The following is a 59546-nucleotide window of genomic DNA, read 5'->3' as shown; positions in this document are numbered from 1 at the left end:
AGAGAGATCAGTTGAGTGATGTGTGAGACAGTGAGAGAGATTTGAGAGATCTAACATTTAGAGAACGGTTTGCTACACCGTCACCGATGCAGCTTGCAAGTGACCTCCTTTTCTTCTTCTTCTTCTTCTTCTTCTTCTTCTTCTATTGCCATCACTGTAAGTTGTTGTCATCGCCGCCGATGCAGCTTGCAAGTGACCTCCTCTTCTTCTTCTTCTTCTCTCTTCTAAATTCTCGCAGTCGTCGATAGCTTCTCAAATCTCTCTCATTCCCAAACGATCAAACCTTATTTCTCTTATATTTATATGCATCTTACCCTAATATTCCAATCTAATGGGTAAGTTGACATATCACCCATTAAAATATTTAAACCGCTCGAATCATTTGACCCAGACAGTCGAACCACGGACCCAAAAACCAGTGGCCAGAATTGTTATGTTTTTAGGTTGGTTTTTAAAACCTTGCTCTCGAGCCCAGATCACCTACCAACAAAACACATTCCAACTCTCTACCAAAATTATCTCACATGGCACATCTCATGCTTGGCAGGTCCTATTTTTATGGTGGATCCATTCACACGATGAGATGTGCAGTGTTAGATAAAGTTGGTAAAGGGTTGGAATGTGTTTTGTTGGCAGAAGATTCCAATTCCTCTCTCTCCTCTATAGAGCTGTAAAGTGGGTCGTGTCGCCCGTCTAATAACTATAATAATTAGATTGTGTCCAATAATTAAAGTATTGGTACCGAACAACTTAAACACGGATAAGAATATGTTTTGGAAATGCATGGATATGAACGAAAATATGAAAATGCTTGAATACATTATGAAAATACATACAAATTTCATAAATATATTAATATCATTAAATTTAATGTCAAAAGTTTTTTTCTTGCTTGCTTTGCCATGAAGCAATGTGCTATTCGAAGCTTCTATAGTTCTAGGTAGCATTTGTTGAGAGATCAAATCTCTTTCGAATGATCGTATCAGGAGTCTATTTGCTAAAGAGTTGAGGAAGATCAATATAGTCATGGAGAAGAGACTGGAAAAAATGATAGAGATAAGAGAATGGAGGAAAAATTGAAAGTTCTCCAAAGCAAATGTAAGAAAGCATTGTATGGGAGGGTCCTGGTTGATAAGAGAATGAACGCACATGGTGTCCTACAGCATGTGCGAAACTTTTGGCCAGACTCAAGGTATGAAGTTTAATGGCTAGAAAATGAGACATTGTGGATCATGTTCAAGAAAGAAATGAATCAGCGACTGCTCATGAATCAAGAACCATGGTTAGTTAATGGGTATCTGCTTCTTCTGAAGAAATGGCGCCCAAATACTCCTAGTGATAGTCTAGTTTTTTAGGAGATGTGCGTTACAGTAAGGATTTTGATAGTCCCATTAGATAAAAGGTTTTGGGAATGGGGAGAAAAACTAGTGGAGGTTGCGAGGGAGGCAGTTAAAGAAGAAAAAATGGAAGGAGATGAAGATGAGGAAGAGGATGTAGAGGAACCATAGTGGGATAGGTTTTTCAGGATCAGGGTTAAAGTAAATGTGAACAAACCATTGGCAATTGGAAATTATGAGGTTAAAGAGAATGGAGAAAATGAATGGTATAGCTTCTAGTACGAGAGGCTGCCAGTTTTTTGCTACAGATGTGGATTATTGGGACATGAGGAGATAAACTATAAAAATGTGTCAGACACCCAAGCAATGGAGGAATTATCGAATATGATGGCTTCACAAAGTTTTGATACATTTGAGGGTAGACTAAGCTATGGGCTAGCACTGAGAGCAATTATAGAGAAGAAGGATCATAATTTTATAAATATCAAGAAAGAAGTTTCAGAATCAGAGAGAGATAAGAATGGGAAGTTTCAATAGAATAGGGAAGATGGAGCATAGATGGAGTAGTGATTGAAACTACTGACTAGGAAAGATGGGGGGGGGGGGCAAAGAGCGGCTCTCCATTACATGAGAGATCTAATATTCCAAGAGTGGTTGATTCTTGCAAAAAGAGACTATTCCAAGAAGCTCCTAGCCTCAATGTTGATTTCAAGAACCTTCTATCACCGGAGGGGATGATACAATTGATAATTTCGCCAACGAAGACTCATTGGAGGTTGGAGACTGTGGAAGGGGATGGTACGGTCAAGGATTTGACCGTTGCAGGAGGGGGGAGCTTGATGATGGGGATCACGATGGCGGGGTCAAATCAAATAGGGAGCTATCGGCTATCAAACCAGGCTTAGTGGGCAAGTTTTGTTGAGGTGGTAGGAAAAGAAGTAAGTTTGTGTACTAGGGGAAGCGCAGATGAGTCAGTTGGGATTAGTATCAGCAAAAAAGAAGTAAAAAAGGTAAAGAACTTTTAGTGGAGGTGTCCTTCCATGTTGACGTGGATTTGAACAAGGTGCTGAGAAAAAGGAAAAACGAGGGTGTGATTATTTGAAGTATGGAGAATGAAAATGGTGAAGATGTAGAGGAAGAAGTAAGCGGGGCCAAGAGAATTAGGCAAACTCAGTTCCGAGGCATCAACAAGGATTGGTCGGGGGTTGGCCAACCAGAGAGGGGTCAAAGTAGATGGGGAGATAATGATATTGACTTTGATGCCAATGACCTCCTAATGGATAGCGAAGAGGACTTAGCTGGAGTGAATGAAGATTATGAAGGAGAAAGCAGTGCTGATGTGGGGATGGAGCTGGAGCATGTAGGTGCAATGACTTTGAGTATCCAAATGAACCATATTTCTGAAGAGGTATGTCGATTCCCTTATCAATACCTTTATTCTTATTTGCTTGATTGTGATAATAGTGTGTATTTTGGATGAATGGTTAGAAATGCTCAAAAAATAATTTAAGCGAGGAAAGGAAAATGTCCAATTAAAAAAAAACTTTTTATAGGTTAAAAAAAAAAAAAAGAAGAAGAAACAAAGGTGGGATGTAGAAGATTTGATGAGGAAAAGACAGGATAGGACTCCATTGACTAGTAAAGCAACAATAGTTAGCAAAAATAAAAGACAAGGGGAATTTAATGAAAACAACAAGGGGGATTTCTGAAGTTACTTTTGAAAAGAATGCCAAGTATCGACTAACCCAAAAAAATTACAAAGGTTTTGAATCCTGTATGTCCCCAAAACTTTCTATAAATTTTCTGTGCTTTTGTTTAGTGGGTTCAAATTATAATATGTAGGTTAGGGGCTCTATCTCAAAACAGACCCTAGGTGGGAAATGAAGATATTAAGTTGGAATTGTCAAGGAATGGGGTTAACCTTGACAACTTGGGCTTTAAAAGAACCAAAATAAAGTAGGAGCTGATTGCATTTTTTTATGGAAACAAAAAGCTCACTCTTAAATGTAAAGAAAAAACTAAGAGTTTTCAAAGGTTGGAATTATTGGGGTGTGGATGCTAGAGGTTTGAGTGGAGGACTGGCTTTGTTTTAGAAAGAGGATTGTAAAACAAAGGTTTTCTATGCAAATGAAAATTTTATTCATGTTTCCTTTACTAATCATAGAAATGAGGATTGGTTTTGTACCTTTACTTATGGAGAACCGAAGAGAGCTAAAAGGAAAACTTTTATGGAAAAATGGAGATGTTTAGCTTGCAAGGTTCAAGGTCCCTGAATCTGCTTAGGGGATTTGAATATGATTTTTCATAGTAATGAAAAGGAAGGGGGAAGATTTTTCTATGAATCTAAGCTTAAAAAGTTTAGGGATTTTCTAGAGGCTTGTGGGCTTCAAGAGATCACTAATGCTGGGCCTTTCTTTACCTGGACCAAATAAGGGAGGGAGATAAAATCATCATAGCCAAATTAGACAGGGCAGTTTGTAATGATGAGTGGTTAGGCTGGTTCTCAAGAGCCCAAGTGAGGGTCATGTTCTCACTTCGTTTAGACCATTTTCCACTTGTTCTAGATACTGATTGTAGAAGGCAGAAAAGAAGGAGAATTTTCCGGTATGAGGAAATGTGGATGATCATGATAGTTTCCCTAAACTATTGACAAATGGAAGCTGAATTAAAAGGGGTCAAGCCAAATTAAACTAACTGCAAAGTGTAGGAAAATGAAGGATGACCTCAAAGTGTAGAACAAAGAAGTTTTTGGGAATGCGCAAAAGAGAATTTCATAATTAAAGAATAGGCTGAGTGAAGAAGCTTACAAAAAGGGTTCAAGTTATAACACCAAGAAAATGAAGGAGTTAGAGGATGATCTAAATGTCTAGATGAGGAGGGAAGAGATGATGTGGTGGCAAAAATCAAGAGTGAATTGGCTTCAACATGGAGATAAAAATACCAAATATTTCCATGTTGTCACTAAGGGGAGGAGAGCAAGGAACAAAATAGTCTATCTTAAGAACCAGTTAGGGAATTGGTTGGATGATGAAAATGAAATAGTTGCAGAACTCAAAAACCACTTCAAATATATTTTTCCAAACTTCCCACCCAAGTCAACATGATGAAATGCTTATCGGTATGGAAATGAAATTGGAAGAGGTGGATAGAGAGGATTTAGAGAAAGAAGTAACTAAGGAAGAGATAAAGTGTGCTTTATTCCAAATGGCTCCTAGGAAGACTCCTTGACCAGATGGGTTTCCAAAACTATTTTTCCAAAGGTTATGGACAGAAGTGGGAGCTGATGTAACAAAGGCTGTCAAGAACTTTTTCTCCTCCAATAAAATGTTAAGGGAGATTAATGAAACCTACATTGCCCTAATCCCAAAAATCAAAAACCCAGAAATTGCAACCCATTACAGACCAATTAGCCTGTGCAACAGTATTTACAAAATTATAACTAGTGCTGGTTAATAGAGTCAAACCTCTCTCGGGGAAGTCCGAGTAGGTTTATCCAGGATAACATTTTAGTGGCTCATGAAATCATCGATTTTATGAGAAAAACTAAAAGTAAAAATGCCTAGATGGCGCTCAAACTAGACATGAATAAGGCCTACGATAGGGTTGAGTGGGCTTTCTTGAAAAAAGTTATGCAAAAATTGGGTTTTGGGAAAAAATGGATAAATTGGGTAATGCAGTGTGTTACAACAGTTTCATACAAGGTGTTCATCAATGGCTGCCCCATAAATAAATTCCACCTTGAAAGAGGGTGGAGACAAGGATCCCTTGTCTCCCTATCTATTTTTGTTATGCTCTGAGGTTCTATCATCTATGTTCATAGAGATGGTGCAACAAAAGAAGATATTTGGAGTTTCAATCACCAGAAATTGCTCGACTATCTCTCATTTATTTTTTGCATACGATAGTTACATTTTCACTAAAGTAGACATTGGGGAGGGATAGATGTTGTTGGATTCTCTCAAGCTCTATGAAGAGGCTTCATGTCAGTAGGTGAACTTCTCTAAATCATAGATTTTCTTTAGCAGAAACTTGCATACTAAATTCTAGATAATGTTTGCCAAATTCCTAAAAGTCATAAAGGTTGAAGTCCCTACAGTTTATCTAGGACTCTCAACTTCCATGGGCAGAATTAAAAGAGCTCTATTCAGATACTTAGTTGAAAGAGTGGAGAGACTGTTATCTAAACGGCATGAATCTCTCCTCTCGTAGGCAAGAAAAGAAGTTATGCTGAAAGCAATGGCTAATGCTATCCCAAATTACACCATGTCATGTTTTCTTCTACCCAAAAATGTTTGCAATGAACTAAAGAAAATCCAAGCTAGGTTTTGGTGGGGAGGGAATTAAAATAGTAGAAAAACCCATTGGGTCAGCTGGAACATTTTGAGTAGGAACAAGTTAGTCAGGGTTTGGGGTTTAAAGATCCATATAATTCCAACTTAGCCCTCCTAGCAAAGCAAGTTTGGAGGATTTGCATGAATGAGGAAAATATTTGGGTCAAGATTATAAAAGGCAAACGCTTAAGGGTAGAGATTTCCTAACTTCGAAATTGCCTAAAAAGGGTTCTTGGGGTTGGCAAAGTCTTGTAGCGGCTAGGGAGGTCCTTCTGAAGGGAGCATGTTGGGCGGTAAATTCGGGGAACAAAGTCAAGATTTGGGATGATCCGTTGCTGCCTAACATTCCCTCCTTCAGAATTGAGGGTCCTAAGCCTAATAGACCTGATTTAGTATGGGTCAAGGATTTAATGATCCAAGGGGAAAGAAGGTGGAACTCTTGAATTATCAATGAAAACTTCGAGGAGCCCTTTGCCACTAGTATTCAGAATTTGAATCTACCTGCGGGGCTCTGGGATGACAAACTAAGATGGACTTTGCACCAAAGTGGGAAGTATACAATCAAATCAGGGTAGTATGCAAGTACAGATAACAATATTCCTGATTCTATGAGTTTTGGTCAAAACTACAATGGGCTGGACTTAAAAAATCTCAATGGTCAGAACTTAGGAAAGCCAAAATAGATCCTAAAGTAAAGAATTTTGTCTAGAAATGTAGTGTGAATGCTGTGACTATAAAAGAAAATCTGTATAGAAGGGGAATGATGGATGATGACCTATGTCCTATATGCCAAAAGGAGACTAAAATGGTTATGCATTGCCTCTTTCAGTGTAGCCATGCTCAAACAGTGTGATTTGGTTGTCATTTAAGTGCCAAAATGAATTGGATTTTGTACTTTGTCTCTTTCTGCAATTGGTTTAGTTCTTGGATAGCATGTTGCATTGAAGAAAAAGATGTAGTTCTTTTCAACCAAGGGCTTCAAGTTTTGGTGTAGTTCTGAGAGATGAGGTTGGGTATGTGATATCAGCTAGTCTTGGCAAAACAAAGGGCTCCTCATCTCCTCTACAAGCTGAGGCCTTGGCTGTTCTTAATGGGCTCAAGATGCTGGAAGAACTTGGAAAGCTTTTTGTCACAGTGGAAACCGATTGCCTCACTCTTGTACAAGTTCTCAACGTAAAGGATTTTGACTCTGGCGATGGATGCTAGCTTTTAGTGTAGAGATATTGATGTCTTGGCAGCTAAATTGAATAGCTCTTTTAGTTTTGTCAACAGGGGTTGTAACAATGTAGCCCATCAAATGGCTAAACGGGGTTTAAAAGAGTCTTTTTGTTGTTATTTTGAATTTTGTTCTCGATTTTCCTTTTAATGAATCTTGCTAGTTTACTACTAAAAAAAATAATAATGTCAAAATAATCACAAATAGCGTATAAATAGATAGGAAATGTATATTTTTATGGTATATATGAAAAATTAAAAATACATTACAATTATTATTATAGGATGCATAGATATCTTATTAATAATACATTAATCAAGAGTCCATTACATGTATTATATAGATTTTTATAAACTAATACATACATAACCATTATTGTTTTATTTTCTATCAAAGTCCTAGGCTGAAAAATATACAACTATTATATTTGAATTATTATAATAATTATTTTATATTTACTTTTTTAATTTTTAACATTAACAAAAAAGGTCAATTAAAAATTTAATTCTCAAATGTTTGGTAAATAATATTTTTATTTTTGTAAACAATAAATATGTTATTATAAAATGTAAATTAAAATATCAATTAATAATTTACAAAAATATATAATCTTAAAATATATCAAATCTATTAAAACTTCAAAGATACATATCATATGTAAATTCATAATTTTTAATTACTAAAATTATTTTTCCATTATTAATATTTTTATTTATTTAATTATTAATTTTTTATATAAATGTATATTATTTATATTATATTCTTTTAATAATTTATAATTAATAAATACATTGTTATTTAATAAAAATTAAAATATCCATTAACAATTTATAAAATTTTTAAGATATACATCATGTGCAAATTTATAAATTTTAAGTACTAAAATAATTATTTTATTATTAATATTTTATTTGTATAATTTTTTTGAGGTTAAAAATCATTTTTTGATATAAATTTGGATTTGATAGATTATTTGTTCTATTAGTTTATAAAATATTAATCTTAAATATTATTCTGTTTAATTTATAGTTGGGGTGGTTGAATATAATATATGTTATTTGTTTGAATTGGTTGTGGACGTTAAATTGAATAAATGTTTAATATATTTCACTTATTATGTTGGCTTAGTGGTTAATGGTGTGTTTAATTATGGGCACAAATGCCTTGGGTTTGAATCACATCAACGTTTAATTTTTATAGCGCATTTAACTATAAGCCCTTAATATGGCTCTGTGTCGCTGAGTATTAGACTATATCAGTCAATACTATATGATATGCACTAATGCTATTGGACCGATACCTACGACTAGAAGGATATACTCGTATTCAATATCGGTGCCTTCCGATATGCTGTATCATATCGATACCTTAATCCTTGGTTGTGTCATCACCCGCCATTCCATTTGGTTATTCTAATTTTATTCTAATTTTTTATTTTATATATATATATATATATATATATATATATATATATATATATATATATCAAACTTCATGTACAATAAAATTTTAAGAATTTTCAATTTCTTGTTTATGTTATTAATTTATTTTGCTTTTTAATTATTTTTGAAATTTTCTAAAAATCGTATCATCCATGGCTTAGCCCGACATGGCACAACCTCACCTGGGTTCATGCTATGATTGGTGATTATTTTATTAATAATATATAAAGGTTTCATGGTTTTTGTATAACTATATTTTATGTATAAAAGGTTAATTTTCAAAAATATATAAGATAATTTAATAAAGAAAAACTTGACCATGACACCCCCACATGGGATTCTGATTTCAAATAACTAACATTAGGATTTTGATTTCTTAAATCTCTTGGGCTAAAACCCCTAGCTTGGGCTATATATAGCACAATAATGCAACGCATGATTAAAATTTGAAAGAAATTTTGTGTTTTTATGGGTTATTTCTTGTGTCTTTTTTTATTGAGGGTGGTTTTCTTTTATGCTTTTTTTATGGGTTATTTATTGAGGATGCTTTTACGTTTTGCCTTCACATTTGATGGTATAACTGTTTATTAATCTCTTGAATTTTTCACTAAGAATTTGTCTTTCAAGCATATACCAAATTAAATTTTATTAAAATTCAATACCCAAGGTATATATATTAATTTGATTCTTTCTTTAAAAAAAAATTTATTAAAATTCTTTACATAATTAATTCTCCTCATAAATTGGTATTACAATTTTCCATCTGAACGTAGCATATCTTCGTATCTTTTTTTAGTATTATGATTTGAACATAGCATATCAAATTCTGTTATACCTTTCTATTAGGATTAGGACTTGATTCAGTAAATAAATGTATAATACTACGTGGGCAAAAAGCATAATTTGAACACTGCTTTTCAGTTCATTTTGTTCCTTTTCTTGAGTAATTTCTATTTTATTTCTTTAAATTTGTATTCAAGATAATTTGGATTTTCACCATTAAATTTTACCAATTAAATTCATACATAATAATTTTTATATCATAAAAATCTCTATTTTTAAAATCAAAATATAAACAATATCTTTTTTCTTACAAGTGGTAGGTGAATAGTTCAACCATTTAGTTAAAAGGTTAACTCGTGATGCAATAATAATTAAATAATAAAAAATTAAATTAAAAATAGAGAAAATTATACAGGATTATAGAAAAAAATAAAAAAATATATAAATATTTTAAGCATATCTATAATATTATATATTCATCATATTTAATGGAGATGTATTTAACCTAAGTACAATATTGTTTTTAAATATACAATAAATAAACATAATAGTGTTAAATATATCTTTATTATTAGATATTATATTTAGATATATCTCTATTTAATTATGACATCAAAGGTAGACCAATTTGTATTTTATAGAAATATTGTATTTAAATACATTTTTATTATATCCAAAATTATTTTTGAACCTGAATTCAATAGTAACATTCAAAATTGTAGACCAATAAGAAGGACATTAATTGATTAATTCATTTTAAATATTGTAAAACTATCTTGCTTCAACTAAGCCCATACTATTTGTTCCTATTTAAACACCAAATGACCCATAAGGACCATTTTAAAGCGTTGATAATGGATCGAATTTAAATTGAATTTTATCCATTACATATCATAAATGAAATATCTTAAAAATAACTCTTATGAGACGTAAATTGGAGTACCTGACTGTCTTTAACAAACATACATCACTCGGATCAACTTTATTAATATACACATTTATTTTACGTAGATATAAGCATAAAGGTGATCATTCAAATATTATTGGATTGGACTGAATCATCTTGGGTTGGGATAAATCCATAATCAATCCAATAATGGATTGAATTTTGATTGACTTACTATGATAAGATTAGGAAAGTGCCAAAATGTTGCTAATAAAAACCTCTAACTAATTTGTTGTAGTGTGAGACTTGGGGTCGAGTCTTCCTTCACCAGGGTTGGGGGTAGAGGTTTGGGCCATCCCTGTTGTGTAGCCCATTTGTCTAGACAAGGATTCAAAATCGAATTTGGACCAATGGGTATCATTTGTAGCCTTGCTAATTTAGAACTTTTTACAATTTTTATTATTGTACATCTAAACATTCTAACAAGTTAACATCTTTCTACAAAATCTCACCCTTGTGTCTAATATGACATCTACAAAATGGTCATTGATGAATTCATTTCAGACGCTGTGAGGGTGGAGTGATTTATTTCCACATACCACTGCATCCATATAGAAGCATTGCTTTGATTTGATGGCATGTGAAACTGAAAGGTCTTGTTGAGATGTACTTCAAAAGAATTGATAAACCTGATTGAGCTCATAAGAAAATTTGAGTACCATTGGTTTTGATCCACATAATTAAGATGTCCTTTCTTTTTGTTGCATGAACTCCAATGCTTCAGATCAAGTTCTCTATAATTTTAGAAAGGGCGGAAAATGTTCCAAATCCAGAAGATATAACACCTACTATAATAATCAAAATACACATGGTTCCCTACAAAATAGACAAAAGAGAAAATATTTTAACATGTATTAATATTTAATAGCAAAAAGAAAGAAAGACCTATATTTGACATGGTGATAATCACTTAATAAGCCAACACAAGTCTGTAATTGCTCATAAAAAAATACTAGTGACCAATATTTCTCTCATTATTCTTTTCTCTTCTATAAGGTTTCCACTACATAGTTTCTTAGCATCTGCTTGGCATTTACTGCCAAACTATGTAGTTTTTTTTTATTTTTATTTTATCTTTACTACAAATGAACTTTAAGCTGTAAATATTGCATCCTATTCAATTTTTGTATCTTTCAAGGGTGAAAAACTATAGCATTGGTCTACATGATGCAACATTATACAATATTTATAACCTGAGGAGCATTTTGTGGTATGACACCAGAAAATGGGTCATGATACCATAGAAGATGAAGGTCCCCAAATCCTTGCCCAAATTGATACATGACAAAGGAGAAATTAACTATCAAATACTACGATATAGAAAGCAATGGGAGGTGAAAGTAAATACTCTCTAGACTTGAACATCAAAAACCATATATGGAGACACTGCACGTTTGATGCATTAATGACATTCCTTTTATTCTTAAATAAAAATTTAAACTAAATTGGAAGTAGAAGTTATTTGAATTGCTTAAAAGACATTTTACTACTTAAATCATGCTTTATCCTTTCGGATCACACCATAATTTTTTGATTTTAAGAACTAAAGTGCTCGTGCAATAAATCACAATAAGTTTGCCTTGAAAAGTAGTATCATAAAAGAGAAACAAAAGTTATGAGCACTCCCTGATATCACACATAAATCATCCCATGGTTAACCAGTTTGTAGTCTCCACGTGCAAGATTATAGTTAGGTGGAAATGTGAAAAACATAGATCAATTATGCTATTAAGCTTTTAAAGGAAATTTAATGAAGATGAAATCCACTCTTCAAAAGTCACATACAAGGATAACTTGGTTGGCAAGAATTAAAATATTGATACACTCGACACCCAATATATATACTTTTTTCATGCGCATTTGAATGCATATTGTATTGATATTTTAATCCTTAGTTGGGGCTTTTTAAGACACCTCAATCATTAATGCTTTCCTTGAAAACAAAGAAGTGAAAAAGAAGGGGAAAAGTGGAAATCTATTATTTATGATTTGGTTGTATAAAAACTAAAAAGAAAAAAAGCATATGAGAAAATTAAAAACTGAATTTCCTATTAACTCAACTTTCCCCCTTCTAAATGGTAGAGAAAGGGAAAGAAAATATATGAAATAGTGAATAATAATAACACTGGTCCCACTATTAACTATTATTTTTATTGTATTGTTTTTTATGTATGAAAAATGAACGATATATGAAAAGTTCTATTTTCATTCTTTTCTTTTTATCTTTCTCATTTAATTTCTTTTTCTCAATCTCTTTTTCTTTTTGCAACAAAAGCAATGTAAATGCAATGATGAAATGCCCACACAGGTAACCTCTATAACTCCATAGTTTACAAATCACATAAGCATCTAAGAATAGGATTAAATAATAGATTTCTATTTTAATTAACTTTGTTGGTATATAGAATCTTTTGGGTTATTTAACCTTGATTACCAACTATGTCCCATATTTTTATCATGCTATTTAGATATGCAAGCTAAAATTTACATCATAAGGGGATTCTATGGTCAAGCTAGACGCCAAATGGTAATTTGGATGTGTGGAGCACTTGAGCGCATACCTGAAACAGTGTGACTTTACCCCTTAAAATGCTAAGAAAGCAAGCACAAGGAAGTATCAAAGTCTGCCAAAAAATATTTATCAAATTCAATCCATATAAAGAATAGCTTTGATTCCATGATCCAAGCATAAGCAAAAAAACTCAATAATAGAGATCTGGACCAAAGAACTTACAACAAGCATGGTGAGTAAAGATCCAATCAGTGCCATCACGAGACCTGAAGGTGAAAATAGAAAATTAATTAAAAATTTGATCAAAGTATGCTCGTTGTCCTTAGTTATAAACAGTTTAAGAAATGAATAAATTATTAACATACTAATTTGATGAGAGACGTACCAAAGAAAGGGACACTGAGACCCACAAGCAAGGTGGAGATAACCAAAGCTGTTCTGATGAGGATTGCGTACATGTGAGATTTAAAATGATTTGATGGAATCAATTCTTCTAGACTCATTGCCACTGGTGTCATGGTTAATGCATATGTGAAATCCAATTAAGGAATGTCTTTTGTGTATAGACCAAACAATCAAACATGAAGGAGTTAAAAAAATATAACATAAAAACAATGTGTAAAAATTTTAAGATCTATGATATGATTCACAATCTGAATCTCATGTTTGAATCTTTTTATAATTTTTGCTTGAATCCTATGATTTAATTTATAAATCTTACAATTTATATAACTTTTACGATTAACTGTGGTTGAAACAAACTCAATTAAGAATTAGTTTACTGCTTTGTTATTTTTTACATTTAGTTTTTTCAAGAGAGACTTGTTTTAAAATCTTTATTAAAAATGATTTATTTAAAAATTTTAAGACTAAATATTGAGTTTATTTTACATCATATGTACGCTGAAGAACTATTGTATGCAAATTATTTTACTTTTAAGTCAAATTTGATTTTATTATCTTAAATTCTATTCTTTTAGATAACTATGTATTAGATATGGATTAAAAATAGGGTATAGCCTTTTAGTATATTTATATTTAATTTTTTGATGAATTTGTAAAAAGTATAAATAATCTTACAAGTTACGATATGATTACAATTTTCAAAACATTACCAAACATTGATTTTGTTTTACATCATATGTAAGGTAAAAATCAATCGTATATAAATTATTTTACTTTCAAGTTAAACTTGATTTTATCATCTTAGGTTTCTATTGTACAAGTGTTAAATTACATTGTTTTAGGTTCATGTATGTTAGAAATGGGATAAAAATGGAGTAGAATCATATTACTATATATATTTAACATTTTAATATATTTATATTTAAATTTTTGATAAATTTATAAAAATATAAATAATCTTATGATTTATGATACGGTTATGATTTTTAGAACTTTGCATGTAAGTTTGGTAAGAAATTAATCCAATAAACAAGGTAAACCTTTAATTCTTTTGTGGGTGAAAACCAAGATAATCCAACCATTTAATCTAATGAGAATAAATTATTTAAGATTACATAAAATAAAAATTTTACTGTCATGACTATAATATATGATCAAATAAAATGAAAAATTTAGGAGAAAAGGATATTTAGTGAATGGGTTAACCACCTGCACAAAAATAAAATGATAATAATGTCAAAACCATGAAATTGTAGATTAATAGCCTAATTGTAACATGCACCATGTTATGATGCTCAAAGCATGAAATTTTATTTATTCAAAACTTTGCAAATAGCAGATCTAATACTCTTAATCATGATTTCTCTTCTTGAAAAAAAAAATTAGAAAAATAGACCAGCCCCATTGTATCAAAACATATTTGCATGAAACTCCAATGCCAACTCATGCTATACCTAAATGAAGAATAAGCCAAATGAGAATATCTCTATTGAAGTAAGGGTTTTAGTGGTGTACCGTAGTCCAGACAGCTATTTTTGAAGCAACTAAATCTTGGGGCATGTTAAGAGTAAACTGTGACTCTGTTTTCTCCCCAAACATTGTGTATCCCATCAGAGCAACTCCAGCATACATTGAAGTGCAAATGATAAAACTACAAGACAAGAAAGCAAAACTTTATAAAAAAAGTACAATTCTCTGAAATTTTAAAAACAAAAAATCCGCTCCCAATCCACCTAAATAATGAAACAAATGATATTTTCTTTAAAAAATGAATTTTTGGTTAACGCACCTTTGAACTTAGAAAACTTTGCTTTTCAAAAGTTAGGTGATTGTCCAGCTAAACATCCAGTTCAAACACTCTCAACTTATAATAAAGCATTTGATATCTTCCTCACTAAATTAAGAGATCACTTAAATAATGTTAATCTTATACAATTTTTCCATAAACGATAGAAGCCCAATATAATTATAATATTACATATAACCCACTTTAGAACTATTTTTAGAGTTTTTTTAGCTTTCCAAAGACCATTGGTCAGATTTATCAAACAAGCAAACACTAGGATGCAATTTGAGCGGGCTCAGGTTGGGATTTTGTCAAAATTTGAATAAGCCCAGCCCCAAAGCCCAAGTCCAAACTGTGTAAAATGCTAAGTTGCTAACCCGGCCAACTTGAATTGCATCAATACCACCTACGTGGGAAGGTTTTGTTACTGCCCATCTCAATTCTGGTAAAAGTTGGTGTTTGATGAACTATCACCCTGATCAAGTGATTATGAGACATGGTGCATGGGTAAAAATATTTATATGAAATTATAATAGTATAAATTGATCATATTTCAAATGCAAACTGGTGAAAGAAAATCTAAAACATTTTCAAAAGAAAATTCATCTAAAAAAATGAACTTTTGGTGGTTTGAAAATTGAAGAGCAAATGAGTTGATGCAAAAAAAACTTACATTGTCAAGAGGGCTGATGGGTATTGACTTGGTTTTGCCATTGAAGTGTAGATGTTTGGAAAGACAGCATGTCCTGAATAGCAATAGCCATAGAGCCCAATGGCAACCGGAAGGGTGGTCAGGTTTAGAGTAGTTCCTTTGTTCTGGAAGCCAACTTGATCAACCAATCCAATCCAGAACAGGCAGAGAACCACCAATATAGATGCAATGACTCCCCCAGCTGCAAAATGGAAAATGAAAAGATGCATCAGTTAAGATTCCTAAAGACCCTATTCACATTTTTGTAGTTTTACCAGCACTAAGCAAGAGGGAACAACTTAAGTCTAGAGGCTCCTTGAAGTAACCCATTTGCACCAACTACCTAGAAATCCTATTGGTGCATCGAGATTCATAAATAATCCTTAAATCCTTTTAATAATCCTAATGGTTTTAGCCTTAAAGTGACAAAAGGTAATCCGTTGCACCAACTACCTAGAAATCCTATACTGTTTCATCCATCAACTCCCTCAGGTCGAGCACTTGCTTTTAGCCTCTTACGAATGTATAGAGGATTCGACAGCATCCACTGCCAAAGCTAAAGCCTCTAGGAGACAAAGGCCAGGTATACACACCCCTCCTTCAGAGACTGATAGAGATCTTGTTATATACTCACCTGAGATGTAACTCAGGATACTGAGGTCTCGAAGCCAAACAGTAGGAAGAACAGCGAGGGTGGCCATAAGAGCAAACAGATGGTGGGAGTCCAACACCATACAGCCGAAGCTTAAATGTGCATTTGGGAATAATGATGATAAATTGTCGCTTTCCAAAATGATATACTCGACGCAGCAAGCCTGCAGGAGAGAGAGATGTCAAATTTGGCTCTTTCATTGGTCAAGGAGGGAGAACATCAATGATGATACTGCGCCAGCAATTGGAATGTTTTTCCCCACACAGGCACCCACTCCTGATATGTCATACTTGCATGAATTCCAACGTGTGGAATTGTGTATGCGTAAAGGGGTAACCCCTGGTTTTTTTCTTTTTTTGCAAAGCATATGAGTGTATCATATCTTATATACTATTTTGTGCATTTGTGCTCCCGTACCCATTTCCTGATTGGGTTTTATCTGCGTCACGGTTTTATAACGTTGGGCCAGGCTATGATGGGCCAAGTTATATTGAAAGGTATGAGGCGGTAACTCGTTGTAGCAGAGACCTATTCCACTCCACTGCCAATATGTTGCGAGTTTAAGGGGCTTGAGGGGATCAGCAACCCTATCAAACTGACTGTCGTGGCCTTGCGCTGAAACAAGTAAGTGAAAGTTTTTTGATTTGTTACCATGACCCCACCTTAAATTAGATGAAGTGATTTATTGGTGGTATTCAGGTTTAAGGCCATGACTTTCTATTTTAGCCCTGTGCTATAGTGTTATTACGAGTTAACTCCTGATTGGTCTCTAATTCCTACTTTGATCACTCTTAATTAAAATCGGCTTTTATCAGAGTAAATCTGTCCCTATACCGTTCTAACAGCCTTAACCTTTTACAATTTTGCATTGAAAATATCTTCTTATGAAATAAAATATACAAGTACAGAAACATTTTCAATGCAAGACAGTAAAGGTCGGTCGAATGGGCTTTACCCTGAAGCCGAATTCCTCCTAATCTTTTTTAGTCATATACAGTTTTTTTTTCTTTTCTTTTTCTTTGAAATTATTACTCACTATTCAATACTCTATTTAAAAATTGAAAATTCCCTTAATAGAATCAAATAAAGCTTGTCAATCGAAAAAAAAAAAGAAAGAAAAAAAGAAAGGATACTTACGTACAATTCCACGTATAAAATTATCTGCACCAGAACAGAAAAAACAAGGAAAGCGTCAGTCATGTTTCTCCTTGGTATTAGTAAGTGTAAGTTCGTAACCAAAAATCATGTAAGCACGAATCAGCAGTCACACATGGGGAATACATGTATGTTAAATTAATAAAAAAATATTTCCTATCCATGTGCAGTACGATGCTCATGCTCTCATGATATTTGCACGATCGTTGCTTTGAGAAGGTCGGTATTGCTAAAATCTTGGGACTGCGGCACAACCACACTCGACGTGTTTGCTTATATGATGCATTTATATATAATTTATCGAAAAGGAATATCCATAAATGTATATATGCATATAAATATGTGTTTACATGCTGAATACATTCTAGATCTATTATCCCTAAATTATTTTTACACACTTATACCACGGTCATGTATTAAGAACATCTCTTCCCATGAATGATAAAGGAAATATTCCTAATGCATAATTGGGCTAAGTTTGGGTTGGGATAAGGTTGTTGGATTGGAAACTGCTACGCATCCCATCCCGACTTAGGGTATGATTTTTGCAATGAAATTTGGTTACCAAAGGAAGTGACTTACGGATATTGCTAAACGGCCGGCAGTACCAAAAGCAGCCTGGCCAATGTCCGGGTATGTCTCCAACCCAGGTTCGCTGTCCAGGCAGTTGCGCAAAAGGGTTCCAGTATACCAGGAGAGAATAGCAAAGATTAAGAGTATAGAGAAGCCAAGCCAACCCCCTTCTTTCGCTGCGTAAGGAGTGGACAGGATTCCAACCCCGCAAAGTACGTTGATGCCTGCACTTACATTTATGTGGACAATAAGAAAATGTAACAAGTAGCAGGAAAATGACAAAGTAAGGCAAAGACAAACATTAGTGATATGTAACAAGCACCAGTGACTCCTTTGAGAACCACCTCGTTTTTGAACTGGATTAGGCTAACTGTTGTCATCACAACATATATAGGCACGCCATAGCATGAATTGGACACGGTCTAAAGTAATTTCGAACGAGTTCCGATCAGCTGCCATCAACCAGATGCTCCTAACATGTCCCAACCAGCTGGGAGATGTTTTCAATGTACGGCTGCAATGGTTTGTTGGTATTGGGTGCATTGATAGCATATCCTTACCACGGTGGTCCAGCCGCTGACCTTTCTAAACGCCCAATCAACCCTTATGGCATAAAGTATAAACCCTTCCAGTTAAGTTCCAAATATCAGGCCCAGGTCTTCCAGCGGTCAAAACAAAAATATTCACTCTAACTAGGCCCAGCTACAGCAGTTCACCAATGGAAACCGGAGTAGACTCTGCCAGTCATGGCACAGCACATTACATGTAGGACCCACATGAGCGGATCTCTTGTGGCACATTGTGGTTGGCTCAATATTACGAGCAAAACTGTGAACATTTGAACTCGTAGGTGTAATTATTGGAGGGATTAGACATGGATCTGCACTCATCTACAATGCATAATGCAAAGTTCATGTATTGGGTCAATCCCCATCTTCCCATCTGGCTGAAAAATTCTAACCCAACCGCTTTTCGTTGTTCACCGGTCACCCTGGTCTGAGAGTCCTTCAAGAAGACGAAAGCTTGAAGGCTGGGTTGGGCCACAAAGTGTGACGGGCTTGCAAAATACAAAAACTGTCGCCGATATGGCTAGAACTTCTTGGGGCTGTCAAAAACTGTCGCCAATATGGCTAGAGTTCATCCCTCGTGAGATGAACTCGTTGATTGATGAATGAATGTGCCTTAAGAAAATAGGTTGGGTAGGGGGACAACTGAAATCGATCCGAAAAGGTATACTGCAAACGGATCAGATCGGATTCGGTAAGGGCATATCCGATCCGTTCCGTTAAGAAAGCTCGACTGATCCAAATCCGACAAGGGTTTGTCCGATTTTCAAAAGCATGATTTGAATTTGAATGTATTATAGGATGCTTGATTCGAATCCGATTTCATTAGACTTATTATATTATTTATATAATATAATAATATATAATATATAATATTTCATAATTAATGGAGCAAATCGGGTCACAGCGGATCAAATAAACTAATATCCTAATTCGATTCATTAAATTAATGGATTGACTTTTTCGATCCGATCCAATTTATCGGATTCAAATAGGATCTGATCCGACTTATTTGCAACCCTATTCTCAGGACAATGGCGTATTAATTAGAATTTGCAGCCGTGCTGAATGTATTGGGACTAGATAAAACCGGTTCCGTATTATAGTTATAATTGGGACAATAGATAAAAAACTGAAAACGATTGACAGCCCTTATTTGAATAATGGATAACAGAAGCTACCGCATGTATGTGAAGTACTAGCAGACCGGAGACAGGATTTTCAGTTGACTACTACTCACGCATTGAAGACTTATGAGGGTAATGCGCTCCACAATATCCATTGTTTGCATGAACACATCACCGCAGTCAGGAATTGGGATCTCCACTCGTGTTCTGACCAGTGACTATGAGTGAAGCCATCAGTTCGGTGCGACGACCGAGACCAAGACACCACCCACCAGCGCTGCAGCCTGCAGCACCCATGAGGAGGATGACCTGGCCCGTGGCCCCAGCCCCAGCCCCAGCCCCAGTCTCCATTTTAAAATCAGAAAATCCGTTAGTCGTCGTCATTCCGCTTACGGCCAAGCGCCAACGGGTAATAGACTAAACGTCCAGTTGAGAACAGAGCTTCTTCAGAGCTGAGGAACGTGCTTTTTGCATCATCCCTCGTGAATGAGACAAAACATCCGAGGCAGGGGCCAGAGGGTGCAAGAACAATAAAGGTCTAAACGACAAAGTCATCTTTCATTATGTAGAGGGTCGTTCTAGCCTTTCATGGATACCGAGACTGAAGACATGGTTTTTCTATTCGTAGAAACATGAGGGAAAGAGATATAAATATAATATACTCAAACGAACACAGGTAGCTGAGCCCACTACCATTCATGTTCAATTCTAACGAGTAACGCCTAATTGGCGATAAGTATTAAGTAGGGCGGTGATACCATTTAATCCCATCAGCCATCGACCGTCCTCGGCCCTCACAGCCGCAGGCCGCGGGCATCACATGGGCGCAAGTGAGCGGTCCCGACTATCACAACCTCGTCACGAGATTGGACGACAGCACTCACCAACAGATCGTAAGTTCGCAACCATTCAATGAGGCAATGAGTGGACTAGCTACTATCTCACCGACAGCACAACAGTTTGTATGTGTAGTTGGAATTTGGATATGGAGAGGACAGAGGAGACTTACCATTCAGCACAGTTTGTCCGTAAGAGCAGTGGCGAGCAACCGGGAGTTCATGGGACACCTTGTGGGGCTTCTGATCAGCGGTCAGCTTCTTCAAGGAAGGTTTTTTGGTGGGAATTGGAGGAGGGAGGAGAGAATGAGAGCTCCGCCTCTGCTGTTGTATCTGTTCATCGGCTACTGTGGGTAACAGAGGCTTTATCAGATTGGATAGTATCTCAGGCGTGCGTCTCCTTGTTAGCGAGGAGGAAAGGAATGAACTGCTTAATCTGGACAATGTAGGAGTGCCCAGAAACCCAATATTGGGAGAAGCAACACTGCTGTACATATCCATTGATTGCCTGAAAATTAACAAAGAACAAGCTTATAAGTTTCATTCCATCAAGGATCCAGTGAAAGGAAAAACCTTTATTAAACAAATCTGGTTCAGAGAAAACTTTGTTGATGTTGATTGAGGCCCATAATTCGGATTTCAGAAAAAAAAATACCTCATTTATTGATGTATTGATGACTTTCTTCTTTTAGCTTTTTGTCCGATTGTCTGGTCTAATGTACATAAACGACTTTTAAAATATAAAAAACAGAGGCAAATTATTGAAACAGTAAGCCAGAAACACAGCCACCAGGCCACCATGGTTATACAATTGAGCTTTATCCAGGGTGGACTGATTGGGCATCTGTGTATCACCCTCAAAAAAAATCAAGATTCTCATCCAGGAAGAAGAAGATTAAAGTGATTAAAGACCTAAGAAGCAAGAACAATGTCCTCCAAAAGGAGAACTATATACAAAATAACGAATCTAAACATGCTAACCAAGTGCATCCTAGAAGCAGAAAAGAACAGATTATTTCCATAACAGAAAGGAGAAACAGAGAGGAAGGGCACAATGAGACAGGTATGAGCGTTACCTGTAACTCTGTGGCCACGAAGGGTTGTAAGAGCTGGGTCTGTTTTTCTGGCGGCTTCCGACCGAAGAAGCATCGGAAGAATCCGAATCGTTGCCGTCGTCTCCCCCTTCCTTATTATATGCCTTCTCTTCGTCTTCATCTTCACTCTCAATGTAGAAGCTTTGCTCCGAAACCGAATTCTGCATCTTCTAATCTTTATTTATAAAGGCCTCTCTTTTCCTGCAAAAGATCCCGAGCTTTCCTTAGTCATCCAGTGCCATTTCATCCAAATATTTTGAATGGATTAACAATAAAAGAACCAAAATCTAGGGTTTTAAACTCGCACAACTGAAAGAAATAAATCGAAATACAGTAGAAACAGACTCAAGGAGATAAAAGCGAATGTATCATCTGACATACCTTTTTGAACTACTTCGTCTCGATATATGCGTTTCAGAATACCTTTCCTTAGTGGAATGCAACCAATAAACCTGTTAAAAGATCATTAGAAAGATATTCCGCCGAAGAAATTGCAAAGCAAAAACTTGAACATGAGAACTGCAATCAAAGCAAACTAAAACCGTTAATAGATTTAGGAACTTCAGCGAGAGAACAAAAAAAATCTTAACCCGTAGAGTTTCAGAAAAAAAGAATCTAAAAAGCGTAGAATCATGGATTGTCGAATTTCGATCTTTGAAAAAAAGCTAAAAAATAAAGAAATAATCTGAAACCAAGTTATCAGAGATATGCAATCCATAGTTGGACAAGGCAAGAAGAAATATCAACGATGGAAGAAGCTCTAAGAAAACAAGAATTTCGAAGTTCCAACCTTGTATTACTTGAGCCACTTTAGTTCACGCAGAAGCTCTAACTGCAGAGAGATAGAGAGAGAGAGATGTTTCTCTACCGGAAACCTTCATTCTCTCGTCATTCACTCGTCTATTTATATATCCTAGAAGCATGTTTGGTAACTATAGTACTTTGACCCCGGTCGGGATCTGTCTCAATCGTCGTCCCGGATTCCGGAGTCTTACTGGAATAAACCATACGAAGTATACGGAGAACCGTCCGGACTCCGGAGTCCTGAACTTAAGGTGAAAAATATAACAATTACGTCGCTAAATTACATAGAGCCCCCTGTTTTCAGGGTGATAATGAAGTCGAGTCGAGCCGAGTATGAAGCTCTTGCTCAACTCAAAAACACATAGTTCAAGTTCGGTCGAATTTCTTGTTTTGGCTCAAACTCGACTCGAATCGACACTCGTGAGTTATTCAAGTTTGGCTCGATTTGAGTAGATTATAAATAAATTAGTATTAAGTATATTAAAATATAAATATATTAATATTATAAATAAGTTAATGTTAAATCAGTGTTTTAATAATCGATTTGGAGGCCGAACCGTTTTTGCCTCTGGGGTCACGGGTCATGCCATGTCAGAGTCTATATATTTTAAAGTGTATATATATGTATACAAATACATATTTTATCAATAAATAATGTATAGTTATATTTTAGACATGATATATGTGTTATTTTGTATTTAATTTATGTGTTTAGTTTTTCTATGCATAAAAATATTAAAAATTACAATTTGAGGTCAAAAAAAGTTTTTTTTTTTTTTTTTGCAAAAATAGCAAGAAAAGGTGCCTTGCGATACATAGATTATGAAAAGCTACCCAATATAAAAAAATCGCCTCAATCGATCATAGGAGTGCAAAGTTATGGCTTCCCGAAGTTTGCATAAACAATTAGTATGTATACAACCCATGACCCAATGATCGGGTCATTGGTTCGACAGTTCAATTGTCCAGGTCAATGGTTTAGTTGGCTTTTCAACAGTTTTTCGGGGCAATGCTGGATTTTATAAGAACTGGATCCAGAAAGTTGACTGGGTGATTGTTTGAAGGGTTTGATCATCTAGGTCAACAACGGGTTAAAAGCATCGTGTTAAATAATGTTTATTTATATTATAAATACAAATATATTAAAAGATAATATTTATTATGGGTTCGACTAGGCTTATAATCTACTTGAGTTGGATTAGAGGTGTAAAGTGTGTCGTGCCAGGCCCACGACCTAGACCCGTGCGGGCCCATTCCGTGCCGTGGGTCGGGCTGGCCCATGGACCGAGCCTTGGGCCAGGTCGGGCCGTGCATCGGACCAAAGCTATTTATTTAAAAAAATTGACAAAAAACTTAAAATTTTAATTTTATATGAATTTTGTGTATAAAATTACTTATATATACTAATTAAATAAATTAGTATAATAAAATTAAAAAATATTTTTTATTAATATATCATATACTATAAATTATTACATAATTATAATTTATATAATATAAATAATATATATGGGTCATGTTGGCCCATGGACCTAAAACCTAGGCCTAGCATAACCCGCATGATCGTGCCGGGCCTGGCACAGCCCACAGACCATTGTACCGGGTCGTTCTAAGTTCATGCCAAGCCATGCCGGGCCGTACCATGCTGTGCCGCACCCGGCATGGCCCGGTTTACACCTCCCAATTAAGTAGCCATGACTTTTTTTTTTTTTGATAGAAGTATCAATGATTAGGCTCAACTCGCTTATTGGCTTACACTCTACCCTGACGTATATTCTAGATTTCTCCCTAATGTGGTAATGGGGTATTGGGGATGATAATGAAAGTAAAATTACTAAATTGTTCATTCTCTATGCATTAAACCATTCCAAAGCACAAATCATTCTCAAGGGCGTGCTTCAAAGTATTGACATGTGCAATACTAGAATCATCAATGGGTTAGTTCTACCTAATAGAATCAAACATACTGAAACAATTAAATCGGTTGTTGTTCTTTGATTTTCTCTTGATCAACAATAAGGTCCGAATTGGTTCTTTCTGTTCCAAATTGATTAAGATTCGCAGTGATTATTGAGTTAATAATATATAAAGGTTTCATAGTTTTGTTATAATATTTTGTGTCTGTAAGGGTAAATTTGATAGACAAATGTTAGATAATTTTGGTTAAAAAGACATTGTTATTAACATATAAATAATTAACTATTTATGGTCATTTTTATTAAGGTTATGTATTGTCGTTTTTATTGAGATGGTTCTGCATCTGTGATAATTATAGATTCTATTATCCCAATTAATAATTGGAATGGTCTATGTTTATGATTTTGTCTCAATTAATAAGTTTGAGTTAACCAAACCCAACCCATTGACTGTCTTATGTGATACACAAAATTTGCATATTTCAGTTTTAAAAATGTTCAAAGTTGGTTCAGTTTTCACGATAACCAGCTATTTTTTTTTTGGTAAGAGGGAATCCAAAATGAATTCAACGTACATGCATGGAATGCGCGGCTGGATGTTATGTTGAAAGAGTTTTTGCTTCCAGGAGATCGATCTAGTTTCTCTCCTAAAAGGGTATAAACTATGGAATATGACCTTTTCCCCTAAATCCTAATCCTAATATTTAGTGTTTCCATGGGTTTAGAAGCAATATGCATCTTTTATACGCACCGATAACATCTTGTAATATTTACAAGCCTAGGTCTCATGTAAGTAAAATTCTACACACAAATCCAACTGTACATCAGGAATATCTCTTACATTATTAAATTCATAAAAATATATTCTTAATGTATTACTGGATGCCGTATTTTACGATGTTTACACATGGCGTGACTAGTGGGTTTAAGTAGTGCAGTTCCTGGCTTATAAGTCCTGTGTCAAGGGGAGTAACGCCAAGCATACAAAACGTTATAAATAATCTTACACAGTTACACCCTTCTTTTAAACGTTCTGTCATTTCTAGGTGGGCCCTCCAATTATAAGTAGTGGTACAGGTGGGTCCACTAAATATCAGCAGATGTGTGGTGTCCGATGCCACTAAATTAATATCAGCAAATGTGTGGTGTAATATAATTTGCAAGGCATTTTATCATTTTCCAGATTAGATTAGGGATGCAACTTGGGCGGGCTTGGTTGGCTTTTTCTTCAAATTTGAATGGACCCGATGTGAAGGCGCAAACCCCAAGCACTGTAAAATGTTAATTTGGGTTAATCCGAGTTGCACACTTGGGATTAAGATACTTGATTCAATATGACATGATTAGAATATTAATAAATTTGTATAGATTTATAAATTAAGGCTGTGTTTGACTTGAAAGAAAAGAATCTATAAGTTTTTTTTTTTTTTATCTTTTCTTTCAAACCAAACACAGCCTAAATTCTAAATAATACACACTTTAAATTAAGAGAAATGAAAACAAGTGAGAAAATATGTTTAACATAATTTTCTTTCGTCACAAATATAGAAGAAATCAACCCTAGATATAATTTGATAGCCCTCGTTTGTTGTTGCTTCGTACACAGTGATGAATGAAAGACAAACAAAATGAGAAAATCTGTGGAAAGGCTTTTGACCAATGACAAACTTTTATAAATTTGATGAAAAGTCACCTCATGATGCCAGCTGATTGGATGTAACATGTCTGTCTTCCTGGCATTATAGTCGTTGTCATCGTATCATGCCTTATCCCAACTATACGGGATTGGCTAAATGAATCTTGTTTTGCCGTTGTGTTTGGTGTTTGGCTAAATGTCTTCCTGGAAGTATAGTGTCATATTCATTGTTAAATTGGGTGTCGCTTTCAAGATCACCCTAACATTAGCATGAAATGAAAAATGAAAATAAGTTTTAATGCTGTCTCCCATTAAACTAAAAAGTTCTTATAACCAATAGAATTGGAGAAAAAATTTTGAATTAGTAAGATTCAGAATTGATTGATTAACATTAATTGAATGAGGGAGGACCCTATTTTAACCATGGATCAGGGTGTGATACTACAAACCCACCCACCTTCTAATGTGAGAGGGGTTACATTGAATCCAAATCCTTTATTTATTTTTTGTTTTATTTTAATGTTTTAAAGGGTAAGTATATATGCGTCCACATTACATGATCCTATCACTTTTGTCGTGCACTTCATACATAATCATGGTTTTTAAAAATGAACCGGTGATCGAACCAGTTAGGGGTCTGGTTACCGGTTCAAACAGTCCGACCGTTTGACCCAAACGGCCATTCCATTCTGACAAAAAAAAAACAAAAAAATATAAAAAATTGAAAAACGATTAAAACCATTCGAATGGTTTAAACAGTTCGAACGATTAACTGACTAATTCAGTGATTTATTGATCAAAATCAACTATTTTAGGGAAAAAACGGTTTTAGAAGAAAACGGAACCGATTCCCGGTTTTCTGGTCCGGCCATCTGGTCTGGTCCAGTTTTGAAAACAGTGTACATAATAGACTACTTTGAGATCCAAAATGATACACGTGATGAGAGAGAGAGAGAGAGAGAGAGAGAGAGAGAGAGAGAGAGAGAGAGAGTTGTATTGTGAAATGGGTCGTAGAAGGAAATGTATAGGTTATTTTGTGTGGTTTTCGCTATCAATCATTGATCTTAAGCTTATCTTGTTATGTAATTAAATGTGTTCAGGGACTTAATTAACCTAAGGCAACGTCACCATGCATGGATCTGGACTTGAATGACTAAACAATGTATTTCTGTGGAAATATCTATACGTGCAACAACAGGCCCAGGCCCACCGTTCCTGTATCAGTGGTAGTAGCTATGGCATTGCTGTCTTGTTAATTGAGTACCCCACTATTAGTCATAGCCCATCCACCTGGTTCTTGTATTGTAGGCAGTGTAGGGAAAAGAGAAAAAAAAAAAGAAAAGTAAGAGAATTAAAAAGTACAAGAAAAGAAGTAAGAGAATTAAAAAGTATAAGAATTAGGGTTGTATTAATTATTGATTGATAACAAATACTGGATTAATACTTTTTTAAAAGTTTAAATACTAAATTATTGCGTTTTAAAATTTGAGGATCAAAGTGACACTAAGCCCAAAATACTGGTTATTAATCGAAAAATTTTGATTTCAATTCTGGTTATGACTCATTCAATGGTTGTGCAGGGGTGTGGTGATGTCACATCCCAAGGGAAAAAAATTCCCTCTTGCAAGTATCATTCAAAATACGCTACGGATGGTCACTTATGACCTAACAAACATTATATTAAATGTTTGATTTTTTTCCCTTAGTAGGCACATCCTTGTCACACATAGTGAGCATTCAATAAATATTCCGACGGCTGTTAAAAACTTAATTTTAATCTTTTTAAGGATAGGATAGCTAAAGGGAAATTTAGATTTATTACTCACGCTCCTCACACCAACCTTGCAGTGGGGGTGTCGATTGGACCGGATTTGGTTCAATCCGATCCAGTCTAATGTGAATCCATTACAAATGGATCAGATCCAATCCAATCCAATGCATAATTTAGATCATTTTGGACCGGTCCAATTCAATGTTTGGACTGTGCAATTTGTTTAAATTCATTTTAATTTAGACTGGTTTCAACCCAAACCCGGTCCATTGACACCTATATTCCTATCTTATATTAATTGACTGGATATTGACTTAATCCAATCAAATCCAATATAAATTTATTATGGATGGACTAGGTCCAGTCCAATCTAATAAATATTTTGGACTGGATTGGTCTAATCCATTATGTATTTTTGGTCCATCCAATCCGTCCAAATTGATTTTGGACTTGTACGTTATTATTCATGGGAGATATTTCCAATGCATAACTGTAACATACTGTAAGGTTGGTGTGAAACGCACTTGAGGAATACATCAGAATTCATTTAAATAAGTACCAAAAAATGATTATGTGCCAGTCTAGACATTTATTTAAGGGAGTTTTGATTTCTTCCCCACAAAATTGGTCTTTACAACACTAACAACCATGCATTGGGAATATCTCCATACTTGTATATTTTAATTTATGGGAGGAAATCCGGATTCTATTAAGGAGATAAGATAAATTCATCTACAAGGCTACAGGCCTAGAGTCACTCTAGTCTCTCACTTAAGGGTGCTCATGGTTCGATTAACCATACCATAGTCTCATTTTCGAGACCAACTCAATACCACCAGTTTTTGCAATCCTCAAACCAAAATCAAACTGATACTATTAGTTGACTGGTTTCTATCTTTAACTGTTTGGTTCTTTGGTTTTTTATATTTATAATAAACAAATATATAAACATGTATATTATAAATAATAAATTTATAATATATTATATATTATAAATAAATAATTATATATATAATATAAATGATATATATGGTATAATATAATATATATATATATATCAATAGGTTCGATTAACCACATTTTTTATTCGATTTATTTATTTATTTTTGGTTTTATATGAGCACCTCTACTCTCAATTACCAGAATGACTGAGGTGGTGGGGCATTGTTATTGGTTAAACAGCTCCTAAGACAGCTATCAGCTGTAACTAATTAATGATCCAAACTCTTGCTATTTAGGGAGGGTTTGTCAAATGTGGCAGTTGCTTTTGTGTTGAAAAAAAACCATACCAATCATGTTTGTTAGCACCACCTCCCTAGCTACTCTCGTTCGTTGATGAGCAATCAGATCCGTGAAGCGACGCCTCGAGGATTAATCAACAAACTCCTCTCTCTCTCTCTCTCTCTCTCTCTCTCTAATATTTCATGAATGTTCCAGCCTATGTTTATCGAATACCGATTTGTGTTTGTCCCAAATAATCACGACACTGACAGAAGAACACGTTGTCGTGTTTCCATCTAATCAAAGCGGGTTTCATGTCTAAATTCACCAAATTTGCGCAATCATGGTGCCTGTTTTGGGCCTCGGGCCGCCTCAGTCCACCCCAGAACCAGAATAGGATCACTCCATGTGACTGCTGTTCATGTGGTTTGGTAACTTTCCAGCTCACCACCATCTCTTCCACACATGGGCTAAACAAAGTTGTATTTTTGCTAGGGAAATGCCTTTTCTCTTCTCAGAGGCCTCCTATTCACCATGTCATCCACTCTGTAATGAACTGTTAGAAATTTGTCAATGAAAACTGTAAACCAGGGTCAATTCCTCTTGATTGCCGGATTGTCCTCACATCCATATATTGAGATAATTCAGATTCAGATTAGCTGAACATAACCGCTGTCCATAACGGGGTCTATGAATTTATAACTGGTGTAAAACATTATCATTTAATTTCGCAGTCTGCTGAACATTTATTATGTTCAATTAATCCTTGTTTATATTAAGAATATTTCCCATAAATAAAAAATAATACAAATATAAAAATGTTCTCAATGCATGGCTGTAAAGACGATTTTGTGAGAACTAAATCTGATCTCCTTCTCCTTGATTACAATTAATATCCTCATGATGCACCGCATCATTCTGATTTTGGTTTTAGACAACATGATTAGATTTTGGAAGACTACGTTTCATTCATACTGTTCCTAATTGATAAAATACTGAAGTAACACAAAATGGGATTTGTGCTGCATTGAGGATCAGTGGGCATAATTTTACTAGTATGAAAAATTAGTGCAAACAGTTTCCTACACTATCCCCTTAATTAAGGCTGCGTTGCCTTGTACAGGTTTCTCTACTTTTCCTACTTTCTTTCAAATCAAACACAGAAAATACAAGGAAGTTTACACCTATCATTCCAATTGGATGGCATTTGCAAGGAAACTTTGTCGTCCTGAAAGAAAAGGAGGGCCTACCACACCAGGTGGCCAACTTGTTTGTTTAGGGGGAAGGACATAATGTCACCAAAAATGACAAGATTGATAACTGCAGATTTTCATATGGTGATGATAATGATAAAAATAGACGATGATAGACCAACCAAGTGAAAAAGAAGATGAACGGCTCTTATTATTTGTATATCGCAACATATCCATGTGCATTGGCTTTGAGGGTCATTCAAACATTTCATCATTGAGTCCAGTCTGCTCCTTACAGAGTGCGTGCACGCCTCACATTAACCCCGCAACACGTCTTTGCCGCATCTGTATTTATATGAGATGTTTTCAATACAAGGTGGAATGTGGCTGCGAGATTGACGAGGAATAGATCGAATTCTAAACCATTATGTTAAAGGGGGTTCCTATGGGTTTAAATATAATAAGCCCTCATAATTATTAGGAAAAAAGAAGTGATACCATAAAGACTTTGACTGAATAAGGTACAAATATTTTCAGTTGAATATGTTGCTGAAAGTAAGGTACAGATGATAGTTGTATCATATGTTTTACACACTCAACTCTGAAAATTTCTATATTGACCACATCGGTATTTTGAACCTTGTAAGTGATGATGATGGCACAGATTCAACCACAGTACATGAATACCCCAAGTGAGCTCTCACATTTTGACAATTTACAAAACTGAGATATGGAATGGAGAAATAGGGACAAGAACCTATATTTCAGCAAGGTGCCAACTGGCTAATTGGTATGGTTTCCTGTTGCCCTGATTTTTTTTTTTGGAATTAGGTGTCATGCTCCACTAATAACCCCCTCCCCCCCCCCCCCCCCATCTCAAATCCTTGTGGGATTCGATTCTACATCAATGCTGGAGAGAATTAGTTAACATTCCAATGAACCACCCCTTAGTTGATTAAAATATACCACCCCACCGTTAGGGGGCGCCAAATTAAGCTGCATCACATGCATCATATAACTTTGGTCTCTAGTTTTTATAAAGAAGAGGAAGAGAGATGAATGAGTTAAATTCGACACTTAAACATTCTCTATGTAAATTTTGATAAATACCATCTAACTGGTTGATTGGTTACAATTTTTTTTAGAATCATAATCAAACCCATATATGCCTTAACATTTTAAGTTCAAAGATTAAGATTTCTCTACCACAACTATACTCCTCAATAACTCTGATCTAATCAGATATTTGCTTATATATGATTGGTTACTCCATTTATGATACAATTTGCTTGGTCATAAACTTTCTTGCCTTTCCAAACCTACCGGGAGCCCAATATGAATACAATGGATAAGATTCAGTTGGAATATTCCAAGATGGAGCAAACTTAGATTTAGGTTTATCTTATTCCTCTTCCTCTTTTCTTTTTCCCTTTAAGAAGCCAGGTATGTGGAATTTGAAGATGATCCTCTTGCAGCCCAATTTAATTCCAAATGGAAAAAAAAAATCGTGGGCTGTTTAACTTAAAGCTTCATGTGCATGACCACATGTTGGCATGGATGTGGGGTAAAATAGTAATTGCAATTAATATTCTTTCAATTAAAAAGACAAATAAGGGCTTAAATGAGGTCATGTGTCATGTGTAGAAGCCCCCGAACAAGCTATTTTTTTTTCCAAACAGCCAACGTTTTTCCATTGGTAACATCTGATATCCGGTTTTAGATGATACCCATGTCATCCATGAGACCATCCATCTACCATCATTAGGGAAGGAGAGGCCAAAGTAGACAACAATTTTACCATTAGGCTATATTTGGTTTGAAGGAAAAGGTAGAAAAACTTTTATAAATCATGTGTAGGTTTTGCTAACTTTCCCGATTTTTTCCTTCAGACCAAACACAGTTTTAGTGAAACCAATTTTGCATAATTCTCATGTATGGACAAAGCGGAGCATGCATTGGATTCGAACATTTTATAGATTCCTGATGGATACTTGAAAATGAAAGGCTATTACCTTCAGATACCTGACGTATTAGTGTATTACAACTCACATTTGCTACTACATTGTCGTAGCGCTTTGCTGCAAAAAAAAAAAAAAAAAAAAAAAAAATCAAAGTTTTTGATTTTTTGATGTGACCCCATTTTGAATTTAATGAACTGGCATTTTGATATTTAACTTTTTCATTTTTTGACATAAACGATAGAGTGATGTGTCACGAATGCCAATTTTTTCTTCTTTACCAAATGTAATTGAATAATAAAAATGAACTTTTGGATCTTTTTTATTCTCTTTACCTGTAAGATGTTAAAATTCAAAATGGGGACAAAGTGTCTGTATCGAACATGCTTTGGTTTCCAACATTCTTGATGGACATTTCCATGTGATATTTTCCTTTTTCTCCTTTACTTAATTGACATAGATGAACACTTTGATGTATATAATGAATGACAATTTTTCTTACAAAATGTGATTGAATCATTGAATCACAAAAATGAACCTTTAGACCTTTTCTCTATTAGTATAAGATGTTGAAGTTCAAAATATATGAATTTCCATATATAATATAAAGATGTTTTGGATTTATCTTGAAATCCACCAATACAATTAGATATAAAAGTGATATCTCATTAGCGGTATTCATTATAGAGTCCGGATCGTGTAGGCACAACACTGTAAGCATAGTGAATGAGCACGCGATAAATATTTTACATGCCTTATCAAAAGTTGAGCTAAATACATGATAAAGGTTCGGTGGAATCACACCTAACAAGGTCCACAAGCTAAGGAGGAGAAATCCCAATATAGACACAAGATTCCACCAGCCCATTTTTTGCCAGCACATTAGCTACTTTATTCATAGGTCTGTTTACAAAGTTGAAGGAAACATTCAAATTATTTGCCAAAAGTAGGGGTGGCCACGAGCTTAGCCTTTCACAAGCTATTCAAGCTAGATTCGACTCGGTTCAAACCAAGCTTCGAGTCGAATTTGAGCTTGATATATAGGCTTGTTTGCTAATCGAGTCGAGCTTGAGCCTAGTATTAAATAGATAATTTTTATTATATACATATATACATACATACATATATAATAATATTTTTATTTTTATGTATAATAGTAAATAATTTTTATAATTCTTAATATTTTGTCTAAAAAATAAAAAAATAATTTTATACATATAATTTTTATTTTTCAAAAAAAAACGACTTATAATCGAGCTCGAACTTGCAAGCTATGAATCGAGCTGAGCTTGAGCTCAAGTCTAACTCGAATCGAGCTCGAACTTGCGAGCTATGAATTGAGCTGAGCTTGAGCTCAAGTCTAACTCGAATTGAGCTCAAGCTCCAACCAGATACTATTCCTGTGAGCTGAGCTCGAATAGCCAAGTATTTGGCTCGACTTGACTCGAATCCACCCTAGCCAAAAGTATAACATCTTTACATAAAAAGATGGCATCTTGAGCTTGATCGCTTGACCCTAACTTGAGAGCATTAATTAGATTGGAGCAATCACTTTCCAAAATAGTTTCACAATAGTTTAGACATCCGAGGAGCTCTAAACCTTTGGATGCTGCCACCGCCTCCACTTGAATAGGGGAGGAGACTGTTGCTTGTCCAAAAGTGGCTGCTACAACCAAGCCAAAATGATTCCTTACAATCACACTAAAACCCACTTTTCCCACACCCAAAAAGCTTCCATTCACATTGATTTTCTAAGCATCCCTGTTCAGGCCTTTTCCAAAAAACTTGTTTACCAATAGAATCAGTTAAGGGAGAAGAAGGCAGCCAACCTTGAGGGGAAATCAGATTCCTCTCCTTCATCTTCAAGCATAGGTTGGGGGTATTTTAAGGGACAGGTGTAAAAAAAATAAAAAAACTTTTTTAATGCTTACTTAGCATGCTCATAGTGTGTGTTTACCTGACCTTGACTGTTCATTATATGGTCTAGACCGCCAAACCACATTGAACCAAACTGTAATTGGCAGTTTGGTCTGGTTTGGCCTTAAAATGGTTTGGTTTGGTCTAGGAATTCCACAAACCATAATTATTTGGTTTGGCTTAGTTTTCTAAATTTTAAAAACAAGACCAATCTGTAAACCATATTAAATTGAAATGTTAAGAATATATTTATTAAAATATATAGTTATATAATACATATGTTTAAACATATGTATATGTATGTATTCATTTAATATTTCATACATTATTTTGTTTCAATTTTTAACTTGAAATTTGAAGCTAGTGTGAATGTAAATTATATAGTAGTAATATAGGTGGTAGTTGTTAACATTTAAATTTGGTATTTGAATTATATTTGTTATTTATGTAGGTATGCATGTTATTTGAACTTTCTAATTGGGTTAAGCTCAATAGAATGGCCAAACTGTATTGGAAACCGGACCAAACCATAATAGATCTATTTGGTCTGATTTGATTTCTATACTAAAATGGTTTGGTTTTCTTAAACCAGAATTTACTGGATTGGTTTGAAATTTTCTCTAAACCAAACTGTACCATGAACACCCATATCTCATCCTGCAAGGACAATTTTTCTTCATGAAAAAAATCTATGATGCCAAAAAGATACGAGACTGAAAAGGATTTGGTCAATTAAAATCCCATGAATTTTGATAAAAACCCACCTGATTGGTCAAATTGCAACTGAATTCACTTATCAGAACTATATCACTTTGATATTAAACGAATGCTCAGTAAATATACACATATTTGATTATTTATAAATATTATATATTTTTATAATCATATATGATGTTATGGGTCAAACCATTCGATCCAAATGATTGAACTGGTGACTCGGAAATCGAAGACCAAAGTAGTTCTGTTTTGGGGTCAGCTTTTAAAACCTTGCTTTAAAAGCAAGCTCATGAAAAGAAGTTTCTTTGATACCACTTGATGCGGGCATACAAACAAGTTATATGTAGTGCTTCAAGAGAACAATAAGCATGGCAATACAAAGCTGAAAACAACAAAAACAAACTATATTTTTATAAAGATCAGAACTAAAGGAACTCCTCCTGGAACTATTAAACTATAGTAATATTGGTGTTAAATTGGCCTCTCGTACAAATACGTAACAATAGATTGGAAGGTGCCCAATGGACTGATTCTACAAAACCCAAGCTTTCAATACTTAAAACCCTATATGGAGTTGAGCTATAGCTTAAAAAATAAAACAAAAAAGACCAACAAAAAACATGTTATAAAACAAAATGGCTTGTTGAAGAAACCAACTGAAATATTTATTCATAAACCCTTAGAATGCCCTCCTTTATAAACAACACTTCAAGAACAAAAATTACTTCAAACAACCTCCCAAAAGATAACTTTAGTTATAAGAACACCCAAGGTCCCAAAACCCGAAAAAAAGGTACACCCAATTCCTCTAACCAAAATCCAAATTATGAAATGATGAAAATACCCATAGGCCCAATATTTGGGATCCTACTATAAAAACAAGCAACTTCAAAACATATTTACATCATTTTTTATTCTTTTTTGGCTCATCATAATCCTCTGATTTGCAATCCTATTGTTGTTAAATTTACATGTCATATATTTTGTTTTATTACAACTTATTTTAAAACCTCTTGTTTTCCAAGGCATTTGTCCATAAACTTAATTTTGCAATTAACCCTTCATTAATTTCATCAATTAAAATAATGTCATTAGCAAACAACATGCACCATGGGACCTCCTCCTGAAGGGGTTAAGTGCTAAACCTTGGTGAAAACACATTGTATAACATTTGATGTCTCTCCCACAAGTATTCTAACATTGGTGTTGTAACCTTATACATATCCTTGATAAGGTTTATATGCCTATTTGAAACCTCTTTCCTTTTTTTTTTTTTTTGAAAGGTAAGAGAGAAAATTTTATTAAAATAAAAACAGGTGTTGGTTGTCAAGATGACACCCCATTACAATCAGGAATCCATATTGCCCATCTACAATCAAACAAACAGAAACATTTCATACAAGACTAAACTGATGCATATTACAGGCTTGAATCTCTAGAATGTCCCAGAAATTCTCTATAAAATCTGAATAGTTAAATTGCTCAAGCTCTTGAAAGGAGAGAACCCAATCAGTGACAAATTTTCTGATTGAAGCCACAAGCTCTTCAGTGTTTTCCAAATAATCTCCTACTTCTCTCCCCTCACAGAAACCAACACACTGCAAAGGGGATACATCTCCAAATTATTTTTGCTCTCTTTCCTCTTCTGAATTTTGGCCAGCTTGAGAAGAGTCCAACTACTAATGATGGTTGGAAGATGAAAACCCCAAATAGGAAGAAATATAGTTTCCAAATGAAATTTGCTAGTTGACAAGATACAAATAGGTGGAAAGTAGTTTTTTCTTGAGATTTGCAAAGATAATAGTAGCTAGCCATATTAAAACCTCTGCTCTTCAGGTGATCCGTTGTGAGAACACTATCCATTGTAGCTAGCTAAGCAAAGGCTTCTACTCTTGGAGGAATTGGGCTTCCTCAGATCCCTCCAAGCTGGTCTGAAGATGTCTCGTCCTTGATGAGAGCCATGTAGAAAGATTTCACTATGAACTTCCCGTTTCTACACTCCTTCCACCACAGTCCATCTACAGCTGTTATAGAAATATTGGATTGTTCTAACTTTTCTAATAAAAGGATGCATTCCTCAACCTCTTGATTAGATCACCATGTTCTCTCTGACTTCGTAGTAATGGGTTACTGAGACCTGATGATCTGTCAATCTGCATACTCTTGGACAGATTTCACTCTAGAGCCATCCCCCACTTTAAAACTTACCGAGCCTTTGAAGTCCTAATTAAAGTTCATTATGCCCTTCAATACACTCACCGCATAGGAATTTGAATTTTCCCTCAGTTCCCACCTGATGAAGGATGATTTGGCCCGACCTCACAGTTATGCGACACGTGGCAAAAGCAACAGCTCGGCACAAAAGCAAGCCTAAAGCGTTTTCACCAAGGGGAGAAACCAGCGGACCGAACTCCCTACTAGGGGCCCGAACTCACCCTTGGCCCCAAACCAGAAAGTAATCCACTGGCCTGCCTTGCAACAGTTCGGGACATACCTCGCCGAACTGACCTGCCTTGCAACAGTTCGGGACATACCTCGCCGAACTGACCTACCTGGTAACAGCTCGGGATACACCTCGCCGAACTGACCCACCTTGTGACAGCTCGGGATACACCTCGCCGAACTGGCCTGCCTTGTAAACAGCCCGGGATACCCCTCGCCGAACTGACCTGCCCTATACATATCTCCGAACTCAAGACTTCGCCTCGCTCACCACTCCACACCTTCAGGGCACCAAAACCAAACAAACCATACTATGCCTGACACTGAGGAAGTCCGTTCCCAAGGGCGCCGCACCTGACTGACTTGGGATCAGACGCTTGACGGCCGCACTCTAAATGGCCACCTGTCACCACCACCTGACACCGCCATCTCCAGTTAGAGAGATGGTTAGGCAGTGACGGTTCTATCCCAGCAGAAAGGACAACGGCCGAATTGACAGACGTAAGGGTAGTCATACCCGACCTGACAAGGGCCTCGGAGCGAGTGTGCGAAGTGATTATAAGAGCCCCCTGCCCCCAACGAACAAGGTATGTGAACTTTGCGCCATCTGGTCTACACTTTGCCTTTGAGAGATTACTGACTTGAGCTTCGGAGTTATCACACCGGGTTCCCCCCGGAGTTCTCTCATTTTTCCCGTTTCAGGCTCCCCGACGCTCCAGCACAGAGGCGAGTTCGTTGACAGCTAAGACCGACCGGATTGCGCTCCATCAATTGGCGCTGTCTGTGGGAACGCTTCTAAAAGCCTCCCTCTAAATCTCTTTTACCTACCCTTCTTTCAAAAACTCCAACACCCACTCCAACACCGAAATGGCCTCCTTCAGCAGTGCCGGACGTGGAACCGAAACAGCCACTACCGAAGAGCAACTTCATGCTCCGGCGGTGTGCATTGGGCAGTTCACCATCCCCCTTTCAGTGGATGGGATCCCAAGTTTGAATGTGCCACATGCGGTGGCACCTCTGAACACTCCCTCGCTGAACATCCCTCTCCCACTCCCCATCGAAACGAACTTCGCGGAACCAACTGCTGTCCCACTGGCAGCCCGCCAAAACCAAATAGATGATCTGATGCAATGCATGCGGGCAATGCAGGCCCAAATGCAGCAATTCCAGCAGCACCAACTCCAACAACACCAGGTGTTGCACCACCTCTCCCAACACCATTATCAACAACAATTCCCTCAGCTACCCTTGAACCAGCCGCTCCCCCCCCGGCACCCTGTTTCGAAGCCGGTCAAGGCCTCCCCCCAAGGTGGACGACCTCACCAAGGAGAGGCTTCCCGACCGCAGAACCCCCCTAACAGTCAGGCCTCATCCCCGGGCCGAAAGCAAAGAAAGATCACCCCCGCCTCGCAGCCCACGGGTGGGTCAAGAACCTCGCCAACAAAGTCACCTCGGCACTCCAAGCCCGAGTTTCCATTCACGGAGAACCGCTTCAGCGCCTTAGCAGCAGGCCAGCAATCCGGGCCCATCGAGCTCGGCAACACAGAGGCAAGCAGCGCCAGCACCAGGCCCAATCAAAGAAGGAGCCGACGAAGTCGCCGAACTGCTACCCGCGTGCTACCCGAGCTCAGAGGCAAGGAAGAAACGAGCTCGGGCGAGGTAAAAACCGTCCCCATTCTCTCAGTTCCTTCCCCCCTTTCAGCAGAACTTTTGGCAGTCCCCTTGCCTAGAGATTTCAAACTCCCTTCTCTGGACAAGTATGATGGGTCCTTTGACCCCAACGACCACGTCGACGCATTTCAGTCGCAAATGCACCTCGCTAGGGCAAGCGAGTCGTGCATGTGCGTGGCCTTCACCACCACCTTCAAAGGGGTGGTCCGCACCTGGTACTGGAACCTAGCTTCCGGGTCAATAAAAAGCTGGCCCCAGTTCGTGCAGATCTTCACTACGCACTTTGTTACCAGCAAAAGGTGTCCAAAAACCGAGGAAAGTATCTTCGGGGTGATCCAAAGAGAGGGAGAACCCATCCGGAGCTACATCAAACGGTTCAATGAAACATGTTTGCAGATCCCTCGGTTAGACCCCGCGGTACAGCTCGTCGCGGCCAAAAGAGGAGTGACTCACAAAGAGTTCAAATGGCACATGGTAGCCAGCCAGCCAGCAACCATGGCCGACTTCCTCAAGCTCGTGGACAAGTTTATGAGAACAGAGGAAGAGATCAACCAGAGAAACGAAGGCGAGGTTGAAAAAAGAAAAAGAGAAGGCGAGCCCTCCAACCCCGGTGACAGAAGATGCCATAACCGAGAGGCGAAGCCAAGCCAGCCGTCCCGAGCTCCTTTAGCAGTTCGGACGGATTACACGCCATTGAACACAAGGCGGACCGAGATCCTAATGACGATTAAGGACGCCCCTTACGTAAAGTGGCCACCTCGCCTGAAGAGCAACCCCAACGAGAGGAACAAAAATTTATATTGTAGTTTTCATAAAGATCACGGTCACAACACCGAGCAATGCAATAATCTCCGCGACGAGATAGAAGGACTCATCCGTCGCGGGTACTTAAGAAATTTTGTACATTATGACAATAGTAATAAAGCAGGTCAGCAAGGGGAACACAGGAAGGATGTCCCCGAGTCGAGCAACATACCGGTTGAAACCTTGCAGTGACCTCCCCCAGAAGAAAGGCCAGTCCGGGGAACCATCCACGTGATAGTGGGCGGTTCGGTGGTGGCAGGATGCACTTCGGCGGTAGCAAGGACGTCAGTTCGCGAAGCAGCCCGAGAGGAGCAGAACCCTCCCAAGAGGCCGAAGAAGGAAGAACCGATTTTTTTTACAGAAGACGACGCACGAGGTGTTCATTACCCCCACGACGACGCGCTCGTCATAAAGCTAAGGATCAGCGACTTTGAAGTCTGACGCGTACTGGTAGACTCAGGCAGTTCGGCGAACATACCATTCAAATCGGCGTTCGACCAATTGCAGTTGCAGAAAAGCGATTTGAAACCCGCTCACACTCCTCTGGTAGGCTTCAGTGGAGAGGAAGTCAGGCCCTTGGGAAAAATAACAGTACCTGTGGAAGTCGGCACATGGCCGCGCGCGGTAAGACTCAACCACGATTTCCTAGTGGTCGCGACCCCCTCCCCATACAACGCCATAATAGGGCGACCAACTACGCATATTCTGCGTGCAGTGGTCTCCACCTATTATCTGGCAATGAAGTTCCCCACGAACTTCGGTGTGGGGGTAGCGCGGGGCGACCAACTTGAGTCTCGCAAATGCTATGTTGCCGCCCTGAAGGGAAAAACCAAGGCAGCCGACGATCTCGAACTAGAGCGACCTGCGAAGCAGGGCGAGGAACGAGCTTCGCCCACTGAGGAAACAGTCGCGGTCCCGGCCTCAGCTACAGATCCGGCGCGAACATTATAGATCAGTGCCTCCGTCAACGAGCCTTTGCGAACTGAACTGGTGAGTTTCTTACTCCAAAATTTAGACATTTTTGCATGGTCCGCAACAGATATGCCCGGTATTGACCCTGGCCTTATAACTCACAAGCTCAACACTGACCCTGTAGTCAGACCCATTAGACAGAAGAAATGCAACTTAGCCCCAGAGCGCTGGAGGGCAGTCGACGAAGAAGTCGAAAAGCTCCTCGCAGCGGACTTCATAAGGGAAGTTCATTACCCGAGCTGGGTAGCCAACCCAGTGCTGGTGAAAAAAGCCAACGGCAAGTGGCGCATGTGTGTCGACTACACTGACCTGAACCGAGCTTGCCCAAAAGACTGCTTCCCCCTGCCCTGAATTGACCGCCTGGTGGACGCGACCACGAGACACGAGCTGCTAAGCTTCCTGGACGCCTACTCAGGCTACAACCAGATTAAGATGAATCAGTCCGACCAAGAAAAAACCAGCTTCATTACCGAGTTCGGCCTGTACTGTTACAAGGTCATGCCCTTCGGGCTAAAGAATGCTGGTGTGGCCTTTCAAAGACTTGTAAATAAACTTTTTCGGCCTTTAATTGGCACGAAAATCGAGTGTTATGTAGAGGACATGGTCGTCAAAACACAGTTTTCGCAAGAATTAATAAAAGACTTGGATTCTATCTTCCAAATTCTGCGTCAGTATAACATGAGACTAAACCCAAACAAGTGTCTTCGGTGTCACATCGGGTAAGTTCCTAGGGTACATTGTCAACCGGCGCGGCATTGAGGCCAACCAAGACAAAATAAAGGCCATCCTGGATACGAGACCACCTCGGAAAGTAAAAGAAGTTCAAAGGCTAAACGGCCGCATAGCTGCTCTGAGTTGCTTCATGTCCAAGTCCGCAGACCGCTGCCTGCCTTTCTTCAAGGCAATCAAAGGAAAAGGGTTCGAATGGACCCAAGATTGCCAGCTCGCGTTTGACGAGCTAAAGACTTACCTCGCCACCGTACCAACCTTAGCCAGACCCGAGGAGGGTGAGGTCTTAGAACTGTACCTCTCGGCGAGCGACGAAGTGGTCAGTTCGGTATTAGTAAAACAAGTAGATCGGGTCCAGTGGCCCGTCTATTATGTTAGTAAAATTCTGCAGGGAGCAAAAACAAGGTACCCGCAGATAGAAAAAATTGCCTACGCACTGGTGATATCAGCTCGGAAACTCCGCCCGTACTTCCAAGCTCATACCGTCGTTGTCTTAACCGACAAACCCCTAAGACAAGTTTTGCTGAAGCCCGAGGTCTCCGGTAGGCTGACGAAATGGGCCATCGAACTCAGCGAGTACGATCTCCAGTACAAACCTCGGACCGCAATTAAGGCCCAAGCTTTGGCAGATTTTATCGCCGAGTGCATTTTCAGCCACGAAGCCCTACAGGTCAAGCCCGAGGTCCCCAGTTCGGGCGAACCCGGAGCTCCCGAGCGAATAGAGTCTGAACCCCGCGAAGTGGCAGCTAGTGTGCATCTCTCCTGGTAAGGCGAAACGCGAACTGGGATGAGGAGCCCTGTATCCTTCACGTGGATGGTTCCTCGAACCAGCAAGGCAGCGGGGCGGGAATAGTCTTATGCGGCCCGGGCGGCACAAAATTAGAATACACACTACGCTTTGAGTTCGCGGCATCCAACAACGAGACAGAGTACGAAGCACTGATAGCCGGGCTGAACCTAGCGCGAAAGGTAAAGGCAAAGCACTTGGTCATCTGCAGCGATTCCCTGCTCGTGGTCAACCAAGTTAATGTGAGTATGAAGCACGCGAGCTCTCCATGATCGCATATTTGGCGAAAGTAAAAGAGGCCCTGCTCAACTTCCAGTCACACTTCATCAAGAAAATCCCGAGGTCAGAGAACACTGAGGCTGACGCTCTGTCCCGGTTAGCCAGCACAAGTCACAACAACATGAGAACCGTGTACATAGAGGATTTACCTCGGCCTAGTATTCTCAAGGGGGCAGAGGAGGCTGCTCCAGTCCTCGAAGCAGAGCCGAGCTGGATTGACCCACTCGCGAGCTTCTTGATAGACAGAACCCTCCTTGCAGAACGCAATGCGACCAAGAGGGTGCAGCGCCAGGCAGCCAAATACGTCATAATAGACGAACGGTTATACTGACGGTCCTACACGCTCCCCTACTTGCGTTGCCTGCGACCTGCCGAAGCCGAGTTCGTACTCCGCGACACTCATGAAGGCCTGTGCGGCGGACACTTGGGGGGCAGAGCACTCGCCCAAAAAGCACTTCAACAAGGATACTACTGGCCAACGATGAAGGCAGAAGCTGTCGAGCTCGTCAGAAAATGCGACAAGTGTCAGAAACACGCCAATATCCACCATCAGCCTGCTTTCGACCTCAAATACCTCGCCAACCCGTGGCCCTTTGCACAATGGGGCATCGACCTCCTGGGGCCATTCCCACCAGCAACAGGTGGAAGAAAATTCCTAGTTGTTGCAGTAGATTACTTCATGAAGTGGATAGAAGCCGAACCTCTGGCAACTGTTACGGCCCGAAACATACAGAACTTCTTTTGGAAGAACATAATATGTCGTTTCGGGTTACCTCGAATACTAATTTCCGACAACGGCAAGCAGTTCGAGGATATCAAGTTCCAAGAGTGGTGCCATAACATGGGGATTCGGCAAAACTTCACATCAGTCGCGCACCCGCAGGCAAATGGCCAGACGGAAGTAATGAACAGAGCCATCCTGCGCGGACTGAAAGCACGTCTGGGTCGTGCTAAGGGACTGTGGGCCGAAGAGCTACCAAGTGTCTTGTGGGCTCGCCAAACTACAGAAAAAACCGCCACGGGAGAAACCCCCTTCAACCTCACCTACGGCACTGATGCAGTTATCCCGTCGGAAATCGAAGTACCAACATTGCGACTAGAAACATACGACGATTAGACAAACGAAGATGAGTTACGTACCAACCTTGACCTACTGAACGAGGTAAGGGACCTCGCGCACATCCGGACAGTGGCCTACCAGTAGTAGGTAGCTCGTTACTACAATGCCAGAGTAAAGCGACGAAGCTTCCAAGTCGGTGACCTGGTCCTTCGTAAGATTATGGTGCCCGAACCAGGCGTGGGCAAACTTGGACCAAACTGGGAAGGGCCCTATAAAGTAAAGAGAGCGCTCGGGGGGCATACGAGCTCGAAACCTTTGAAGGAAAACTAGTACCTCGAGCGTGGAACATCGTGAACTTAAGGCGATACTATCTATAAACCGCCAAGCGAAGTGGACGAAATCGCTATAAGGTCCTATGGGCCACGATGCGGAGCCAAGAGGAACCTCGGCATAAACAAGCAAAGAAAAGTCGGGCATATTATCAATTCAGTTCGCTGCAAAAGCCTTCGCGGCAAAACAGGTCGCGGAAGTACAATTACTCGGACAAGTGGCATATTATCAGTTCGACAAAGAATCAGTTCGGGAAAAAGGAACATGGGCAAAAAGATTTATCTATTCCATTGCAAGAAACATCAGTACATTGGCCATCAGAATGCACTTCAAAAAAAAAAAAAAACGATTATCTTTACATGCACGGAGCTACTTCTTCGCCATCAGAAGGCACTTCAACAACACCCGAAGGCCCTGCCTCTCCTTCAGAGTCCGGCTCGCCATCGGCAGCATTGGCCATCTCCTGAGTTATACGCGAAGTGGATATGGCACTAACATCAAGGTGATAATAGTAGCTAGCCATATTAAAACCTCTGTTCTTCAGGTGATCCGTTGTGAGAACACTATCCATTGTAGCTAGCTAAGCAAAGGCTTCTACTCTTGGAGGAATTGGGCTTCCTCAGATCCCTCCAAGCTGGTCTGAAGATGTCTCGTCCTTGATGAGAGCCATTTAGAAAGATTTCACTATGAACTTCCCGTTTCTACACTCCTTCCACCACAGCCCATCTACAGCTGTTATAGAAATATTGGATTGTTCTAACTTTTCTAATAAAAGGATGCATTCCTCAACCTCTTGATTAGATCACCGTGTTCTCTCTGACTTCGTAGTAATGGGTTACTGAGACCTGATGATCTGTCAATTTGCATACTCTTGGACAGATTTCACTCTAGAGCCATCCCCCACTTTAAAACTTACCGAGCCTTTGAAGTCCTAATTAAAGTTCATTATGCCCTTCAATACACTCACCGCATAGGAATTTGAATTTTCCCTCAGTTCCCACCCGATGAAGGATGATTTGGCCCGACCTCATAGTTATGCGACACGTGGCAAAAGCAACAACTCGGCACAAAAGCAAGCCAAAGGCGTTTTCACCAAGGGGAGAAACCAGCAGATCGAAATCCCTACTAGGGGCCCGAACTCACCCTTGGCCCCAAACCAGAAAGTAATCCACTGGCCTGCCTTGCAACAGTTCGGGACATACCTCGCCGAATTGACCTGCCTTTCAACAGTTCGGGAGATACCTCGCCGAACTGACCTACCTGGTAACAGCTCGGGATACACCTCGCCGAACTGACCTACCTGGTGACAACTCGGGATACACCTCGCCGAACTGGCCTGCCTTGTAAACATCCCGGGATACCCCTCGCCGAACTGACCTACCCTATATATATCTCTGAACTCAAGACTTCGCCTCGCTCACCACTCCACACCTTCAGGGCACCAAAACCAAACAAACCATACTATGCCTGACACTGAGGAAGTCCGTTCCCAAGGGCGTCGCACCTGACTGACTTGGGATCTGACGCTTGACGGCCGCACTCTAAACGGCTGCCTGCCACCACCACCTGACACCGCCATCTCCAGTTAGAGAGACGGTTAGGCAGTGACGGTTCTGTCCCAGCAGAAAGGACGACGACCGAATTGATAGACGTAAGGGTAATCATACCCGACCTGACAAGGGCCTCGGAGCGAGTGCGCGAAGTGATTATAAGAGCCCTTGCCCCCAACGGACAAGGTATGTGAACTTTGCGCCATCTGGTCTACACTTTGCCTTTGAGAGATTATTGACTTGAGCTTCGGAGTTATCACACCGGGTTCCCCCCGAAGTTTTCTCATTTTTCCCGTTTCAGGCTCCCTGACACTCCAGCTCAGAGGCGAATTCGTTGACAGCTAAGACCGACCGGATTGCGCTCCATCACCACCCAAATATCACCACCTTGTACTTCCCTACCACCACTCTTCTCCACAAAGACTCCCATTCTTTTTCTAGTCCAAACCTCTATAACCATTTCCCCAAGAGGGCTTTGTTAAAAGTCCTTATTCTTCTGAACCCCAATCCCCCTAATGCTTTTGGCCTAGACACCTTCTCCCACTTAACTAGATGAAATTTCCTAGGTCCCTTTGCCCCTTTCCATAAAAAAATCTGTTTGAATTTTTTCTATCTTGTTGGCAACCGAAATTAGAATTTTTAGCAATGAAAGGTAGTAAGTGGGCAGAATTGATAGCACACTTTTAATGAGGGTGATTCTACCCCCAAAGGAGAGGTATCTTGCTTTCCACTTTTCCAACCTCATCTCCACCCTTTCTATAAGAGGCTTCCATGTACTTGTTGACCCATATTTGGCCCTAACTGGGAGGCCTAAATAGAAGAAAGGGATCTCCCCTACCCTATAATCAAGAGTTTCTGCAAATAAGGACATATCTTTTTGGTGCTTGTCCCTGCACTGGTGTACCCTTTGTAAAGCTGATCACCTCTTGCTCTCATTTACTTATATCATGCCCTTTTATTTATTCTATTTGGGAGTGGTTTCTTTCTTTATTTTGTTGCAGATGGACTCTCTCATCAAGCATTTGTAGCCTCTTCACCTATTCAGTTGGTAGCCGGATCAAAAAGAGGGGGAAAATCTTGTGGAGGTGCACTAGGGCAGCAGTTTGTTGGACGATTTGGGAGGAAAGGAACCAAAGGATATTTGCTGAAAAAGAAAGAAGCAGGGACACAATTATAGAAGTGATTTCTTTGAGGGTAGCACAATGGGTAAAAGCAATGAGCCTATTTGAGGATACTTCAATAGAAGCCATCGTGAATAATTGGCAGGAAATAGCAGTCTCGACTCCTAGCAGAATCAATGTCCAACCAATGTTGGGACCCAAATACCTTCCCCGAACCCAACAAAGGGAGTGGAGCAGGCCACTACCCATCAGCAGTTCTCAAGGAGGCAGAAAGGACAGGCGACAGAGCCCCTGAATTAGTTACACACAGAGTTGGTTATTCTGCCGCCAACTCCATGATATTTTCCAGAGTTAGTTATCTTGCAAATCAGAGGATATTCCCTCTATGGTTACACCTGTAGGCTAGCTATATAAGGCCATACTCTTATAATGAAAGGTGTGAATGAATATCCCCCCGTTTTTCTCTCACTGAGTCCCTCTTTTCCTACCTTCCCTTCTCTTCTTCCTCTTCATTTCTGTTTCAGGAGGTTAAGCCACCCTCGAAGGGGCTTCCGAGGTGAGCGGTATCTCACCAAGTTGGTATCAGAGCAAGGTTGCAGACCAGCTATGCCGCAGACAAGATCCTCTACCATGGAAGATAGAGTCGACCAACTTGAGATTGGGTTCCACCAGGTACTGAACGAACTCAGGGATCTCAAGGTGGTCATCTCTAACCTCGCCTCCCAACAACAATCCGGCAAGACCAGTCATCCAACAGGGGCCGACGCCTATGTTTCCGGTAGCTAGGGAACTGGGGGTTACCCCGCCGGAAAGGTTACTAAAATCAATTTTCCCAACTATTCGGTTGGAGATCCCATTCCTTGGATCTTCAGAGCAGAGAGATTCTTCGAGTATCATGAAACCCCCGCACACCAGCGCGTCACCATCGCCTCCATTCACCTAGAAGGAGACGCTATTCTCTGGCTCCAGTGGTATCGACAAACCCATCCTCAAGTAACTTGGGCGGAGTTCATGGAAGCTCTGTGCATCCATTTTGGGCCGACGGCGTTCGTGGATTACGACGAACTCCTCACTCGACTAAAACAGACCGGGACAGTAGCAGACTACAAGCTCGAGTTAAAAAGAATGGCGACCAGGGTACATGGATGGCCGGAGAAGGCCTTGGTAGGGTGTTTTGTGGGAGGTCTCAGAGAAGACATCCGCCTGGAAGTGAGAGCTCTTCGACCAGCGACAGTCATGGCGGCGGTGGGTATGGCTCGCCTGCAAGAAGAGAAGATTGATAGCATGCGTAGGACCAGCAAGCCATCCTACCCGAATGTGAGGGCTCCCCAGCGGGCCGAACAACCCTTGAAACAAGTTGGGGATTCTCAGAAGCCCATTTTTCCCAGGCCCACTGTGCCTTTCAAGCGCCTCTTGTGGGCTGAGATGCAGGCCCGACGCGAGAAGGGCCTCTGTTACAAATGTGATGACAAGTTTGGGCCGGGCCATAAGTGCCGGGTCCAGCGAGTGTTTCTCTTTCAAACAGAGGAAGAGCCGGAGGAGACAGAACTAGAGCACATCGAAGACCGTGAGATGATATCAGGCGAACCAGAACCTGTCGGAGCCGAGATCTCCCTACACGCTCTTATGGGCCTCAACCCTCTTCAGTCCATGCGAGTAGAAGGAAGATTGATTGGCCGATCTGTGATGGTTTTGATTGCCAGTGGCTCTACTTTGAACTTCATCACTTGTCGTTTGGCAAAGCAACTAGGCATGACTATACACCCCACTCCTCTCTTTTCGATCCATGTGGCTGATGGGAATCAGATGTTATGTGATGGTGTATGTAAGAAGGAAAAGATCCTCATACAGGGCCATAATTTCGTGGTAGATCTTCACCCATTGGAATTCTTGGGGGCTGATATTATTTTGGGAATCCATTGGTTACATGGCCTAGGTCCAGCACTGTGATTGGGCCAAAATGACAATGGATTTTTGCCAAGATGGACAGACCTGCCATTTACAAGGGGTGCGGCCCCCTAGTCCCCGAGGTGATACTTTAGCCTCTATAATACGGGCTTCCAAGGATGCTGGACAACCCTTGTTTATGCACTTAGGCATTCGGCCCACAGTTCCAATTTTAAACAATAAGGACTGTGACCAACCCACGGAAGCACAACATAAGGCCCTAAGATCGATGATCAGTTTGGTGACATATTCAAGGAACCGAACCAGTTACCTCCACCCTGGGTCCATGACCATCAGATACCCCTCTTACCAGATTCCAAACCAGCCAATTTGAGGCCATATAGATACCCTTATTTCCAAAAGCTGGAAATTGAGAAGGCGGTAAAAGAGCTACTGGACAAGGGGCATATACAGACCAACACTAGTCTGTTTTCATCCCCCGTACTCCTAGTGAAGAAGAAGGATGGTAGTTGGCGTTTTTGCATAGATTATTGAGCCCTGAATCAGATTACAGTGAAGGACAAGTTCCCGATACCCCTCATTGAGGAACTGTTTGACGAGTTAGGGGAAGCACAAGTGTTCTCCAAACTAGACCAGCGGTTCGGGTATCATCAGATCCGGGTTCACTAGGCTGATATCCACAAGACAACCTTTAGGACCCACAATGGCCATTATGAGTTTCTGGTTATGCCGTTTGGTCTTACCAACACACCCTCCACCTTTCAGGCCCTCATGAATGACATCTTCAGGCCATTCCTAAGGCACTTTATTCTGGTATTTTTTTATGACATTTTGGTTTACAGCAAGGATTGGGGCACCCATATGAAACATCTGAAACTTATCCTCACAATTCTGAGAGAGCACAAGTTGCATGCCAAATTGACAAAGTGTTCCTTTGGACAAAGACATATTTGGTACTTAGGCCATGTGGTTGCTGCAGGGTGGGTCATGGCAGGCCCAGAAAAGATAGATGCCATCCGAAAATGGCCCAAGCCCACTACTGTAAAGGCTCTCAGGGGCTTTCTTGGGCTTACCGGTTATTATAGGTGCTTCATTAAGGGGTATGGGCTTATGGCCGCCCCTCTAACGTGCCTGTTAAAGAATGATTCTTTTGGGTGGGCCGATGATGCCCAACGGGCCTTTGAAGACTTGAAGACAACAGTTTCTAGCCCTCCAGTCCTCACTCTTCCGGATTTCTCTCAGCCCTTTGAGATAGAGTGTGATGCATCGGGTGTCGGAGTGGGGGCCATCCTGATGCAGAAGGGGCAACCCATTGCTTATTTCAGCAAGGCTCTCTTAGCAACTCACCAAAATCAGTCCACCTATGTCAAGGAATTGATGGCCGTGGTAATGGCAGTACAAAAATGGCGTACATACCTTTTGGGATGCCAATTTATCAGAAGGACAGACCAACAAAGTTTGAAGTACATAGCAGAACAAAGGGTGCACACCCCGGGGCAGCAAAAATGGCTTAGTAAACTAATAGGATTCGACTACCACATCGAGTATAAACCTGGGCCTGCCAACAAAGTAGCTGATGCCTTATCACGGGTAGAAGAGCTAGCCCGACTAACCTGCTCCTAGCCCAGTTTCCCCTTGTTTGAAGCTATACGGCAAGAAGCCAGATCTGATCCGCAACTGCAAGACATCAGGGAAAAGTGGAAACGTGACCCTTCTCAGGTTCTGGGTTACCAAATTGTGGGACCTGATCTTTTCTTCAAGGGCAGGTTTGTGGTTGCTCCAAATTCCACCCACAAAACTGAACTGCTAAGGTTGTTTCATGATTCTGCATTGGGAGGATATTCAGGGGTGCTACGGACCCTAAAAAGACTCAGCAGCCACTACCATTGGGTAGGAATGCGCAAGGATGTGTTGCACTATCTATCTGAATGCCAAACTTGCCAACAACAGAAATACTCCTCACAGTCACCCGCGGGCCTTCTACAACCCCTCATGATTCCAGAGCAAGTGTGGGAAGACCTCTCCATGGATTTCATCATGGGACTTCCTCGTTCTGCAGGGAAAGAGGTCATCATGGTAGTGGTTGACCATCTCACCAAGTATAGCCATTTCTCTGCTTTGCCTCACCCTTACACTGCAGTAATGGTGGCTGACATCTTAATATGGGACGTGGCAAAACTGCACGGAACACCAAGATCCATTGTCTCAGACCGTGACCCTGCCTTCCTAAGTTCATTCTGGAAGGAGTACTTCCGATTGCAAGGAACCCAACTGCACCCATCCACCAGCTATCACCCGCAAACTGATGGACAGATTGAAGTCATTAATCGATGCTTAGAAGCCTACCTTAGATGCTTCATAGGGGAGAAGCCTAGACAATGGGCCCATTGGCTTCCGTGGGCAGAATACTGGTACAATTCAACTTATCAGTCAGGTGCAGGAATGACACCCTTCAAGGCCCTATACGGCAGAGAACCCCCTCCCATATTACCCTATGAATATGGGTAGTCCAAGGTGGCAGAAGTAGAGACTCGCCTACTGGAAAGAGACGAGATCCTTAGACTGCTCGAGGTCAATTTGACAAAGGCCCAACAACAAATGAAGATTAGCTATGACTCTCACCACCGCCCATTAGAGTTTCAGGTGGGTAATTTTGTCTACCTTAAGCTCCAACCTTACCGCCAGGTCTCAGTGGTAAGACGGGCTTGGCACAAGCTAGCTCCCAGGTATTATGAGCCCTATAAGGTGCTGGAAAGAGTGGGCCTTGTTGCTTACAGATTGGACCGCCCTGCTACCTCGAAGCTTCATCCAGTGTTTCACATCTCCCTTCTCAAGAAAGCTGTGGGAAATCATCCGGTGTTTCACATCTCCCTTCATCCGGTGTTTCCGATGGGTCCGACGAGGTGGGCAGGTTGTAGCAGAAGCCAAGGTAGAATGGGTCGGGCTCCCCCCAGAAGACGCCACTTGGGAACCTTATCTAAGGCTGAATGAGAGGTTCCTTAACCTAGACCTTGAGGGCAAGGTCAATGCTAAGGAGGGAGGAATTGTTGGGACCCAAATACCTTCCCTGAACCCAACAAAGGGAGTGGAGCAGGCCACTACCCATTAGCAGTTCTCAAGGAGGCAGAAAGGACAGGCGACAGAGCCCTAGAATTAGTTACACACAGAGTTGGTTATTCTGCCGCCAGAAGATATTCCCTCCATGATATTTTCCAGAGTTAGTTATCCTGCAAATCGGAGGATATTCCCTCTATGATTACACTTGTAGACCAGCTATACAAGGCCATACTCTTATAAGGTGTGAATGAATATCCCCCGTTTTTCTCTCACTGAGTCCCCTTCTCTTCTTCCTCTCCATTTCTGTTTCAGGAGGTTAAGCCACCCTCGAAGGGGCTTCTGAGGTGAGCGGTATCTCACCATCCGATGTGGCTCCCTTCGATGGAAGGTTTTATCAAACTCAACTTTGATTTTTTTTTTTTTTTATCAATAACACTTTCATTAATTCATCAATAGAAGATTTACAAAAGGAAGACAAACACACTTATCTTCCAAGAGCAACAAAGAATCTTAAGAAAAGGAAAAAAGAAAGAAAACACACTAAAGTTACAGCTTGGCCCAAAAATGTGAATCCCTTTCTGCCCCTTGTTTAGCTAAACCGTCAGCTAGGGAATTAGCTGATCTTTTAACCCAACGTATCTTAACCTCCATCTCCCACACCAGCCACTTGAATTTCCTCCTCTCATTATTGTACTTCCATAAGCCATTGTGATCTTTAAGCAGCCACCCTATCACCACCTCTAAATCCCCTTCAATTAAGAGTTTCCTGATGTTCAACTCCTTAGCTTTTTGGACTCCTTCCATAACTGCAAAGGTCTCAGCTCTAAGGGAGTCACCCACTCCAATTGGGCCTAAGAGCATGGCAGAAATGACCCCATTTTCATCCCTAAAAACACCCCCAATCCCCGATTGTCCCAGATTTCCCCTGCTACACCCATCAAAGTTTAATTTCACGAATCCACTAGGTGGAGGGGTCCAAGCCACACTCATTACTGACTTAGTTTGTGTGCAACTTGCAATTTCACCCCACTTCCTCAACATGTCATCCATAGTGTAATATGTGAAAAGCTCCAAAGGTTTCAGTCACTGTACCGCCCTAATATGAATGATAGCTCTCAAATCTGCTGCTCCTCTCTGAGCTTCTGAGAATATCCTGGAATTTCTTTTTTCCCAAAGTGTCCAACATACCACAACCCTTAGTCCTCTCCACATTGTCCTTCCCCTTTTTATCCGTCACCTGAAAAAAGAAGGGGAAAAAAGGCCTTGCAAATCTGATGGGGGGTTCCAACAACAACCAAATAGGGACAAAGCTCATTCCCAAATTGACCTCACAAAATGGCAAGACACCAGTAGGTGAAAACCAGTCTCCCCATCCGCTTTACAAAGAACACACCACTGAGGTGACAAACAAGTATTGGGTCTCTTCTTTTGGAATAAAGCACCAGTGTTGATTCTTTCCAGATAGGCTTCCCAAGAAAAACTACCAACCCTAGGAGGTATTGCTCTGCACCAAACCTCATCAATAGGAAAAGAAGGGGAGGTAGGACTGGTGGACTTACTTAAGACTTTGAAGAAAGAAGAACAAGTAAAAATGCCATTGGGAGGTGTCCAAATTCTAGAGTCCACCCTAGTGGGGTCTAAGACAACGTTATCAAGAATTGCAATAAGGCTCAAAATAATGTCAAAGTCTGAGTCCCTCAAATCCTTTCTTAGACCCAAATTCCACCCAATCCCAAAAATGGAAGAGGACGGGGTGGTAAAAGACGAGATTGGCTCATTTTTCAAATCAGAAAGAGCAAACAAAGAAGGAAACTGATCCTTTAGAGGGGCACTCCCCACCCAGGTTCGTTCCCAAAATTTTATGGAGTTATCGGAATTCAAATCATACCTGATATTAGGGGAGAAAACTGGTAGTAGGTCATGAATGGCTTTCCAAGGAGAATTGCTTGATGGGAGCAGTGAAGGAGATCCAGGGCCATCAGGGGTTGGTGGTGTATTCAGAACAGAGGCAGGTTCAGTTATAGCACTTTTCTCAGGACCAATTAGAGTTGGAGATTCTTTGAGAGCAGAAATTCAGGCCCTCTTGGAGGGGGTAAAAAGGGCTAAGAAGTTGAATATAAATAGGTTGATTATCGAAGGAGATTTGCAAGTGGTAATTGGCTGGATAGAGAAGGCAAACGATGGGTTATGGGCATACATTAATGAAAGAAGGCATTTCAAGTGGCTAACCCAAGGAATGGATGTACGTGGCCAGTAGGTTAAAAGATGTGCTAATTCATTTGCAGATGCTTTAGCCAAACAGGGGGTGGGAAGAAGTCAATTGTTTTGGGCTACTATGTAATTTTCCTGTGTGTGTGGGGGGGGTGGGGTGGGGTGGGGTGGGGTGGGGGGGTGGGGGGGTAAGAGGGTTTACCTGCCCCCACCTTTGTATTTTAAACATTTTTCTTAATTAATGAAAGTTTTCTGTTACTAATAAAAAAATAAGGACATCTCTTTTTGACTGATCTCTCCAACTCCATAAAGAGTACTCTTTTCCAAATTCACCTTGATGCCTAATAATAGCAACTCAGAATTGACCAGAACTGCTCTTAAATTTAGAACTTGGTCCTCCTCCGCATTTAGGGAAATAAGGGTGTTATGTGCGAATTGTAAATTGGAAATGCTTGGCCCCTCTAACCCAACATTGAAACCTTCTAGCCAGCCCTATTGAACTCCCCTTTTTATCAGCTGATTTAGAATTTCCATTACCAGCACAAACAAAAAAGAGGAGAGAGGGTCCCTTTGTCTCAGTCCCTAAGAGTATGAAAAAACTCTGAGGATACCCCATTAAGTATCACCAAAAGAGATGCACTTGAATATCCAATTCCTCTATTTCTCTCTAAATCCCATCAGCCTCTGAATTTTTTCCAAGAATCCCCACTCCATATGATCATAAGCCTTTTCTATGTCTAATTTGCACACTAGACCAAGCCTTCCACTTCTTAGCCTTGAGACTATGCACTCACTTGCCACCATCACCCCATCGAAAACCTATCTTCCCTCTTCAAAGGCCATCATTTGAGTTTCCCCTACTACTTCATGAAGCACTTTTCTCAGCCTATTTGATAACACTTTGGCCAAGATTTTATAAGGACTGTAAATTAAGATGTTTGGCTTAAAGTCCTTGACGTTCACAACCCCAACTTTCTTCTGTATTAGTGCAATGAAGGTTGCATTGGCTTTCCTTTCTATCAATCTTGCAAAACTCCTTAATCATTTGCATAAAGGGATCCTCCAAAAAGTGCCAACACTATTTTATGAAGTTTAAATGAATCTATCGGGACCCGGAGCTTTGTTTCCATTTTTCTTCTTTAAGGCCTCCCTTACTTCTCCTACCTCTATCTCCCTTTCTAACCACCCAGCTATCTCACTCAAGATTTTTTATTCAACCTCTCCTAAAGAAATCGAACACCACTATATGCTTGAATACAACTTTTTTGTAAAATTCCACCACTAGTCTTTGAATATTTTCCCAATCCTTAGCCACTTCCTCCCCCACCTCTACCCTCATAATCAAATTTCTCCTCTTTCTCCCACACATATAAGCCTGAAAGAAGGCTGTATTTTTGTCTCCATCTTTTAACCACTAAGCCTTTGATTTCTGCCTCCAACTCACCTCTTCCCTCAATAGCAATCTCCCTAACTCTGTTTTCAGCCCCTCCTCTATTCTCATCTTTCTTGGTTAAATTTCTTTCTCTTCCTTCAGCCTCTCCAGCCTGGCCAACTTCTCCAACACCTCTCTCTTTCTACTTTCTTTGCTCCCTAACTCTCCCCTCCTTTTTTTTTTTTTTGATCAATAACACTTTCATTAAATCATCGGTAGAAAATTTACAGGAGGAAGACAAACACACTTATCTTCCAAGAGCCACTAAGAGCCTCATAAAAGGAAGAAAAAAGAAGAAAAAGAGAAAAGAATACACTAAAGTTACAGCTTAGCCCAAAACAGTGAATCCCTTTCTGCTCCTTGTTTAGCTAAACCGTCAGCTAGGGATATAGCCAATCTTTTAACCCAACATGTCTTAACTTCCATCTCCCACACCAGCCACATGAATTTCCTCCTCTCATTGTTATACTTCCATAAACCATTTTGATCTTTAGTCAGCCATCCTATCACCACCTCTGAATCCCCTTCAATTATGAGTTTCTTGATGCTCAACTCAGATTTCCGGACTCCTTCCATAACTGCAAAAATCTTAGCTCTAAGGGAGTCACCCACTCCAATTGGGCCTGAGAACATGGCAGAGATGACCCCATTTTCGTCCCTAAAAACATCCCCAATCCCCGATTGCCCCGGATTTCCCCTACTGCATCCATCAAAGTTTAATTTCAAGAATCCACTAGGTGGGGGAGTCCAAGCCACTTTCATTACTGACTTGGTCTGTGTGCAATTTGCAATTTCACCCCACTTCCTCAACATGTCATCCACAGTGTAATCTGTGAATAGTTCCAAATATTTCAGCCACTGTACCGCCCTAATATGTATGATAACCCTCAGATCTGCTGCTCCTCTTTGGGTTTTTGAGAATATCATGGAGTTTCTTCCTCCCACAATGTCCAACATACTGCAGCCCTTAGTCCTCTCCACATTATCCTTTCCCTTTTTATCCGGCACCTAAAAAAGGTAGGGGAGAAAAGGCCCTGCGAGTCTGATGGGGGATTCCAACTGCGTCCAAATAAGGAGGAAGCCCAATCCCAAATTGACCTCGCAAAGTGGCAAGACACCAGTAGGTGAAAACCAGTCTCCCCATCCGCTTTACATAGAACACACCACTAAGGTGACAAACAAGTATTGGGTCTCTTCTTTTGGAGTAGATCACCAGTGTTAATTCTTTCCAGATAGGCTTCCCAACAAAAACTACCAACCCTAGGAGGTATTGCTCTGCACCAAACCTCACCAACAAGGAAAGGGGGGAATGTAGGACTAGTGGACTGACTTAAGACTTTGAAGAACGAGGCACAAGAGAAGATGCCATTGGGGGTAGGTGTCCAAATTCTAGAATCCTCCCTAGTGGGGTCTGTTGAGCAGGAGGCCAAGAAGAAAAAGAAAAGAAGGAGAAAAGAAGGAAGAAGAAGAGGAAGAAGAATAAGAGGCAACTGAGTTAAGGCCTCAACAAAACTTAGCTTCAGTCGAGTGAAGCTTTGCGTGTATACTATTATGGCCGTACATAACAATGTCTACAGAATTACAAAAATACCCCTGCGGGTATTAAGTCTGTGAACAATACATATAATACACTTGTTAACACTCCCCAACCAATCATGCCCAACTTGTCACAGAGATCTTGATGTCTAGAATGGTTTAGCCCTTTTGTAAATAAGTCTGCTAGTTCGTCTTCAAAGCTGATGTATGGAGTGCATACTTCACCTGTGATGATTTTCTCTCTGAGAAAATGCTTGTCAACTTCAATGTGCTTTGTTCTATCATGTAGTACCGGGTTGGTAGCGATACTGATAGCTGCCTTGTTGTCACAGAGTAGAGTCATGGGTTTACCAACTGGAAAACCCAACTCTCCCAATAGATTTTTTATCCACATACCTTCGGCTACTCCATGTCCATTGTACGGTACTCAGCTTCACCACTAGATCTAGCTACCACGGTTTGCTTCTTACTCCTCCAAGTAACAAGGTTCCCTCCTACAAAGGTGCAGTAACCACTAGTAGACCTTCTGTCACTTTGGGATCCAGCCCAATCCGCATCTGTGTAAATTTCAACCCTCAAGTGTCCATGTTTCTGGAATAATAAACCAGCACCCGGGAACTTCTTAAGATACCGAAGTACTCTCTCTGCTGCTTCAAGATGGGTGGACCTAGGTGCATGCATGAACTGGCTGAGGACACTAACAGCATATGCTATGTCTGGACGAGTCATAGAGAGGTACAACAATCTTCCTACAAGCCTCTGAAATTGCTTCACATCCTTAAGAGGTTCACCTTGGCTGTCACTTAACTTATGGTTTGGGTCAATGGGAGAGTCAGCTGGTTTAACCCCAATCTTTCCAGTGTCCTTAAGCAAGTCTAGGACATATTTCCTTTGGGAGATGAAGATACCCTTTTTTGATCGGGCAACCTCAATTCCAATGAAGTATTTGGCAGGTCCTAGATCTTTCACTTCGAACTGAGTGGCAAGGAAGCCCTTCAAGCTTTGAATTTCATCCTCCCAGTCACCAGTAACAATTATGCCATCCACATATACTATTAGGGCAGCCATTTTACCTTCTACCCTTTTTACAAACAGTGTGTGATCTGACTGACATTGCTTGTATCCCATCTGCTGAACTACAGTATGAAATTTGCTAAACCAAGCTTTTGGTGATTGCTTCAGCCCATATAAAGACTTCTTTAACTTGCACACTTTCTGTTCACTTCCTTGAGCCAAAAAACCGAGGGGTTGAGCTATATAAACTTCCTCTTCAAGGTCACCATTCAAGAAGGCATTCTTGATATCGAGCTGATGTAGATCCCAATTCAGATTGGCAGCAAGAGAGAAAAGTACTCTAATAGAGTTAATTTTGGCAACAGGGACAAAGGTTTCTGCATAATGAACTCCATATACTTGAATAAAACCCTTTGCCACTAAACAAGCTTTATACCTCTGCACAGTTCCATCAGCCCCATGCTTAACAGTGAACACCCATTTACATCCAACTGGAACCTTACCCTTAGGGAGATCAACAAGTTCCCACGTGCCATTCTTATGAAGAGCATCAATTTCTTCCTTCATGGAATTTGTCCATTCTGGTACTAAGAGAGCTTCTACCACATTCTTGGGAATAGGGATACTATCAATGGGAGGTAAGGAAGGCACGAATGAAGGTGAGATGTTCTCATAGGAGACAAAGTTGGAAATGGGGTGTTTTGTGGTGGACAACCTAACACCTTTCTTGTGAGCAATAGGAAGGTCAAGATCATTAGCAATAGGGAGGTCAGGACTATCATTGGGAGTCAAGTTACCTGAGAGGGTATGATCTTCCCCCGAGGAGTTTGATGGCACTTGAGGTACAGCTTCTGGATTCTCCACAGCTCTTGAACTTGGTTGGCCTTTATGACGACGAGAAAAAACACGGAAAGGTGGAGGATGAGGAAGAGAAGGGGGAGAAGGAGAAGGATTAGGAAGAGGAGGAAGTTGAACCAGTTTCTCCTCATGCCTACACTCCCCCTGAGGAGAAACAGGAAAGAAGGGATCATCTTCAAAGAAGGTAACATCCATGGAGACATAGAATCTACGAGAAACAGAATCAAAGCAATGATAACCTTTCTGAGAGAATGAGTAGCCAAGAAATATACACGGGATAGCACTAGAGTCCAATTTCCCCCAGGTGGGAGATAGGTTTTGGACAAAGCACCAACAACCAAAAACACGAGGAGGGATAGAAAGAAGAGGGGCCTCAGGAAAGAGAAGTTGATGTGGGGCTTTGTACTCTAACACACGAGAGGGCATTCGGTTAATGAGGTATGTAGAACAAAGGACAGCCTCAAGCCAAAATCGTTTGGGAACATTCATGTAGAGTAGTAAACCCCGTGCCACTTCAAGGAGGTGTCGGTTCTTCCATTCAGCCACACCATTTTGTTGTGGCGTACGGGCACAAGAGCTCCGATGAAGAGAGCCATGTGAAGCAAAGAACTCCGTAAGGTTACTATGAAAAAACTCTTTGGCATTGTCTGACTGGAATATTTGAATCTCAGTCTGAAATTGGGTGAAGACCATCCGCTGAAAATCTTGGATAATTTTTTATACTTCCTCACGGGTTCGCATTGGATATACCCGTGTATTTGGAATAATCGTCAATGAAGGTAATGAAGTACTTGTAGCCACTCTCAAAAGGTAAAGTAACAGGGCCCCACACATCAGAATGCACAATATGAAAAGGAAACTTAGATTTACTATTTCTTTAAGGGAATTGAGTTCTACAATGCTTGCTTAACTGACACGTTTGACAGGAAAAATTAGAAATAGACATTGACTTACACAGTTCTGGGAAAACCAATTTCAAGGTTTCAAAAGACAAATGACCCAGACGACAATGCCACAAATACATTTTACTCTTTTTGAACTGGCTCATAGACTCTGTAACAAGAAGGCCAACCGTATTCTCCAGCATGTAGAGTCCATCAACCATACGACCCCTACCAATCGTCCTCCCCGAGACCAGATCCTGAATCAGACAATAGGTAGGGAAAAAAGTCACAGAACAGTTCAAGAAATTTGTAATAC

The 59546-nt window shown here is 39.6% G+C and overlaps 3 protein-coding genes across 3 annotated transcripts; 2 read left to right on the top strand and 1 right to left on the bottom strand.

Annotated features, from left to right (window-relative positions):
* Positions 1–10396: 10396 nt before the first annotated feature.
* LOC148870892 (amino acid transporter AVT1C-like) lies at positions 10397–22379 on the bottom strand. Its single transcript, XM_088970264.1, has 14 exons — positions 22243–22379; positions 21834–21904; positions 21435–21653; positions 20532–20866; positions 17839–18053; positions 17239–17262; positions 16084–16264; positions 15432–15651; positions 14488–14623; positions 14162–14181; positions 12953–13098; positions 12790–12833; positions 12617–12679; positions 10397–10871 (listed from the first exon to the last, which is right to left on the bottom strand). The coding sequence occupies exons 3-14, from the start codon at positions 21617–21619 to the stop codon at positions 10776–10778; spliced, it is 1665 nt and encodes a 554-aa protein (XP_088826390.1). The 5' UTR covers positions 21620–21653; positions 21834–21904; positions 22243–22379; the 3' UTR covers positions 10397–10775.
* Positions 22380–46506: 24127 nt separating this feature from the next.
* Positions 46507–50746, top strand: LOC148870891 (uncharacterized). The gene is made up of 5 exons (XM_088970004.1): positions 46507–46727; positions 46855–47108; positions 47208–48276; positions 49081–49646; positions 49884–50746. Exons 1-5 carry the CDS (start codon positions 46507–46509, stop codon positions 50744–50746), a joined length of 2973 nt encoding a protein of 990 aa, XP_088826130.1.
* Positions 50747–53219: 2473 nt separating this feature from the next.
* On the top strand, positions 53220–53552 carry LOC148870890 (uncharacterized). The gene has a single exon (XM_088970003.1). It carries the CDS (start codon positions 53220–53222, stop codon positions 53550–53552), a length of 333 nt encoding a protein of 110 aa, XP_088826129.1.
* The last annotated feature ends 5994 nt before the right edge of the window (positions 53553–59546 follow it).

Source organism: Nelumbo lutea, chromosome 2 (assembly GCF_056320005.1).
Source record: "Nelumbo lutea isolate HS-2025 chromosome 2, American lotus-T2T, whole genome shotgun sequence".
Lineage (NCBI taxonomy): Eukaryota > Viridiplantae > Streptophyta > Magnoliopsida > Proteales > Nelumbonaceae > Nelumbo > Nelumbo lutea.
Note: the sequence above shows the minus strand (reverse complement) of the source record. Positions and strands in the feature narration are given on the sequence as shown.

Excerpts from the sequence above, each read along its gene's own strand:
- LOC148870892 (XM_088970264.1), bottom strand. The coding sequence starts at position 21,619 with ATGCAGAATTCGGTTTCGGAGCAAAGCTTCTACATTGAGAGTGAAGAT. Across the intron at positions 15,652-16,083 it reads TATCCTGAGTTACATCTCAG|CTGGGGGAGTCATTGCATCT; the intron begins GTGAGTATATAA and ends TCCATTTTGCAG. Across the intron at positions 12,680-12,789 it reads CTTTACTCACCATGCTTGTT|ACTTTGATACTTCCTTGTGC; the intron begins GTAAGTTCTTTG and ends ATTTTTTGGCAG.
- LOC148870891 (XM_088970004.1), top strand. The coding sequence starts at position 46,507 with ATGTCCAACCAATGTTGGGACCCAAATACCTTCCCCGAACCCAACAAA. Across the intron at positions 47,109-47,207 it reads GGCCGACGCCTATGTTTCCG|AGAGATTCTTCGAGTATCAT; the intron begins GTAGCTAGGGAA and ends TCTTCAGAGCAG. Across the intron at positions 48,277-49,080 it reads CATGGCCTAGGTCCAGCACT|CAAGGATTGGGGCACCCATA; the intron begins GTGATTGGGCCA and ends TTTGGTTTACAG.
- LOC148870890 (XM_088970003.1), top strand. The coding sequence starts at position 53,220 with ATGGCTTTCCAAGGAGAATTGCTTGATGGGAGCAGTGAAGGAGATCCA.